The sequence below is a fragment of the Dromiciops gliroides genome, chromosome 2 (genome assembly GCF_019393635.1).
Source record: "Dromiciops gliroides isolate mDroGli1 chromosome 2, mDroGli1.pri, whole genome shotgun sequence".
In the NCBI taxonomy this organism is placed as follows: Eukaryota; Metazoa; Chordata; class Mammalia; order Microbiotheria; family Microbiotheriidae; genus Dromiciops; species Dromiciops gliroides.
In genome coordinates, this window is record NC_057862.1 from 11,727,586 (window position 1) to 11,799,122 (window position 71,537).

The 71,537-nt window shown below is 46.6% G+C and overlaps 1 protein-coding gene across 2 annotated transcripts; it reads right to left on the reverse strand.

Annotated features, from left to right (window-relative positions):
- Nucleotides 1-19,274: 19,274 nt before the first annotated feature.
- FAS (Fas cell surface death receptor) lies at nt 19,275-59,054 on the reverse strand. Of its 2 annotated transcripts, XM_043981142.1 has the most exons (11): nt 58,849-59,054; nt 40,750-40,909; nt 36,502-36,639; nt 33,379-33,487; nt 32,233-32,294; nt 31,952-32,017; nt 30,613-30,662; nt 27,437-27,461; nt 26,095-26,144; nt 23,196-23,220; nt 19,275-20,668 (listed from the first exon to the last, which is right to left on the reverse strand). In XM_043981142.1, the coding sequence occupies exons 1-11, from the start codon at nt 58,888-58,890 to the stop codon at nt 20,328-20,330; spliced, it is 1,068 nt and encodes a 355-aa protein (XP_043837077.1). In that variant the 5' UTR covers nt 58,891-59,054; the 3' UTR covers nt 19,275-20,327. The 2 variants fall into 2 exon arrangements, with proteins under 2 accessions (XP_043837077.1, XP_043837078.1); XM_043981143.1 differs by lacking the exon at nt 31,952-32,017.
- Between the last annotated feature and the right edge of the window lie 12,483 nt (nt 59,055-71,537).

The window sequence follows — 71,537 nt, forward strand, 5'->3', positions numbered from 1 at the left end:
TTTGATGACTCCAGGTCTCTCAGAGTTCCCGGTCCTCGAAGCCTCCCCAGGAGCCACATGGGCCCTGCCTTGGACGAGCTGCTGACAGAGCCAGCCAGAGGCTGAGGTTGCAGGGATCATTTTTTCCAAGTCTCAAAGGAGCCTGGGCTTAAGGAATGCTGGCTCTTGCCTGATTCTTGGCAGGCGGGCTTGTTGTTTCCCGTGTGTTTTTCCTTTTTTAAGTAACGATGGAAAAGTAGTTCAGCTCATGTAAGGTCCTGGGTGAGAATCCCTATCAGGTGCCAAGATGGGCGGGGATATGCCCAGAAGAAGCAGAGGCGGGGAAGACAGCTTCCACACCTCTCCCTTGGACTGATGTGGGGGTGGGGCTGGGCTGGGGCCGGGTGCCACAGAGAAGAGCCAGGAGTGAGGGGGGCGCAGGCGAGGGCAGGCAGGGAAGAAGCTGCAAAGAGGCAGATTTAGGCGGAGTTTCCGGACAGTGATCCTGACAGAGAGGGCTGAGCCCAGGGTGGGGTGTGTCTGGAGTGTTCCTGCTGCCGAGGCTGACAGACCATGGCGGGAAGTGGTAGAGGGAGTGTTGCCAACCATTGGATGGAGCAGAGCTACTAGAAGCCCTGGGAGCTGTGAGATTGAAGGCAGAACAGCAAGGTCATCGGGAGACTGAGGCCCAAGGGCACAGGGGTTACAATAATGGCAGCACTGTGGGATCCTCGAATACCAACGGGTTTCTATGAATTGTATGGATTTTCTGCCCCCAAATCTAGCACTTTCTCCATCCGGCCGCAGGCTTTCCTTTCAGCTTCATTGGAAATCCTATTTCCCTCCACCCTCAGCCACACAGCCAGACTGGCCTCTCAGGCCGAGTTCTGCACAATGAGATGGAGATCTCCCGTTACCCAGCCTTTGCACTGGCCATCCCCCGTCCCTGGAAGGCACTCTTACCTCACCTCTGCCTGTCTCCCTTGAAGACGCAGCTCGAGCACCCCCCAATTCACAATGCCTTTCGGGGTGCACTCCCTCCAAAATGCTTGGCACTTTACTGTTTCATCTCTTTCTTTATTCACTTTTTGTTTATGCTGCAGATCCTTTATTCATGGACTTGTTGTCTCCCCTATTAGAATATAAGCTCTATGTGAGTTGGAAGTATTTCATTCTTCGTGCTTCTATCCCATGTCTAGCACAGTGCTTGTCACATAATAAGCATTTAACTGCTATTCATTCCTTGTAACGGGGGAGAAAACACACAAATAAATAAGCGTATCCAAGGGAAACCCACTTCCTTGGGTTCCCAGACTTTTGGGGACTGGGTTCCATGGCCTTTCCATCCTGGAGTGGTTCTCCTCTTGTCCACTGGTCAGTAGTCATCACAGAACCCCAAGATGCATGGCTGTTGTTTGTCTAGGACTAGGTTCGGCTGCATTTAGTGTGGGGTAATTCATTGTCCTCTTATCAAGACGGGCTCTCTCTTTGAACAGAAATGTGCACATCTCAATCCGTCCTCTTGCTTGGTCCTCAGATCCTTAGGTTCAGGACACATCTTTGTCCTTCAGGAATTTTTTCAGTCCATACATGAACTTTCCCTGGATGCCTCTGAATTCCCAGTCTGAGACTCAGGGTCCCATCTCACCCTCAGACTGAGCTAGCTCCTCTGAAAGAGACAAAGTTTGTGTGACCTTGGGCAGCCTCCTCTTGCCCCGAGTCTCAGTTTCCTGCTCTGTAGAATGGGTAGGTTGGATCAGATGGGCTCCCAGGTCCTTCCATGGCTCACTCCTTTGACCATGTGATTCCCCCTCCCCGAGTGCTTTTGGCCCCCTGCCCTGCTCAGCCTTAAGTGAGGCTCAAGTGCCTAATTGTCTTTACAGGAAAACCAGCTCATCCCAGCTCCTCTCCTCCCAGTTGACCCTACCAACACACCCAGCTTTCAACTCAGACCATTCAGGACTTTCCCCAAGGAAGGGAAACTTGTGACCATCCTTAAAATTCCTTTGTGAAAATGAGGCACAACCAGGCAAGTTGTATCTGGTTTCTCCTAGAATTTGCATTTTGAGGACACCTGATTCTCTTAGAGAAGCTGGATGTAGCCATCAGGCTAGTCTTGTTAGCTCAATGTGAGGCAGGCAAGCAGACCATCCCCATCCATCCATCCATCCACCCATCCATCCATCCACCCATCCATCCATCCATCCATCCATCCATCCATCCATCCATCCATCCATCCATCCATCCATCCATCCATCCATCCATCCAATAAATGTTTACTCTGTGTAATTTCTGTCCTCTGGGATAGAAGAGGATAGTGAGAAACTCCCTCACACACATACTGTTCATGCCCTATGTTTTCTCAAATTGACTTGTATGCACTTGCCTGCCCACATACGCAGTTGCCCTGTAAAGTGAATGTTTTCTGAGCTCAGGCAAAAAAATGAAAATTCAATTGGGGAAAAGAGGGCAAATCTCTCCTGGCAGGATGCAAGTGCTCACAACAGAAAGCTAGTTCATTTCCTAGAAAGCCTAGCCCCAGTCAGGAATCTTAGTGACTGAATGGGTGAGGGGGACATAAGGAAGAGGGAAGAAAGAAGAATTGAAGATGACAGAACAGTTGTGAACCTGTGAGGTTGGTAAAAATAGTCCTTGCTCTCAGGGTGCTTATAGTCTTGTAGTTAGTGATAGTATAGAAACAAAGTGTGTGTGTGTGTGTGTGTGTGTACATGTATGGGGGAGGGTTCATTGAGATGAGTAGGTTCAAGTTCAGCAGTCTATACTCAACCCTTCTCCTGATTCCTATCCACTCTCTAGAAGGCCATCTCTGTTCTGCTAAGACCCACTAACACCCAAAGACCCTTTAGGCTAATCACTAGCCTCCATGACATCAGAGGTGAGCAGGAGGGAGACCCCCTCCTCTTCCTAGAAAGTCCCGGACCTCCACCTGCTGAGGCTGTCCTGAGTGGGGTGTGGGCTTGTCCTGACGCCCTGGCCACCCTAGTTTGGGGCCCTCCAGTGTTGGGGAGCATCAGAGAAGCCCCTGCCACCTTCCACACCACTTAGGAGCTTTGACCTTCTGAGAAGGGAAGCTTGGAGTGCAAAGGCCCAGGCCAGGCAGCAAGCTCCCACCAGCCTATCACCAAAGCTCCTTCCTCCTACTGTCTTGGCCCCAACATTACTGTGCCCAAGGCCTAGAACCTCTCTGCTTCTGTCTTCCCTTGTTGGTTCCACCCCTTCCTTGTGCTTCCATCCCCAGGATCTCCTCCAGCCCTGAGTCTTCCCCTGACAAAGACCTCTTGCTTTCACTATCCCAGCTGTCCATGAGGTCACTCTTAAGTCCTCAAACTGCTGTGACAGACTGGAGTGGACCCAGTGGGTGCTAGGGGTCGGTGGTGGAGAGGTCTAGGAGATATCTGGAAATTAGGAGAGAAGGCAGTCCTGTGGGTTGGGAATGTACCTAGAGATGTCTAACACTGTGCAGATATGAAGACAAGACCAAGGCAATCACATTCTGCCAGGGGTGGGAATGAAGATCAATGAGGGAGCAACAGAAGCAACATTTCTGGGAAAAGAGTGAGAACAGAACCTGGTGTGCTCAGCTAGGTGGACCCAAGATGGCAGCAGGTGATGGGGGATGAGGACAGAGACAGGCCTGGAAGGAGCTGAGCCCAGCATGGATGGATGGGTTTGTCTTTGTTTGTTGAAGCTATGTCAGACGAAAGAAATGTTTCAAAGAAGGAATAGAGTCCTTGGTCTGTGCCCAAGTGAAGAGGATGGCGTGATGACAACTCACAATGGAGAATGGGCAGATGCTCTCCTCCGCCTTTGCTTTGGTGTTCTCTGCAGAGAAAGGTGACTCCAAAGGTGAACAGTAGACCGACTCCCCAACTAAGTGGGGCCAGTTACTCTTCAGCCTCTCCATGTCTGACACTGGAGGTGAGCAAGCAGTAGGAGAGCATCTAGCGATTCTTGGTAAGTTGGAGTCCCCACAGCCAGAGGAGGAGCCGCATATGAGACTGGCTGAGCCGCTGTGCATGATGCTTGAGAGGTCACTGAGAATGGGAGGTGGGAGAAGGGCAGGTAGCATCCCTGTTTTCAAAGGAGTGGTGGAGAGAAGGAAGATGGCAAACTATAGGCCAGTGAGCTTGACTCGGACTTTGGGGGAATTGAAAAAGATGATTAATAAATGTCTTGAGAAGGAGGTAGCAACGACAACGAGCTTTGCTAAGAACGGGTCATGTCACAGACTTGACTCCTCCCTTCTTTTACTGAGTTACCAAATGGGTGGAGGTCTTCCCACAGACTGTGGACCAGGCCTTTCCTGCCTGTCTTCCTCTTCTGGCTGCTCGTGTCCTCCTTCCCTCTGTTCATTTCATTTTGCATGTGCTTAGATGTGTGGACATCATCTCCTCCCAATAGAATAGAAACTCCCTGAAAATGGATTTTTTTTCACAAACTGAGAGCCTGGCACAGTGCCTAGCGCATAGTGGGTGGTTAATGAGTGCTGGTTGTTTGACTGATCAATTGGTTTTAACAAAGCAGGACACAAAGCCCCCTCTAGCCCTGCCCTCATGGACAGGATGAAGGAGTGTGGACTAAACCATACTAAGTGTATTCCTGTAAACCCAGATGTTCAGAGCCAGCCGTGGGGAGGTCTGTAGTGGAGTGCCCCATGGATCAGGCATAGATGGCATGCTTGTCAAATCTGCAAGGGACTGCAAGATAATGAGCATGCTGGACGACAGAGTGAGGAGCCACAAGAATCTAAAAGAATGAAAAGATGGCTGAATTGCCTAAGATTTGACTGAGCAGAGATAAAAGGAAGGCCTTCCCCTGGCTCTTTAGGCTTCAGTTGCCGGGGGTGATCAGTGAAGCTGGATAGTCAGCAGCTGACTGGGTTGGACCACGTGGCCACAGAGGTTTCTTCAGGCTCTCCCTCTCTGTGGTTTTAGTGAAGCTGAGCCTCTCAGAGCAGCGGTGGGTTAGGGGGTAGGGGCCGGAGGATCAGTCGAAGGGTTTCTTACAAAAACATGAGTGGATGGGGCCGTGATAGGAGGCCCTTCTTCCTCTGCACCAGGCTCAGTGCCCTGCCAGGGGGCTGCCAACCCCGGACTAGGAGCTCAGCTTATTTCTTAGAATCCACTTGTGTATGCTGAAAGGAGGGGGCGAGGAACTCTCAAAAATGCTCTTTAGACATGTTTTTTCAGCCTCACCAGAGAGTCTGTCCTTCCTGCCTCTTAAATCCTAAGAAAGGGACTTCCCTGAAAGCATCACTTCCCCCTTGAGAGGATGAGTCAGGTATGATGCATTCCCAGGGGTCCTTGTAATGTGTAGGCTTCTTAGACTGGATCATCCATTCTCAGGGCAAGAGAAAGCCAACTGTGCTCTCTGTGGTGTGCCTCATTGACCTTGAAGGAGAGGTGATGACTGCCTGCAAAGGGGGTCCTCCTCGAGGCTTTGAAGGCTTGGCTAAGGTGACTTTAATGGGAGCAGAGGGGGTGCATGGCCTCTGGAAGTGGGAAGGAGCTGTCCATACTAACAGGGCTGGTCCTTGGTCAGAAGATACAGTGGGAGCTCTGACCTGTGCTGAAAGACTTGCCAGGCCAGGCACCTGGGAAGCAAGTGTAGGTACTGGCAGTGTCAGTGAGCTGTTATGGGGCAGCTCTATGTCGACTAGCACCATTCTACTGAAACCTTCAAGCCGGCCTACTGTGCGCATGGTGTCCTCCTCCCTGAAGAAATAGGTTTTTCTTCCCTAAGAAAGGACCCCTGCTTTCCTGTTTTACCTATCTGCACGTTAAGTAAAACAGACGGGTGGTTCTTTGTTGCCCCCAAATTTTACTATATTTTAAACACTTAGGAAGAGCAACACTGCGTAGGCCCTTTGGGGACAGCCACAACAGGGAACAGGACTTCGAGGGGTTGGGCAGCCTCAGGGGTGCTCCTTTTCTCCTGGAGTGGCAGGGGTGGGGGGCGGAGAGAGGGGGAGAGAGGGAGGGGGACAGCTAGGTGGCGAAGTAGATAAAGCACCCGCCCTGGATTCGGGAGGACCTGAGTTCAAATCCGTCCTCAGACACTTGACACTTACTAGCTGTGTGACCCTAGGCAAGTCACTTTACCCTCATTGCCCCGGAAAAAAAAGGAGGGAGTGGGGAGGGGAAAGGGCTCCACCATCTCTTCTCCTGCCTCCCTCTGGCTCAAGAGTCCAGAGGTCCACTGTATTTTTTGGCTGTACCAATTCTCAGTGAGGTCTTAGAAGACCATCTGTTGAGGGACCCTATTCCCCATCTCCGCCTCAATTTCTCATTTACGCCCCTCTCCCCTCCATCTGCTCCCTGCCACCTGCATGATCATAATTAGAGCAGTGCTACGAAATGGATGATCTTGTTGGATCAGTTCTGGGTGGTGGGTGGCATCTCCCATGTTACAGAAGAGGAAACTGAGGCTTGAAGAGTTAAAGTCACTTTTCCAGAGACAATTCAAACTCAGGACTTTTCCAACTGCAGGACCAGCACTGCCCATCCTGTCTGTAACCCAGTGCCACCGTGCCTGCTGGCTTTCTTCCTGAGACCGCTTCATCAAGGGTCCTCTACCCGCCCGCCCCTGCTGTTGGGTCAGCTCCCTTGTCCTCTTTCTACACCGTGGCTGTATCACACCCCTGCTAACATCAAATCCAAACTGCTCTCTTGGCTTCTCAAGTCCTGGGTAATTTGGCTCCATCTTCCCTTGGTGGGCTTATTGCATGTTACATGAACTTTATATTCCAACCAAACATCCTCTTCCTCCTGCCTCCCCCGCACCCCGCCCACCTTTGTATTAGCTGTCCCCCATGTCTGGAACACACTTCTTTGTTTCTGCCTTTGGAATCCTGAGCCTCTCTCAAGACCCAACTCCAGCAGCACCTGTCTTTTCTGAAGCCCCTCCCCCAGTGGCTAGCGGTCCCATTTTCAGTGTATTGACACTTGGACTTTCCCCTGAGAATGTAAACCCTTTGAGGGCAGGGACTAGTCAGCTTTTTTCCTGGCACACCTCCCTTCCCCCTCCCCTCCAGGACCCTGCTTGTCACACCACAAGCCCTTTAGGAATGCTTGCTGAAGGAATGAATGGTTCTTTTCTCATTCACTCTGCAGAGATTCCTTGAGCACCTGCCTGGATAAGGCTTTGTGCTGGGCACAATCCCCATCTCCACCCTCCTGAAACTGGCTCTAGCGAGAAGCCTCCAAGCCTTTTTTCCCCTTCCCTATTAGCAGCAGGGATGGTTTTATGTTCAAAGACGTGCAGGATTCATTCGCAGCCGGGGGAAGAGAGAGCCCACGCAGATCTCCACACACAGGAGGCAAACAAACACTGTTACATAACCACAGAAACCACCGGCTATGGCAAAGTCGGACTCTGGAGCTGTTTAGCTGGGAGGGCAGCAAGCCCAGGGCCGTCTTGGGGGGAGGGAGAGGTTTGCTTTGTTTTCCTTGGGCCCAGAGGCCAGAACGGGGCCAATGTGAGTGGGGGGTGGGGGTGGAGAGAGGGGACCCTGAGGCTCAAAAACTCCCCTTGCGTTTATTCCCTCCACTTCATCTGCCTTCAGGCTATGACTGATTTCTCTTCAAAGGAGCATCTTTCCTGGGAGAATCCCGAGCAGAATGGGTTGCCAAGACTGGCTTCCTCCTCTCTTGTGGTCTTTAAGTGATACCCAGATGCCCACCGGCAGATGGTTGGAAGCTCTCCTCCACTCTTGTTGACAACCTTTGTGACCTTTGGCAAATCCCCTGATGAGCCTGTTTCCTCATCTGTAAAATGGTAGGTATGATGATCCAGGAGGGTCCCTGACAACCCCGGGATTCTCTCATGCCCCATGACTGACAGTGGAGCAGAAGGAAGGGAGTTGGGCCTGCAGCCCCTCCGAGGGCCTGGCTCAGATTTCAGCCATGGCATCAGCTGCTCCCTTGTGCACTCTTGGTCAGATCACTTCATTTCCTGGGCCTGTAAAGCGAAGGGTTTGGCTAGGTGGCTTTGGTGCTTGGTCCCTTCCGGTCTTAAATCTAGGCTGCTGTGGAGAGTCTGTGTCACGCTGGAAGGATCTGGAAGCAAAGGTGGGCGTGGTAGATACATGGAATCAATAGCCTACCCTTCACAATTCTGAAGACGTGAAAGTGGGCGAGTATTGGTTTCTTTTGAGATACCGGTTCAAATCCTCACTTGGTCTCTGATAGCAGCCCTTGTAAGCACTGGCCTAGAATGGACTGATTTCTTTTCCGAACAAGGAGTTGCTTTCCCCTTAGAGTATATCAGAAAGTCAGCCCAAAAGCTGAAACATCCCAAAAGTAGGCTGATGTGGTGTGGTCACTGGACAGGGATGTCTGTCTGCCTGTCTAACGGGACCATAGGTAAGGAGATCTGGGTGGCTCACATCAGCACATGGCCTTATCCAGATGAGAACGTTCTGAATTTGGAGTCTTGGGGCCTGGATTCAGATCCTGAGCCACGACTTACTTCCTGTGTTACTTAGGGAGATCCTAACTGGAGAAGTGCTTCCATCTGGTGGTTTTGTGAAAAATCGAGATGAGGACTTTTTAAAGGATGGAATGACTGCGTGCGCAGACTTCAGACACCCTTTGTCACAAGGAGTCTCCAGTCCAGTGCCCATTCTTACCAGAGGGGCAGGGGCTGAGGGCCAGGGTCAGCTGTCAAAAGGACACGCATCATGGAGCCTTTCCCCACAGTGGGTGTGGGGAGCCAACCTCACAGTCTTGCCTCGTACCTCCCGCCAGACAGGCAGCTGGCCTAGGAGGTCCTTTTAGCTCTGGATCTCACCTTTTTGGGGTTCTAGCTCATCGATCCAGATTGTGTTCTTTTCAGAGCAAGTGTGTTTCCAGGGCTCCGCACTGTTGCCATGGTTACTGAAGCCTCAGGGAGCAGCTCGATCTCTGATGCCAGGGTTCTCTGATTGCCTTGAGTTCAGGGTAGCAGGAAGGAGGCCCCCACAGCTCTCTTGCCGACACAAGCACAATTCAGGGCCGCTGCATTTTGTGAGAAATGGCTCACAGATGAGGAGAGCAGCCCTAGAACCAAGAAAATAGCATGAAATTAGCCAAGAATCGATGCCCTCATGATGGTCCATGCTAACAATACCTCTAATCATTTTGCCAAGTGTTCCCATGTTCTGTGAGATGAAGCACAATCCCTCGCACACAGTAGGGGCTTCACAAAAGCTTATTGTTGGCTCGGCCCACACAGGTAGCCCAGTGGAAAGAGGGCAGGATTCAGATCCAAGAGACCTGGGCTTGGCTCTGCTGCTTGCTCACTTTGTAAACCTGAGGCAAGTCACCTCCTCTCCTCGGGCCTCCGTTTTCTCATCCGTAAAATGAGAGGGTGGAGCTGGAGTGGCTTCTAAGTTCTTTTCTAGGTCCAGCCCCCATGAGATTGGGGTCTCTGCTCTTTCCACCTTTCCTGCCACACCCTTCTACTGGTAAGATGACTTGGATGGTGTTCGGGCTCTCTGGTCTGGGCTCCAGGGGTGTGTTCTCTCCCCTTTCTGTGTGTCCTGGACCCCTTTGGCCGAAGTCTGTTGAAGCCTATGGACACCTTCTTGTAACCGTGTTATTAGGTGCATAAAGTTAAGCACCTTGTATAAATAATTATATCGGAATATGGCTATCAAGGCCCACCAGCAGCTATTGCAAGAGGCCTGCGCCAGGTCGGGGCCTCGTCCGAGGAGAGGAGGGGATGGATTTGAGGGACGTGTAGAAAGAAGCAAGAACTTTAATCAATCGGAGATATGTGGGGGGAGAGAGTGAGGTCCAATGCCCGGGAGACTAGCAAGATCCCGATGCCCTTTATAGGAACATTCTGAAGAGGGGCGGGCAAGGCTTGGGAGAAAATAATTAAAAGGTTCAGAACAGGAAGGAACAGCTCCTGTCTGTCCCAGAACCCAACCGTGGAGTCCTCCCCCAGCCCGGGCCTCTCAAGGCCTAGAGCCAAGGTTGGCCTCTTTGGCTGTGCCCAGAGCTTCAGGGCATCCCATGGAGAAGGAAGGACACCTGCCCGTGCAGCCAGAGGTGCCCCCGGGGCCCTCCCAGGACACCCAGTGCTTGGGAATCTGTGCTCCGGGTCCCACATGCCCTGAGAGGCTGCCTCTGAGTGCAGCAACCCTGAGATGGCCCACCATTAAAAGCAATGGCTCCGGTCCAGCGTGTGACTTCGAGAAAGTCCTTTTTCTCTACGGGCCTCGGTTTCCCTATCTGCAAAATAAAGGGGTTGGGCTGCATAACCTTTGAGGTCCCTCCCATCTCTAGCACCAGGCTCCTAGACCTGGCTTTTACATCTCTAAGGTGGCTCTAAGGTTTGCTCCTGGCATGGATGAGAGCAAGGAGGGTTTGGCAGCCCTGGTGGGGTCTGTCCTTGGTGGCTTGTGCCCCGGCTCTCAGGCCCCAATCAGAACCCTGGGACAAAAGAGCATGGGCAGCAGGCCAGTGGGATGGCCCGGATCCCAACAGCTTCAAGCCAGAAATGAAACCCAAGAGACGCAAATCAGTGAGTTTCCTTCTCCATTCCTTACTTTTGACTGCCACCCCGTGGCCACAGCGGGGAAGTCCCACTGGGCACGCTGGGGGCCCGGTCAGTTCCTGGCTTCAGCTTTTCTCCCTAAAATGGGTGACAGGATCACGCCGAGCGAGGCAAGTCTAGATGCCGGATGTCTGTTCTATGCCAGTGACTCCAGCTGTGGGCACATCCCCCCAAACAAACAAGGGGGATAAAGAGAACAGCTAATGTATATATGTATGTGTGCACGTATAGACAGTTTACAGAAGCAGTACACGGGGTATTGAGTAGATGTAGTATAGAGAGCATTGTAGGGCTTATATGGAATATGTGGCATCTATGGTATTTGTAGAGTTTGTGTGTGTATACATATGTTGTGTGTGTGTGTGTGTGTGTGTGTGTTTATACAGCTGGAGGCAATTAGGTGATACAGTTGATAGAATGCCAGGCTTAGAGTCAGGAAGACCTTAGTTTAAATCTTGTCTGAGATAACTCACTAGCTATGCGACCTTGGGCAGGTAGGGGGCACAATGGATAGAACACTGGCTGTGGAGTCAAGAGGACTGAGTTCAAATCTCACCTCAGACACTTACTTGCTGTGTGATGCTAGGCAAGTCACTTAACCCCAATTGTCTTAAATATTTGGAGTCATCTCCAGTCGTCCTGATCTATATCTTGCCACTGGACCCAGATGGCTCTGGAGGAGAGAGTGAGGCTGGTGACCTTGCACAGCCCTCCCTCACGTAAATCCAATTCATTGCAAGTCATGACATCACTTCCCTGATCTCATGGTCCTCTTCGAGAAGGAAGGACCAATAACAGCAACAGCTGTGTGACCCTAAGCTTTTTGCCTCAGTTTCCTCCTCTGAACAATGGGGATAACACCAGCCAGATTGTGGTGAGAATCCAGTGAGATGGGGTATGTGAAGCTCACTGAAGACCTTAGAAATCTATAAGTGCTGGTTCTCCTCCTCCTCCTCTTCCTCATTAAATAGATGTCAAACATTGCCAGGTGTGCTGTGGGGGAGGGCACGCCTCTCGGGGCGTGGGAGAGGAATCAGGAGAGCTCTCAGGACACTGATACTTGAGCAGTTTTGATGGGAATAAGGTGCTTTAAAAGGTGAGGGTGTGGATGGGTTCTTGGGGAGGTCAACCTTTGTTTGGGATGTGAGAGGAAGCACCTTTCTCTGGAGTCTCCCTGGGACATTCCTACACCAGACATCATGGAGAGGATCGAGGGTAGCACAGAGCATCATGGCTCACATCGACTCTTGTGGCACTTCCCTCACCTCTATTGTGGTAGGCCTGTAATGAATCAATACACAAACATTTAGGAAACCCTACTATGGGCCAGGGTCTCCACCAGGTGCTGGGAATGTGACCAAAAATGAAAAATAGAACTTACCTTCAAGGACCTTAATTCCATTAGGACACACAACACATAGGCACGTAAGTATGGGGAGCAGATGTAGTGGATAGAGCACTGGGTGTGGGTTAGAATCTTACCTCAGACACCCATATGTGACCCTGGGCCTTTGATTGTCTTCAGGCTCCATTCAGTCCTCTCTTGCTTTTCTGCATTAGTTGTGAGTGTCTGGCACATAGTAGGCACTTAATACATGGTTCTTGTCTTAACAAGAACTATGAGTGTTTACTAAGCACTTGCTACGTACTGGGTCTGGTCTTGAATGCTGGAGAAAGGCAATGCACAGTCTTTGTTCTCAAGGTGCTCACAGTTAAAATGGAGGAAGACCACAAGCAAACAACTCTGTACCAACAAGACCGGGTCGAGGGAAACTGAAGAAAATCTCAGAGGGGAAGTTTTAAGATGAAGGAGGCTTGGGGAGGGCTTCTTGGAGAAGGTGGAATCTTAGCTGGGCCCTGAAGGGAGCCAGGGAAACAGAAGGCAGAGATGAGGAGGGAGAGGCTTCCGGGCTTGGGGGAGAGACACAGAAAATTCAGTGGGAGGACAGAATGTTTTGTTCAAGGAACAGCCAGACCAATGTCACTGGGTCACCCAGTGTGTGGAGGAAATAGGATGTTAGAAGACTAGAAAGGGAGGAGGGGGGCAGGTTTTGCATGGCTTTAAAAGCCAAGCAGGAGGGACAGCTAGGTGGTGCAGTGGATAGAGCACTGGCCCTGGAGTCAGGAGGACCTGAGTTCAAATCCAACCTCAGACACTTGACACTTACTAGCTGTGTGACCCTGGGCAAGTCACTTAACCCCAATTGCCTCACACACACACACAAAAAGAAAGAATATCACTTGGCTATCAATAGCCTCCTGAAAAATGCTCTAAATTACTATAGATTAGAAAAATGCAAATTACAGCTATGAGGTACCACCTCATACCTATCAAATCGGTTAATATGTCAGAAAAGGAAAATGACAAATATTGGAGGGAATGTGGAAAAACTAGGACACTAATGTATTATTGGTGGAGCTGTTAACTGATTCAGCCATTCTGGAGAGCAATTTGGAACTGCCCAAAGGGCTATAAAACTGTGCATACCCTTTGACCCAGCAATACCGCTACTAGGTTTGTATTCCAAAGAGATCATAAAAAAGGGAAAAAGGACCCACATGTACAAAAATATTTTTGTGGTGGCAAAGAATTGGAAATTGAGAGGATGCCCATCCATTGGGGAATGGCTGAACAAGTTGTGGTATATGATTGTGATAGAATGTTAGGGGGACTTGTGACCTGGACGGGGGAGGGCTAATTCACCCAAAGAATCGGAGGCAAGGCTCACTGCAAATCTTGTAAAATAAACGGAGATGGTGACAGTCCCACTGGAGTAAAAAAAAGACCTGGTATTTTGTATCTTTACAAAACAAAGGGGAGGGAAGAGCATTACAAAGCACTGGGAGGGAAATGCAACAACAGGGAAAGGATTTTGGAATAATGGGGTATCAGTAGGACATGTCCCATCCATCCATAGCTTGTATTATTATCTTGTAGACCTTGGTATTGTTTATCCACATACCAGGGTCCTGGTTAGCCATACCTTATTCCTTAGTTGGGAGGCAGAGCTGTTTTGCCCTTGGGAAATTCTAAGGATTCCTTGGGAGTTGGAATCTTTAGGTTTCTTGGGGTTCCACCACATTCCCACAACAAGAATACTATTGTGTTATAAGAAATGACAAACAGGATGGTTTCAGAAAAAGCTGGGAAGACTTATATGAACTGATACAGTGAAATGAGCAGAACCATGAGAACATTGTACACAACAATAGCAATATAATAAGTGTCACGGGAAAAATTGGTTGTTGTGGGGGTCCTTAGGTATTCCTCTTTAAAGAATGACACCCTCTCACACACAAATCCAATTAGAATAAAATAATTTTTTAAAAATTTCAGCACTAGAGAAAGGAAACCTTGAGATGGTGGATGGGGATGACCACCTGAGAGTGGAATGTCCCTTACTGGGTGGTGGGTTGGGAGAAATCAGGTGAAGGGTGGAGAACTAAAATTTTAAAAATTAATGTTGACATTTTTACATGTAATTGGGAAATACTTAACAAAATAAAATTTAAAATATTTTTAAAAGCTGAGGAATAGCCTATAATGGGGAAGGTCTTGAGGCAGGAAAACCAACCAGCAGGCTATTGCAATAATCCAGCCTTTAAGTGATGACAAGAGGCCGGCATGGGTGAGAAAGGGTATGAAGGTAAAATCGACAGGCTTTGGCAACAGATTGGATCTAGAGGGTTAGAGAAGGTGAGGAGTCCAGGCTAAAATGCAGCCTGTGATCCTGGGGGACAGAAATTGGATGGCCTATACACTGTCTCTTGAAACATCCCTTTAATAGTCAGCCTCAATGTGTTCAGCTATGACTTCCCCCTGGGATGCCCCTTCTGGGCTGACAGGGAGGGACCAGATCCATGAGGGCCTCCAATGCCATGGAGACACTTTCAAGATTGCATTTTTGTGAACAGGCCAAGTTCCTGACAGACTCACACTGAACAAACTCATTACTCCCACGGCAGAACAAATGAGTCACCACTGGTCTTCAAAGAAGCCCTGAGGTTGCTGCTTCTTTGGCTGCCAAGTGGTCCAGCTCAACTCTCTTTCTGTCCCCTGTGAAGTGCTGAGTGTTTATTGGAACCTTTCACATAAGCCACCCCCTACCCTACCAGGTGCTCATTGCTAAAAAGGATGAGACATCAATTCACATATTGGACAAACCCTCATCCAGCCAAGGGACAGTTACCTCAGAGGCCCTCCTTTCTTTCCCCACCCTGCCCCTGTTGTCTGCTCCACCACTGCCCCCAAAGGCCACCTACAGCAACCCTCCCTTTGTCTCAAAACAGACTTGAAGACTACCCTCAGGGAGGCAAGCCTGATTAGTGGACAGACACCTGGACTCAGTCAAGATATCTCAGGGTTGGGGGCGGCTAGGTGGTGCAGTAGATAAAGCACCGGCCCTGGATTCAGGAGTACCTGAGTTCAAATCCCACCTCAGACACTTGACACTTACTAGCTGTGTGACCCTGGGCAAGTCACTTAACCCCCATTGCCTCACTAAAAACAAAACAAAACAAAACAACCAAAAACAAAAAACAAAAAAACCCAAAGATATCTCAGGGTTCTTGACCTTAACTCAGCAAGGGGTCTGCCTCAAGGGCAGTGGGTCATTCAGCGCCAAAGGGTTCAAATAGCCAATTCACTTAATAGATTCTCCTACCCTCTGGAGAAAGCAGCTCTCAGCAGCTAAGGATCAGTCAGGGAGATAAAAGCTACAGGCAAAGAAGCCAAAAGCTATCATCGAAGAGGAGCCTGGGGTCTCAGGAGCTCCCAGATCCACCCACCTGGGTCTAACAATCAATAAATATTAAGTACCTCTTATGTGCCAATCTTAGGGCAATCCAACTGACTTCTCTGGGCTTCAATTCCCACATTTAAAAAAAAATGATCATAGGAATTAGAGCTGGAAGGGACCATGAAAATTGTCTAGTTCAAGACCCTCATTTTATAGAGGAGGTGGCTGAACCCCAAAGATGAGAAGTGACTTGTTCAGTATCCCATATCTGGTCTCTAAGATCGTGTCTGGATCCAACAATCTATGTTCAAATTATGAAATAAGATCCATAAATCCCAAGGGTAGATAACTTCCCCCCCCCTGGCCTCCCGTGTAGGACCGACCTCCCATGAGGTCACTTCCTGACTTCCCTCCAGTCTCTTCCCAGAAAGACTTCCATCCTAATAAAAAATAAAGAGAAAGAAAAAAGTTCAGAAAAACTAACCAACATATTGAAAAAGTCTGAAATTATTGTGTAATGTAGTATTCCTCACCCACGGCCCCCCACCTCTGCAAAGAACTAGAGGGAACTATCTTCTCATAGTTCTTCCTTGGGTCAAACTTGATCATTATAATTTCAGAGGATTCAGTTTTAATGTTTGATTGTTTGTTGTTGCTGTTTAAAGTTACAGTGTAACAGTCATGGCCTATCCTTGTTTTCTTGGTTCTGCTTAATTCACTTTGAGCTAGTTTTTAAGTTAGGGTGACATCACCTATCATCTTGCCATTTTGACTTCAAAGTCATGTGGCGACAGCAAGCTGGTGTGGGTCCACTGGGAGCCCCTGCAAACAGGCAGCCTGGACCAGAGGGTCATCTTCTCACTGGACTGAATCCCCGGTGAGTTTCAGCAGCCCTCTGGGTGTCTGAGCAGCTTTTTAAAGCCCCACCCTGCTCAACTCCTTGCATGAGGAAGGGGCTAGAAAAGGTGCCCTAAAAATGATCTGCTTCACTAACCCTGGCAGGCAGGGATCCCACCCTCATTGATGGTACTTTGCAGCCATGAAAAAGTCTGGTGCAAAGATCTCTTCAGTCAAATGTCACCAGTAGAGGGAGTCAGAATGGGGGAGCATGTGGCCCGATGTTGAAGGTCATCTGACAAATGTTCATGCGTGATGAAAAGGGCCAGAGTATGCCATGGAGAAGGAAATGGGACACAGTCCAGTGTCTCTGCCAAGAAAACCCTAAATGGGGCCACAGAGAGCTGGACACTATTGAAATAACTGAAGAGCAACAAAAACAACAAATGCTAATTAAACAAAACAGAACAAGAACAAAAGCAAAAAGGCCCAATGCTGTCCAAGCAACAGGAATTATCCAATCAAGTTAATTTCATTTTTTTCAAGAGTTAAAATTGTTTGTCATGATAGTTTGATACAAAATGGCATAAAAGAGACCCTTGTAAGAACCTTTGATGTTCATTTAGCTTGCAATGTTTTTGTTTTTTGTTTTTTGCGGGGCAATGGGGGTTAAGTGACTTGCCCAGGGTCACACAGCTAGTAAGTGTCAAGTGTCTGAGGCCGGATTTGAACTCAGGTACTCCTGAATCCAGAGCCGGTGCTTTACCACCGCGCCATCTAGCTGCCCCATTTAGCTTGCAATGTAAACATGGGAAATCCAAGATCTGATTTCAGCTGACACATCTATGTCTAAATTAGTCGAAGACCCTGGTTTGTTGGTTTGTTTCAAATTTAAAAATCAATAACTTATTTTCTCTTTCTCCCACCCCCTACATTGAAAAAAGAAAAAAAAGAAAAGAAAAGAAAAAAGAAAAGAAAAACAAAGCTCTTGTAACAAATCTACATGGTCAATCAAGGCAAATTCCAAAAATGTAAGTCTTGTTCTATATCTTGAGTCCATCACTTCTTTGTCAGGAGGTGGGTGGCATGCTTCATTTCATCTAGGAATTCTACTTGATGTCGTCTGAGGTACATTTTTTGGGAAGCTTTTCTTGTTTGGAATTCATTCTCTTCTTTTGGGTTTGTGTCTCCATAGCTCTTTATCATAGGAGTTCTTCCAGACTTGCTTCTTGAATTGGCACTTTATATTAGGACCAGACTCTGTGAATTTCTGGAGGGACTTTGTTTGGTCCCAATAGGAGTTTTCTGGGGACCTGCTGCTGCTTTCTTTGCATATTGAGTGCTGTATATTCTTCAGGGATCTCAGGGGCAGCTCAGACCAAACTTGTTAACTTTCAGTGTGCTCCAAGTCATCTAATCATTGTCTCCCTCATCAGAGCTTTGCAAACTCCTAAACTCGGGCTGAATCTGGGAAACACAACTGCAGGCTTTCCTTTGGTTGGGGGTCCAGTAGGCTGCTGAAAGACTTCATAGGTTCAAAGTGATAAAACTGTAGGTTCTCTTTTGGTCTGAACTTTGCTCAGCTATGGGCTAAGGATTGAATATGAAGTCTCCTTTGGGGGCTATTCAGCTACTGCTCCTATGGAATGTGGTTATAGGTCAGATCTAGCTGCAGATCCCTTCCTCAGTCCACTGGATCCTCAGTCCAATTCAGCAGTCAGAAGGACACAATTGTTGGCCAGCTCTTGTTCCTGGGAAAATGACTCACTGGGTTTTCTATCACTATGCCATGCAGCACTCTTCCTAGATCGTTGCTAAAGTTGCTGCAGGAGAGAACTCAGGGGTACTGCTTCCTTCTGCTTCTCTATCTTGGCCAATCTGCTTGGGGTCCTGTCTTTGTACGTCCTACATTCTGATCAGGAGGGAGGTGCTGCTTTAATGAATCCAGGAAAGGTAGTTCAAAGTGGGTGGAAAGGTAGCCTGGTTCTGGAATTAGAATGGTGGGCATCTATAAGTCTATCTATAAGGTCTATCAGCGATCCAAGTTGTTTGCCTCCCCAACTGAAAATAAAAGTAGGTTACCAGATGAAGTAGGTCAATGCCTCCCCACTTTTCTTTGGACATTTAACCTGTCATAGAAGGCAATCTTGGCCTGATTTTGCAGTAGGTGGGAATCCCACCATGCGGTTAAAACACAAAAAAATATGCAGAAACTTCTGCAAAGGTGATTCCACTCACCATCAGTATGTGGAATGTACACACACTTATAGACAACACGAAATCCAATACACCTAAAAGATGAACAGTTTTTGTGAGGGAACTCAGCAGGTATTGCATCCAAATAGCAGACCTGAGCGAAACAGGGCTGGCAAATGAAGGCCAGCTTGCTGAAGTTGGAGCCGGGTACACATTTTTCTGGAGTAGTGGCAGTAAAGGGGAGCGTAAGTTTTACCATCAAAATTAATCCAGTCAACAAGCTTGTGTGTCTCCCAAAAGGAGTGAATGGCAGGCTCATGACAATGTGATTGCTGTTTGTAGGAAAGTGTCATGCCACCATCATCAGTGCTTGTGCTCCTACCAGGACAAATCCTGATGAGGTCAAAGAAAAATGTTATGAAGACCTGGAGACCCTTCTTATCGACATGCCAAAAGAGGATAAACATATTTTTGGGTGACTTTAATACCAGACATGGCAGGGAGTCCTTGAGAGGAATGAAGTTGGAAACAGCAACAGCAATGGGCACTTACTATTGAATACTTGTGCATCTCATGACCTTCTTATCACCTAAATGCAATGGAGCAGCTAGGTGGTGCAGTGGATAGAGCACTGCCCTTGAAGTTGTGAGGACCTGAGTTCAAATCTCACCTCAGACACTTACTAACTATATGACCTGGGCAAATCACTTAACCCCAATTGCCTTAAACATCCGGGGCCACCTCCAGTCATCCTGATGTATATCTTGCTATTGGACCCATCTGACTTTGGAGCAGAGAGTGAAGCTAGTGACCTTGCACAGCCCTCCCTGACTTAAATCCAATTTAGTGCAACTCATGACACCACCTCAGTGATCCCCTTCGAGACTGAAGGACCAACAACAATGAACAAAACAACAGATTATAAGGAGAAGAGACAGCAAGAGTGAGGAAGGCACCAAGTGGTACAAAGCACTGGATTTATTATAGGCTTATCTTCTCCAAGCTAAATATTTGCATTCAACAAAAGCTGTGGCCTCAAGGCAAAACAACAACCAGAAGACTTAATGTCAACAGATTACCAACACATAGTTAGCAACAGTGGAGCAGAAAAGGAGTGGGCAGTTTTTAGAGATTTGGTGTATAGCTGAATTTGCTCATCTGGGTCAGAACACTCATAAACATCGAGACTGGTTTGATAAAAAGGATGGGGAAATTCAGAAACTGTTAAATGAAAAATGAGAACTCCACAGGTTTTACCAGCAGGCTTTCCATCCCTAAGAAGGCAGCTTCTAACTCCATCAAAAGTAAAGTACAAACAAAGCTTAGAGGGATGCAGGATTCTTGGCTCAGGTAGAAGGCAGGTGAAATTCAGTTTTATCCTGACGGTAACATTCCAAAGTGCTTTTATGATGACCTAACGGCTATTTATGGGATAAAACCCTTTAGTGTATCTCAAGTACTCAGTGCTGATGGAGCCACATTAATCAGTGATAAGGGCACAATCCCGGAGAGATGATGTTCTCAACCGGTCATCATCAATTGATGCTGAAGTCATTGACTGCTTACCTCAGGTTCAAGTCAACCTCTCTGTAGCTGAACTTCCAATGGAAGAAGAGGTTTTGAATGCCATTAGGCTCCTTTCCTGTGGCAAAACACCTGGTGCTGATTCTATTCCAGCTAATATTTACAAGGTTGGGGGTCCACTGCTCATACAAAAGCTGACTGAAAATTTTCAGGTTATATGGCAAGAGGAGGTTATCCCCCAGGAGTCCAAGGATGCTTCCATTGTCCATCTCTATATAGGTAAAGGAAATAGATTGTCCTGTGGCAATCACAAAGGGGTCTCTTAGTCACTGCCAGCAAGATTCTTGCCAGAGACCTCCTTAAGAGGCTGACCCTTCACCCACCTGATTTACACAGGTATATTTGGATATACTCCTATATAAATATAGCCTAACAGAAGACAAATTATTCTTGACGTCGGATTTTACTACCCCCATCCTCCAAAGACTTCTAAGTGGAGGCCATGCCTTGGTTGTATACGACGCTGGAGTTTCCATTTTCCAGTTCAGCCTGTGAGCCGACACTGATGGTTTCCTGCAGTCTTTCAGCCACAACACGCAGTCCTATCTCCTCAAGGCCCAGGATGAGCTGTTTGTAGGCCCCCTTCTTCCCATGCCTCTCATACCATTTTTTGAGCAGCTGGATTTTCTGTTCATCTGCGTCGTTGATATAATCGTGCTTGACTTGGTCTATTGTGACATTGTCTATGCCCTTCCTCCGGACAAATTTTCTAACCTGTTCTAGTTCCATTTCATCAGCAATATTTGCAATGTAGTCTCTCAAGTCGATATCTGAAAAGAAGAAATAAACAGAAACAGAAAATAGTCCATGAGAAGAGTGATTCCTGAAACATGCCTCTTCTCTTTTCTTCAGGGGCACAAAGGGTGAAGTTTGTGCAACTTTTAGTTCTGTCAACATGGGATCAGAGCTGTGGGGCTGGGAGAGACTTCCAAGGTCATCGAGGCCAGGAGTTCTCACCCCGGGGTCTGCATGTCTTTATTTCAGCACACTTGGTCTCCCCTAAAATCCTACATAGTTCATCTTATGCATTTAACAACATGATTCTGAGCAGGGGGCCTGAAACTTGACAAGACTGCTAAAGGGGTCAGGACACAAAAGTGCCCAAGGGTTCCTGATGTAGTCCAACCTTTCCTCATTTTACACAGAGGGAAACTGAGGCCCAGGAACTAGATTGTTCTGTCCACAACCAGGTGGCCCCAAGAGCCAGAGAGAAGAGAAAGGCTCCCTCCCTTCGACCCCTGTGATCCCCGTCCCCCCAGGGGAGGAAAAAGGAATTCTTTAATTTCTACAGAAGCCTGCAGAAGATGTTTGGACCCCTTCTCAGAATCATGTTTTTAAATGCATAAAACACACAGGATTACAAGGAAACCAATTAAACTGAAATATAGTTATCAAAATAATAAAAAAAAACAGAGAACAGTTACCACCACCAAGTTTGCAGACCCCAGGTTAAGAACTCCCATTTTAGCGCATGAAGGGGCTGCCAAGTACAACCCCCACATCTTAGTTGAAGAAGCCGAGGCTCAGAGAGTTTAAGTGACTTGTCCAAGATCACACAGACAAGAAGCATCTGAAAATGACCTTTGGAACCCAGGTCTTCCCAACCCCAAGTCTGGTGCCCTCTGTCTTGGACCAGCTACTCCTTCCTCTGTAAAACTACTGCTCCCCGACCTCCTCCACTTTGAACCTGATCAGCAACAGCGTCCAGTGGATGGAAAACTTGCCTGGGAGTAAGGAAGACCTGGGTTTAGATCCTATCTCTGCCACAAGCTAGCTGCTTGACAATGGACAAGTCACTTCATCTCCCAATGTCCTTGGAAAGTTTCGGATCTGTAGTGGGGCTGAAAGGTGCAGAGGGTTCCATCCTGGGAATTCTCCAGGTAGAGGAAATCAGATCCGGATGCAAATGCACTTCTTGATAGAGTCCTGGATTAGACTTACCTGTGGGGACACTTCCTTCCCCCTTCTCCCAACTGCAGACTGTAAGCCCGGTGAGGGCAGGAACTGCGTCTCATATATAAACGTAACTCTTTGGTGTTCTGCACATAGGAGGGGCTTATGCATGATCTTGGTCTGGTTATTATCTGAACTGGTATGGTCTAGTTTTGAGATGGTGCTATACTGCAAGGGGCTCTGGAGTCTTCTTTCTGACTGCCCAAGATGATGCCTTTTGAGGAGGGCTAAGTCAGGGTGGCCATGGGATGGGAAACAACTTCTAGGATTTTTTTTTTGCTAGGGTCCTATGAAAGGTGGGATCTGCTGGGGGAAGCACAGGGGGAAGGGTGGGGCAGATAGCTGTACCCTGATCAAAGATCAAGGAACAACTCGATGACAATGATAGCTATCTAAAAGGAGAAGGAATTGCCTTGGTAAGTAATGAGTCCCCCATCACTGGAAGTATTCAAAGAGGCTGGGGGATCATTGCCCAGGAGGAGGACCAAAGGATTTAGAGCCAGAAGGGAACCAAGAGGTCAGGAACTGAATCAAAGAGAAGGCAAGGATGAAGGATTTTCCAGGTCCCTACTGCCTCCTCCCAGTTACATCCAGATGCACAATGGGCATTACTGGGTTGGGAAGACCCGAGTTCAAATTCAGCTTCAGTTTCATGCTTAGTAGCTATGTGACCTTGGGCAAGTAATTTAACATCTGTGTGCCTCATTTTCCTCAAATGTAAAATGGAGATAGTAATAGGACCCCACCCCCACACCCCTCACAGGGTTGTTATGAGGATCAAATGAGAAAACATTTGTTAAGCACTTAGCAGAGTTCCTGACACATGGGAGGTGCTTCATAAATACTTGTTTTCTTCCTTCCTTCCATTTATCTTGCTAAAGAAAAATATGAGAATTTAATGAGACTATTTGCACTAATTGTACTTTAGTCTTAGTCTCAGGATCTCAGAGCCAGAGGGTATCCCAGCAGTGATGGGATCTTAGGCTTAGAGAAGGGACCTCAGAGGTCATCAAAATCCAACCTGCTCCTTTTACAAAGGAGGAAACCGAGGCACAAGAAGGTTAAGTGATTTGCCCAAGGTCACAAAGCTACTAAGTGTCTGAGATGGGATTTGAAACCTAATTCCAGCAAGTTTCTGGACCAGTATAGTCTGCACAAGAATCTTCTTTTAACATTTGTTTTTCCTTTATAATGCTGTCATTTCAATTCAACAAATAATTACTTAGCAGTTACTTGGTGCACACCATTATTTTTTCATGAGCACGACACTAAATGCAGTAGAATTAGGGAGAAGGCAAAAATTCGGAAATCTATCACTCCTGGGAGAATAGACTAATACCTTACCTGGATAACTCAGAGGAATGTTTCCCTGTGGGAAAAAGAAGGGAGTGAGAACAAATGTATTTTGTACCACTGGAGAATTTTACAAGCTGGACAGGCTCTTAAAAGTCATTCTACTTGATAGCCCTTGACGTCCTTCTTCTACACACGGTCCCCAAAAGATGGTCACCAGATCATTTGTGGGCTTGGCCATCTTGCCACTTGTCTGAACTATCTTGCCACCAGCAGCACTACTCCCTAATTTCTCCTCTCCTGGATGAGCACCTTTTGTGCTGGCCCCCACAGTCCGTGTCTCAGTCTTTGAGGGAGTTAGTCTATTCAATGTTGGAACTTTCATCTTGGGGCTGAACCATCTTGCTAGCTGCTCCTGGGACTGGTTCCTTTTTAAACTTTTATCCCCACTACTTAATATAATGCCTGGTGACTAGTAAGTACTTGAGAAAACCTTTCTAAAAACAAGCAAACAAACCATTAATTCATTAATTGACCCGAATATTCAACACTTTCATGACTGACTTGGATAGATGCATTTTTGTCAAATTTTCAAACCCAAACCTTGGGGGCATGGCTAAGAAATGGAATAACAGAATTAGGATCCCAAAAGGATTCAGCCAGCTAGAATGATAGACTCAATCTGAGAAATTCAATTGGGATAAATGTAGGGTTCTGTACTTAGGTGATAAAAACCAAGATCACAAGTAAAGGATGAGGGAAGTGTAGCTTGACAGCTGTTTGCATACAAAAAGTTTGGGAATGTTGGTGTGCTGCAAGCTTAATGAATCAAAATGTTGACATCTTGACTTAAAGTTAGTGCCACTCTAAGCCAAATTAATAGAGGTATTGGTGCCCAGAGCAAGGGACCTGACAGTCCAGTCTTCTACCATGCTCAGGCCATGTGTGGAGTGTCACGTTCAATTTGGGCATGGCCTTTTAGAAAGGACACTGAGATTGGTATCAGAAGGTCCCCAGAACAGGACGATCACAGTGTAGTCACCTGAGGTTCTGTTGAGAAAATGAGGATGTTCATGAGGGAGGAAGGAAGACTTAGGGGAGGAAGGTTTTCAAGATGGATCAGACTTGTTCCCAAAGGACAGAACCAGGAAGTGAGTGGATGTTGCCAAGAGAGATTCAGTCATGACATAAGGAAAACTTTCCTAACTATCAAAGCCTACCCAAAGGCTCCAAGCAGATACTGCATGAGCAGCATAGTGGAGTGGGGATTCTTGGTCAGGTATGGCTTGGACTCAATGCCCTTGTTGTAGCCCTGAGAGTCTAGGATTCTGCTCTACCTAACAAAAAGACTTTCAAACAAAATCTGAAAGAATACACAATGGCATGTCCTGTCTTCAATTCTCCGTATCCTCTCCTATTTAATTCCATAATAACTATATACTTAGTTTCATTCTTAAAAGACCTACACAGGTCACCTAGTTTGGGTCACCGTTTAAAGACAGTCTTGGCATAACTGATGGTGAGACACACACACACACACACACACACACACACACACACACACACACACACACACACACACACACACACCCTTCTAAACTTGTCTCTATCTGAGCCTGATAGATTATTTAACTTTCTTACATTTTCCTTGGAGAACAGAGCCAAACTATGGCCCAGTTCAACCCTGTGTTAACCTTGGTGGCTCTACTCTATTCCAAGATAACTGGACCATAGATTTAGCGATGGAAGGACCCCTCAAAGTCATCTCAAAAAACTCCCTCAATTTACAGATAAAGAGACTAAGTGGTTAAGATCACTCAAATAAGCCAGGATTAGAACCCAGGCTTCTGACTCTAAGTCCAATGTTGCTTCCACTGTACTGGGTGGCTGCCCTAAACTGGACCCATAATCCTAACCTGCCATTTTGAAAACATCTGGGTGACAAGGGGCCCCGGGAAAGAGCCAAGGCTCAGTTACCTTGATCCCAGAAAAAGAACTTGGAGCCTGGGCAAAGCCAATGCCTGGTGGGAAGCATTCTTTGCATATGTAGGACTAAGCACTGTTTTTAATCCTGTCCAAGAACTTTCCCCATCCCCAATGAGGGAGGTCCTCAGGCAGGCAACTGAGGCCCCACAATTTTTCTAAAGCCCTGATAGAGAGTAAAGAATGTTGCAGCTGGAGTCAGGAGACCATATGTCGATGCAAAATGTGGCCACAGCAGGTACTTCTTCTCCACAGGCCTTTATACTTGGAAGGATCTACCAGAACCCATAATTCATCGACAGAGCCTCCAAGAACCCAGGGTCCCCTCTGTACTGTGATGTGGCATCAAAGAGGATTTTGTGTTGTCAACCTCAATATGGGGTGCTGGACTTGGGAGTCAGAGGAAGCTGTCTTTGAAACACCTCTCTGATGCTTGCTGTCTTTGTGACCTTGAGGAACTCACATAATCTCTCTGTGCCTCAGCTTCCCCCTCTGTAAAAGGGATGGGGCTGGACTCCATGACATCTTCCATTGAGATAAGGCCCCTGAAGCCATTGTCCCTTCTACTTTCAGTACCTGATCACTAAAATCAAGGGACTGCCCAGCACACCTTGACATTATTTCTACAACCTCTCAACCCCATTTCCTGAGACCTTTTCTGCAATATGAAACTCCTTCTCTGTCCTGGCATGTGCTTTCTCCAACCACCTTCAGAGTGCCCCACTCTTGTTTTGTGGCCTGAGAAGTCTTTTACCTCACTAGTAATGGAGAAAACAGAATGGTCCCAGTGGATGGCCATCCAATGATAAGGTCTTGTCCATATGTTAAGTGTTATACCACACTGGGAAGCCAGTTGCTTCATGGCTAGCATCTGGTCCCTCGGGTCTGTTGTGGGCTCATCCATTTCCCTTTGAAAGGTGTGAGGACCGGTCCCATCCACTGCCCTTTAACAATGGTTAATACCTACCAAATGGTTCGCTTCAAGGGTGGCATTATCTGTGTGATTTCTTTTCCAGCCTGAAATGGCAAAACAACAGCAGAGTGAGTCCTCTCCCAGATAGACCAAAGCAAGAGGCAGCAGGGCCCTTGAAAAGCATCCCTTCCAACCCCACCCACTCCTAGTGTCACAGAGGACAAAGATCCAGACAAGAAGAGAGGAGAGCTTTCCCACAGAGGATGGGGGTGGGGGGCCATTCATTGGGGAGCCCAAGGTAATGGAGCTTTCCACAGCATCTCCAAATATGCTTGATTCTAAAGTGCCTAACTCTCCCCAGCAAGTCTTATTGCTGGCCTGGATTCTTCTCTGTCATCTCATCACTGGCCTAATCTAAAGGTGCCTCTTAACCTGTCACACCATCTCAGGATATTTCCAAATACTCTTATGTGGGACACTGTCATTCTTCATTTGCACCCATCCATCCATCCACCCTCCCACCCATCGTCCATATAGGACAGTGTAGTCCAATGTGAAGTTGATAGGGTGCTGGACATGGGTCAGGAAGATCTAGATTCAAATCCTGCCTCTAGCACTTACTAGCTGTCTGACCTTCAGCCAAATGTTCTCTTTCTCTGAGCCCACGTATTCTCAACCATAAATTCAGATGCCTTCTGAGGCCTCTTCTATCTCTCCATAAACCTAAGATCCTACAATCCTATAAAATTCCTGCCTTAGGGGGCAGCTAGGTGGTGCAGTGGATAGAGTACCGGCCCTGGAGTCAGGAGGACCTGAGTTCAAATCCGGCCTCAGACACTTAACACTTACTAGCTGTGTGACCCTAGGCAAGTCACTTAATCCCAATTGCCTCACTAACAAAAAAAAAATTCCTGCCTTAGGGGGTATCTAGGTGGCACAGTGGATAAAACACTAGTCCTGGATTCAGGAGGACCTGAGTTCAAATCCAGCCTTAGACACTTGACACTTACTAGCTTTGTGACCTTGGACAAGTCACTTAATCTTCATTGCCCAGCATTAAAAAAAAATCCAACCTGCTCCTTTTACAAAGGAGGAAACCGAGGCACAAGAAGGTTAAGTGATTTGCCCAAGGTCACAAAGCTACTAAGTGTCTGAGATGGGATTTGAAACCTAATTCCAGCAAGTTTCTGGACCAGTATAGTCTGCACAAGAATCTTCTTTCAATATTTGTTTTTCCTTTATAATACTGTCATTTCAATTCAACAAATAATTACTTAGCAGCTACTTGGTGCACACCATTATTTTTTCATGAGCACGACACTAAATGCAGTAGAATTAGGGAGAAGGCAAAAATTCGGAAATCTATCACTCCTGGGAGAATAGACTAATACCTTACCTGGATAACTCAGAGGAATGTTTTCCTGTGGGAAAAAGAAGGGAGTGAGAACAAATGTATTTTGTACCACTGGAGAATTTTACAAGCTGGACAGGCTCTTAAAAGTCATTCTACTTGATAGCCCTTGACGTCCTTCTTCTACACACGGTCCCCAAAAGATGGTCACCAGATCATTTGTGGGCTTGGCCATCTTGCCACTTGTCTGAACTATCTTGCCACCAGCAGCACTACTCCCTAATTTCTCCTCTCCTGGATGAGCACCTTTTGTGCTGGCCCCCACAGTCCGTGTCTCAGTCTTTGAGGGAGTTAGTCTATTCAATGTTGGAAATTTCATCTTGGGGCTGAACCATCTTGCTTGGTCAGTGAGTGAAATCAAGTTACCGTCACCATTCTCAGCTGGTGCTGAGACCATGCTTCACATCTCATCCAGATACTTACATACTGGCCCATGTTACATTTCTTGCTGTCTGCTTCCATCCCTCCCACTTCCCACCTCATGTTCTGGGGCAGTAATCAGAATACCAACAGTTCTAGAAAGGGTATGTCCATTGATTGGTCTATGGATCAAGCCACCATCCTTGTGCTGATAGCCCTGGGACACCGCTTACCTCTGTGAATCACCTTTCCTATTAGAATATAAGCTTCTTGGGGGAAGGGACTGGTTCCTTTTTAAACTTTTATCCCCACTACTTAATATAATGCCTGGTGACTAGTAAGTACTTGAGAAAACCTTTCTAAAAACAAGCAAACAAACCATTAATTCATTAATTGACCCGAATATTCAACACTTTCATGACTGACTTGGATAGATGCATTTTTGTCAAATTTTCAAACCCAAACCTTGGGGGCATGGCTAAGAAATGGAATAACAGAATTAGGATCCCAAAAGGATTCAGCCAGCTAGAATGATAGACTCAATCTGAGAAATTCAATTGGGATAAATGTAGGGTTCTGTACTTAGGTGATAAAAACCAAGATCACAAGTAAAGGATGAGGGAAGTGTAGCTTGACAGCTGTTTGCATACAAAAAGTTTGGGAATGTTGGTGTGCTGCAAGCTTAATGAATCAAAATGTTGACATCTTGACTTAAAGTTAGTGCCACTCTAAGCCAAATTAATAGAGGTATTGGTGCCCAGAGCAAGGGACCTGACAGTCCAGTCTTCTACCATGCTCAGGCCATGTGTGGAGTGTCACGTTCAATTTGGGCATGGCCTTTTAGAAAGGACACTGAGATTGGTATCAGAAGGTCCCCAGAACAGGACGATCACAGTGTAGTCACCTGAGGTTCTGTTGAGAAAATGAGGATGTTCATGAGGGAGGAAGGAAGACTTAGGGGAGGAAGGTTTTCAAGATGGATCAGACTTGTTCCCAAAGGACAGAACCAGGAAGTGAGTGGATGTTGCCAAGAGAGATTCAGTCATGACATAAGGAAAACTTTCCTAACTATCAAAGCCTACCCAAAGGCTCCAAGCAGATACTGCATGAGCAGCATAGTGGAGTGGGGATTCTTGGTCAGGTATGGCTTGGACTCAATGCCCTTGTTGTAGCCCTGAGAGTCTAGGATTCTGCTCTACCTAACAAAAAGACTTTCAAACAAAATCTGAAAGAATACACAATGGCATGTCCTGTCTTCAATTCTCCGTATCCTCTCCTATTTAATTCCATAATAACTATATACTTAGTTTCATTCTTAAAAGACCTACACAGGTCACCTAGTTTGGGTCACCGTTTAAAGACAGTCTTGGCATAACTGATGGTGAGACACACACACACACACACACACACACACACACACACACACACACACACACACACCCTTCTAAACTTGTCTCTATCTGAGCCTGATAGATTATTTAACTTTCTTACATTTTCCTTGGAGAACAGAGCCAAACTATGGCCCAGTTCAACCCTGTGTTAACCTTGGTGGCTCTACTCTATTCCAAGATAACTGGACCATAGATTTAGCGATGGAAGGACCCCTCAAAGTCATCTCAAAAAACTCCCTCAATTTACAGATAAAGAGACTAAGTGGTTAAGATCACTCAAATAAGCCAGGATTAGAACCCAGGCTTCTGACTCTAAGTCCAATGTTGCTTCCACTGTACTGGGTGGCTGCCCTAAACTGGACCCATAATCCTAACCTGCCATTTTGAAAACATCTGGGTGACAAGGGGCCCCGGGAAAGAGCCAAGGCTCAGTTACCTTGATCCCAGAAAAAGAACTTGGAGCCTGGGCAAAGCCAATGCCTGGTGGGAAGCATTCTTTGCATATGTAGGACTAAGCACTGTTTTTAATCCTGTCCAAGAACTTTCCCCATCCCCAATGAGGGAGGTCCTCAGGCAGGCAACTGAGGCCCCACAATTTTTCTAAAGCCCTGATAGAGAGTAAAGAATGTTGCAGCTGGAGTCAGGAGACCATATGTCGATGCAAAATGTGGCCACAGCAGGTACTTCTTTCTCCACAGGCCTTTATACTTGGAAGGATCTACCAGAACCCATAATTCATCGACAGAGCCTCCAAGAACCCAGGGTCCCCTCTGTACTGTGATGTGGCATCAAAGAGGATTTTGTGTTGTCAACCTCAATATGGGGTGCTGGACTTGGGAGTCAGAGGAAGCTGTCTTTGAAACACCTCTCTGACGCTTGCTGTCTTTGTGACCTTGAGGAACTCACATAATCTCTCGATGCCTCAGCTTCCCCCTCTGTAAAAGGGATGGGGCTGGACTCCATGACATCTTCCATTGAGATAAGGCCCCTGAAGCCATTGTCCCTTCTACTTTCAGTACCTGATCACTAAAATCAAGGGACTGCCCAGCACACCTTGACATTATTTCTACAACCTCTCAACCCCATTTCCTGAGACCTTTTCTGCAATATGAAACTCCTTCTCTGTCCTGGCATGTGCTTTCTCCAACCACCTTCAGAGTGCCCCACTCTTGTTTTGTGGCCTGAGATGTCTTTTACCTCACTAGTAATGGAGAAAACAAAATGGTCCCAGTGGATGGCCATCCAATGATAAGGTCTTGTCCATATGTTAAGTGTTATGCCACACTGGGAAGCCAGTTGCTTCATGGCTGGCATCTGGTCCCTCGGGTCTGTTGTGGGCTCATCCATTTCCCTTTGAAAGGTGTGAGGACCGGTCCCATCCACTGCCCTTTAACAATGGTTAATACCTACCAAATGGTTCGCTTCAAGGGTGGCATTATCTGTGTGATTTCTTTTCCAGCCTGAAATGGCAAAACAACAGCAGAGTGAGTCCTCTCCCAGATAGACCAAAGCAAGAGGCAGCAGGGCCCTTGAAAAGCATCCCTTCCAACCCCACCCACTCCTAGTGTCACAGAGGACAAAGATCCAGACAAGAAGAGAGGAGAGCTTTCCCACAGAGGATGGGGGTGGGGGGCCATTCATTGGGGAGCCCAAGGTAATGGAGCTTTCCACAGCATCTCCAAATATGCTTGATTCTAAAGTGCCTAACTCTCCCCAGCAAGTCTTATTGCTGGCCTGGATTCTTCTCTGTCATCTCATCACTGGCCTAATCTAAAGGTGCCTCTTAACCTGTCACACCATCTCAGGACATTTCCAAATACTCTTATGTGGGACACTGTCATTCTTCATTTGCACCCATCCATCCATCCACCCTCCCACCCATCATCCATATAGGACAGTGTAGTCCAATGTGAAGTTGATAGGGTGCTGGACATGGGTCAGGAAGATCTAGATTCAAATCCTGCCTCTGGCACTTACTAGCTGTCTGACCTTCAGCCAAATGTTCTCTTTCTCTGAGCCCACGTATTCTCAACCATAAATTCAGATGCCTTCTGAGGCCTCTTCTATCTCTCCATAAACCTAAGATCCTACAATCCTATAAAATTCCTGCCTTAGGGGGCAGCTAGGTGGCACAGTGGATAAAGCACCAGTCCTGGATTCAGGAGTACCCGAGTTCAAATCTGGCCTCAGACACTTGACACTTACTAGCTTTGTGACCCTGGACAAGTCACTTAACTCTCATTGCCTCACAAAAAAAATTGATTAATTAAAAAGAAATTCCTGACTTGGTTAAATGATGGCCTTGTAGTCAAGGAAAGACCTCTGACGTCCCTTCTGATGCTAGATTTCAGACCCTAGGGTCCGGATGTCAGCAAATTCCTGGTCCAGTAACTGGGATCTTCAGAAAGCTTGAGAGTCTGGAGAGTCTGACATAAAAATCTCTCACTCATCCACTCACAAGGCACTTAAGGTACAGGAATGCCAATTCCCATTTTATAGATGAGGAAACTGAGGCTCAGTCAGGTTAAATGACTGCCTCACAATCATCCATTCAGTAAGCATCGGTGAGTGGTCCACGTGTAGGGAGTAACCACTAAGCCATGTTGTCAATCAGGATATAAACGTCAAATGTTCAGTGTTAAAATGCTAAAAATATAAAAATAAAGTAAAATGGTAAAATGCAAATGTTAAATTCATAGTAATCTCAACCCTCACAAGGGACAATATGAAAAAAAAAGAAGGAACTTACAGTAAATAAGGACAACCAGAATCGGCAGTAGCAGAAGCAAGAACAGCAGGAAAAGGAGGTTATTCTCTGAGATTTAAGAAAGTGACAGTTAGATGGAAACCAGTCACCTGCTGTGGGCTGCCCATTAGGCTCTTCCTGAAAGGAACTGATGTTCCAAGATGCCCCTTCCTCCCTCCCAGACCTAGATGCACCCCTGCCTCTTCCTGGCCTGTTCTTTGGTATGGGGGATTGAGGCGGGGGTGGGGGTGGGGAGGACAGAGATCGAAAGATCCATTCATTACCTTTGGTTTTGCAGACAGTATTTCTATTCTCCATGCATTCCGTGAGGGTGCCGTGTTCACACCTAGAGGGAGGACCAGGTGGGGGACAGAGAATATCCACTTGGAGGAGTGGGAATTAGCTATGTCCTATCATTCTACTAAAAGGTCTAATGGGAGTTCATGCTTGTGTGAGTGTGTGTGTGTGTGTGTATGTGTATGTGTATGTGTGTGCATATGTGTGTGTGTGTGTGAGAGAGAGAGAGAGAGAGAGACTCATTAATGGAACCTTAAGCCAGTAAAAGTTTATCCATTCATTCATTGAGAATTTATTAAAAGTAACTTCTTTGTGCTGGGCAGTGGGGCTACAACAACAAAAACAAGATCATTCCATCCCTTTATCCCCTGTCCCCCCACCAACAATTCATCAACCACCCCCCCTCCCCAGGTCCCCCAGAAGTAGGTCTCCTTATTCACTCAATCGAACAGCATTTATGAAGATAATACTTGCTACTGAGCTCTGAGAATACAGAGACAAAAGCAGGGCAGGAGGCTTACATTCCAGACCATAATCATCAGGCCTAGGGAGGTCCTAGGATTCCTAACAGTGCCAGGAAGCTTCTCCAAGGGGTAGGGGGTAAAGGCCTAGGTGCAAAGCAAGGACGGCAGCCCAGGGGCCGGGTTTATGTATAGAGTGAGAATTGGGAGGTATGGGGCAGCGACTTGTGGCGGTCATGGAGTCCATGAGGTTAGTGGGAAGCTAAGACAGAGGAGTGTCCACATTCACCATCCTTGCCTTAGGAGCTCCACCCCTCACCTTGTTGCCTCCGGGTCCCTTTAGGGGATGAGGCTGACTTCCAAATCTCCTGGCAGCATTTCTGTCTGTCCCACACTTAAGGAGGGAGCACTTGCATTCTATCCCATGCCTCACTACGCAGCTTAGGATCATGGGAGTCCCCCAGGAGGCTGCCAGAGAGATCATCTTACGTAAATCTCTCATAGATAAGGAAATAGGCCCAGAAAGGAGAAGTGGTTTGACTAGGGTGGGAAATGAGACTCCTGGCTTCCAATTTGTGTTCTCCTGGATTGCAGGACCACCTCCAGTAAGTTCCCTTGGAAGATTCATACCCAGGATGCCTTAGACCCAGAAATGAAGAACATCATACTTACGAGGTGCAGTGTTCACAGTGCTGACACTGAGGTGTGTTGCAAAAAAAGTTCTTGGCACATCCACATACTACATTTTGAAGAATGCTACAGTTCTTTCTGACTTCCAAACCTAAAAAGAAATTCCACTGGGTCCACCACCACCATCATCATCATCATTCCTCTCCTCCTCTTCCTCATCGTCTGGAGCATCTTCTGACAGTCCAGTGATTCTATCTTCTCTCCTTACCACTCTCGGGTTTATTCTGCTGCCCCTGGCATTTAGTGCCCTCCCTAACCTGGCCCCTGCTGACTTTTCACATGATTCCTTCTCATGCACTCGATATTTCAGCTAGACTGGAATACCACCTGCTGCTCTCCCTTGCCTCGTGCATTCCTGTAGACCACCCCTTAGCCTTGGACGCGTGTCTTCCTACAGAACCTCTGACTTCTTGCTTACACTTTTGCTGGGCACCTCCTCCCCACGGTCGGATGTCTTTTCTCCCTCCTCAAATCTTCCTAGAGAAGCCTGTCTAGATTTCTTTCCTGCCTCGCCTCACCTAACCTTGCATCGATCAGGACGGGACATGTGTACATTTTTTAGGGGTAAGGACTGTGACACCTTTTAGAATCTAGCAGTATATGCCTTTCATATAGTAGGTACAAATATGAGTATTTGCCAAATTGTTTAAGTGAATCAATTAATAACTGTTTTTGTGAAACCCGCTAGCCATCTAAATCCATTATTTATTAAGAGCCAGGCACTGTGCTATCATTGAAACATCCCCTGTCCTCAAGCAGTCTGCATTCAAATGGGTGAGATAACATGGACATATATAGGTGTATATGAGCTATATGCAAAGCACAAATGGGATAACCTCGTACAAGATGGGGAACCAAGAGCAGCTTCATGCAAGAGGTGGCCGCTGAGCCATGAGTAGTGAAGGAAGCTGGAGATTCTGAGAGGCAGAGGAGAGGAGAAAGGGCATGCATTCCAGGCATGAGGAGCCAGCCAGGGCAAAGGCCTGGATGGTGGAGAGTATGGAGGGGAGGAATATGTGGGCAGGTTGGAAGGGGCTGGGTCAGAATGAGCTTGGGCAGCCAAACTAAGGACTTTCTATTTGATCTCACAGGTCGGAGTGAGAGTTTATTGAGGAGAGTCAGACCTGGCCTGGAAGGAAATCACTTTAGTGGTTGTGCAGACAAGGGAGAGGCTGGTGGGAAGGGGCGGGGCAAGAAAGAGACTGATGCCACAGTCCGGGCCAAAGAGAGTGAGGCCCAGGACTGAGCGGGGGCGGGGGAGGGGAAGAGCAGACGCCCGAGGTGTCGTGAAGGCAGAAATGATCAGATCTGGCAACGGACGGGACAGAAGCAGCGAGTGAGAGGGAGGAGCTGAGGATGCCCCCAGACCTCTGGTGCCTCCTACAGCCGAGTGACTCAGTAGGGGCATTACTGATGTTATTCCTTAGGGTGTGATTTCTGACCTCCTGGGTGTGGGCTCTGCCCCAGCTCCATAACTCCCCGTGCACGGCCTCTCTCCCCACGCAACTTCATGATCACCTTGCATTGACTGACCTCGTACGCACACATGCGTACATATGCATGCATGCACACACAGGTATAACTCCTAGGGGGCAGAGGGGGCTTTCCATCCCACCCCCCGACCCCTGCACAACACAGTCCCTGGTACAGAGTTGGTGCTTTGAAAATGCCTGTTGATTGACTGACTGACCCCTGCACACCTGACCCTCTGCCTGGGTCTACCTCCCTGACGTCAGTGCCAGGTGGCAGCTGTGGCTCCCGGCTCTGAGGAGAGCACCGGCTTCCCGGCAGTCAGCCTGTGAAGATGGGCTGGGAGACAGCTGAAGTGAAGGCCCAAGATGCTGAAGGAAAGGGAGGAGAGCTAGGCTGGGGGACTGAGCCCTGGGCCCTGGAGGGCAGGGCTTCGTGGTGCCTGCGGTTGTTCCTTCTGGGAGGTGTCGGTCTGTCTCCTGGTGCGCTCTTGTGTTCACCCACCTAGGCATGCTGCTGCTGAGCTGCCTGAAGGGAACCCACAAGCTCAGGGAAAATCATGATCCTTGGGCATCTTTGGAGCAGCCTCTGTCCCCTAGAGTGTGTCATGTGTCACTGGTAGAGACCCCATTGCCTGCAGAGACTCCCAGCATCCTCCTGTGCTGTCCTATTGGCCAGGCTCCTGTCCCAGAGCTCTCTCGGGCAGTCCCAAGCCGTTGTCACCCACGAAGAGGGTGCCATTGCATTCCTCATGTTACTCTCTTCCACAAATGCGCTTCCTTACAAAACCCTGTCTCCATCCCTCCAGTTGTTAGTGTCTCCTATAGCCCACCCCTCACACATCGCTGTACATCTATTGAATTATTTTAATTAATTTCAATTCTTCCTTCCTTCCTTCCTTCCTTCCTTCCTTCCTTCCTTCCTTCCTTCCTTCCTTCCTTCCTTCCTTCCTTCCTTCCTTCCTTCCTTCCCTTCTTTCTTTCTCTCTTTCTCTCTCTCTCTCTCTCTCTCTCTCTCTCTCTCTCTCTCTCTCTCTCTCTCTCTCTTTCTTTCTTTCTGGAGCAATGAGGATTAAGTGACTTGCCCAGGGTTGCACAGCTAGTGTCAGGTGTCTGAGGCTGGATTTGAACTCAGGTCCTGAATTCAGGGCTGGTGCTTTATGTACTGCACCACCTAGCTGCCCCTAATTAATTTTAATTAATAGAAATCATCTTAATTTAATAACAAAATTTTCAGTAAATTCAAATTAAATATACAAATAATTTGAATATATAAGCAATTAGATAAATGAGTAAATCACATAAAAATAAACTTAATAACAATTTATTAAAATAAATAATTTTAATGAATCCAATTTTAATTACTCTAAACCACAAAGCTTCCAGACTTTCCTGAATTTTGTTATCTGTGAACACTTATGACCTTTCCTCTTCTCTCCCCCAGCCAGCCAGTCGAATGTCTGCATAAGGGCAGCATGGCCTATTTGTATACGAAATGACCAGTGTGGCACCCTGCACAGCATAGATAGTGAAGACATGTTTCCTGAATGAAACTGGCTGGCACGTGCATCTGCATGAAGGGTATATGGATTCCAGGTGGAGTCTCTATCTTTCAGTTTTCCGTTGATAGACTTACCGTGTTCATTGTCACAAATGCTACATCTTATACATTTATCGAGATAATGAGGGTGGTCCATGTAATCCTCCCCCTCAGTACAGTTTGTGCAGACTGGTTGGCCTCCATTGACCTTGCAGTCAAGAGTTTTCTCTGTGCCTGCCCAAGAACAAAGGAGAATTTGTAAGGGGGTGCTGGCAAATGTTTAACAACTGGCTCTCCAGGAAAATGTATGTATGGCACGCTTTTAGGCTTAATCATTATTAACATCATCTCCATCACTTTTTTCAGTCTAGACACTCAACAAGACAATGAATGAAGCCCTGATTTGGAGCATTTGTCCATTTCTGATCTGTAAGTGCTTGCACTGAAAATTTAACAACTAGCTCTCAGATGCATGAGCTGGTTCCAGCACATGCTGGAAATATGTGAAAATGGCACAGTGTGGTCCGAGAAGGAATGAGCCCGCCCTTGTCTTTGGTTGGCGGGTCACCCATTTGGATAAGGGTGAGGGGCAGCACTCCTTCCCTCTTTGGGGGGTCTGCAATCAAAGTCTAGAGGAACATTTATTTGGGGCAAAATAAAAAAGCATCATGTTCAGAAGCGGACTCTGACATTTGATGACCATAAGAAAGCACAGACAACAAAGTCTTCTCGGCCTCCTTCTGGATTCGCCTCCAACCCTGCCCCCCATCACTTTATCTGGTCGCACAGACCTGTGCACAGGGTGTCCCCCATTAGAATGTGGGCTCCTGGAGGGCAGAGGTGGGTCTTTTGCCTTTCTTTCTATCCTCAGTGCTGAGCACAATGCCCTGCATGCAGGACGTGCTTGCTGACTGACTAAAACTGAAGACATCCGGAAAGACCTCTCTAAAGTGAAGGAGAAAGAGAGGAGCGGACATGTGTAAAGTGCTATTTAGATGCCTTCTCACTGCTGCCTGACAACAGGCTGGAGAAGCAGGCACTATGATTCCTATTTTGTAGGTGACCCTGGACAAGTAGCATGATCTCTTAGAGCCTCTGCTGTCATAGGGGGACAGTAACCCAGATATGTTCCACCTCAGGAGAGTGCTGAAAGTGTTTTTGACCCCGCCGTGATAACAGGATTGTTACTGGTCTCCTCCGGAGGTTTCCTTTCCTCTCCCCCTTTCAAAGACTCCTTGTGGTGAAGGGGATGTCCGAGCTCAGCTAGTCTCACTGGAGGAGCCTGCAGTGAAGCAGAATGCACCACCTCCAAGTCAGCCGGTGCTGAGTCTGACACCTCCCATGGTCAGGCATCACCTGTTATGCATGGCTTGTGGCTCTGCTCCCCGGGGATGAACAAAACAATCCTTCTCCTTCGGAGGGAAGGATTCAGCTGGTCCTTCCTCGAGGTGAGGCCGGTCCACGAGGGCCCATCAGATACCTGCGGACAGCTTGCTTTCTACTCTTGGCTGAATGTCCCCATTTCCCTCACATAAGCCTTCATATGGTGTGATCTCAAGAACCTTCGTCACTGTGGTTGTCTCGAGGACGTGCTCAAGATCGTCCAATGCTTTTCTAAAATGGAGTGACCGCAATATTCTAGAGGTGGTCTGGGCGGAGCAATTGTGTCCTCTCGCCTCCCTAGCCCTAGTCAGCCGGGCACACTGAATGCAGCCCAAGACCACATTCTAGCTAAACACTAGGAGAGAAGGAAGGAGGCAAGAGTGGCTCCGATTCCTTGGAGGGCCCTCTCTTCTCCTCCCCCAAGGGCATACTTTCTCAGAAAAACAAAACAAAAAAGAAATGGGGAGTGGCCAGCAAGGGAAAGCTAACCATCCCCAAGGCTAAAGACTCCCCAGGGTTGGAGAGCTAGAAAGAGAAGAGGAAAAGGATGGATGAGAGGGAAGATGGCAGAGGAAATGGCATTGTTAATGGCACCAGGCGAGGGAGGGGGCGGGGCAGGAGGGGGGAAGAGAGGGGAAGAGGAGGATCTGGAGGAGGAGGAGGAGGAGGAAGAGAGGAAGAGAGAGAGAAAGAGACAGACAGACAGACAGACAGACAGACAGACACACACACACACACACACACACACACACACACACACAGAAAGAGAACTGGTTTGAGTCCTGCCTCAGACACATCTTGGCCAGGAGACCCTGAGCCAAGCCAGTCCTCACTGCATCTCCTGAAACCTAGCAGCTGTAGAGAAGGGACCAATCAGCATTTAGAGGAGGGAGTTTCTTTGCTGGGTATTTTCTTATCGCTGTGTAATCCCACATCCAGTCCCTATCTCTAGCCTTAAGGGAGGCAGGCCCACCAATGCAAACACAAAGAGAAGTGTGTGAATGAGGGGAAAGTGAGGGTGGTGAGAACCCATCCTGGGGCCTGTCATTTAGGAGATGTTCAATGAACGACTGTCTTATTGAACTGAATTCTCTCCCAGGAGCCGTCTGCTCTGGGCATCGTCTCATCTATTTAAAAGGGCCTTTATCCCCCTGGCTGACAGATGATGAAACTGAGGCTGAAAGCAGGGAAGAATTTGAGTTCCAATGTTTCTACCTCCTACCCAGTGTGGCTCCACTGCCTCTTTACATTGTCATTTGATTTTCAAAATACCTCTTGGGGTTAGGTGTTATCCTCATTGGACACCTAAAAAAACTGAGTCAGGGAGGAGTCAAGTGACTTGCTAGGCCACACAGCTAAGTGTCTGAGGTGGGATTTGAACCTATGTGTTTGTGACTCCAAGTCTAATGCTCTAACCACTGTACTATGCTGCCTTTATAAGTAACAGAAATGAGAAACCCACCAGGGTCTGACTTCAAAGGCTCTTTGCCAGCTCCCTGCCGGGTCTCACTCTTCGATCCATGGTCTGTGTGATCTCCCAGACAACAAAGGGAGAATGAACTTGCATGAAATCTAGGTCAACCCTCTCATTTTACAAGGGAGGAAACTGAGGCCAGGGAAATGAAATGATCATAGAATCCGAGAGTGAGAGGTGGTGGGCATCTCAAAAGTGATCCTCACTGAGGAAGAGCCCGAGGTCAAGAGCAATTACCTAAAGCAAAGGGTAGTAAACCCTGCTGGCAGTATTTGAACCCAGAGCCTCTTACTCCAGAATCAGTAAACCAGGTGGGGCTGTGAAGCCCTGTGAGGCCTGGGAAGGCTCGGCTCCCACTACTCTGCCTGCTTGGTCTTCCTGTGTTGTCTGGCTGAAGCTGCCAGGAGGCCCTGCTTGTTCTAGACTGTTCTCTTTACCTTCCTCCTTCAAAAGCCATATTTGCATTTTGTGGGATTTCTAATTTGTTGCTGCTGCTTGCAGACTTTCCTGCCCTGGCCCGGGTGCCTTTGCAGCCCCCGTCACTCAGATAGAAAATGCAAATGCCCCTCGTGTCCTCAGACCTTGGGCAAACCCTGTTTGCTGCATGCTCAGCTGCCTGGGGGGAGGTGCCTGGCCACACTGGGAGGGCAGAGCCTCCCACACATGGGTATGATTCATCAACACCAGAAAATGGCGCCTGGAGCTCAGGCCCTCCCTCCCTCCCTCCCTCCCTTCAGTCTGAGTTGGTTTAGCAAGCCTCTATCAAACACCTACTATGTGCCAGGCACAGCCTAGGCACCAAAATACAAAGATAAAAGACAAGTAAATCATGGTGTCATCTCAGAGTGGGTGAATATTAATGGCGCGTGAATGAATCTGGGAATTCCAAGAGGTTATAGTTACAAGAGAGGGCATCCCAGGTATAGGTCCCAGCCTGTGCAAATTCAGGGAGGTAGGGAGCGGCATTTCATCCATGGGAAAAAGCAAGAAAACCAGGCTGGCTGGAGCACACCATTCCTGGGGGAGAGGGATGTGCACAATCCTGCTAAGAGTAATGGTAACAGCAACAATAATGGCTAACATTTATGTAGCACCTACTATGTGCCGGGCACTGGGCTAAGCACTTTACAAATATCATCTTGTTTGACTCTCACAAAAACCCTGGCAAGGAGGTGATATTATTACCCCCATTTTACAGATGAGGAAATTGATACAAATGAGTGAAATGGCTCTCCCAGCGTCCCATAGCTAATAAATGTCTGAGGCTGGATTCGAACTCAGGTCTTCCTGACTTCAGGCCTGGAGCTTTTGGCACTGTTGCGCCCCCTAGCGGCCAATGACCCTTATGGCCTACCAAGCCCTATGCTGAGATGTTACTAGAGGGCTCTCGAAACAATGCTCTGGCATGTTGAAAGCAAATGGCCAGCATTACTACCTCCTCCCCTCCTTCCACAAACAATCTCTCATCCCCAGGGTCAGGTACCTACCAGGAGGGCAAAGCTGGCAGCAGATGTCCCCTACGGGGTGCTGGCCTTCGGGACATGTGGCTTCCCTCTTAGTGAAGTTTTTCTTTATTTGTGACCACTTGGAATCAATACCAGGCAAGGGGGACATGGTGTTTCTACACAAGCCTCCATCAATTAGAACCTACAAAAGAAACATAATCAAGTCATCCTGATGAGTATTAACTAGATGTGAGTAATGCCCTCTGCCCAGGCATTGTTTACACAGAAAGGCTTATCATCCATTTAGATTTTCCTTGAAGCATTTATAATCTATGCCACTGGCTGCATTTCTGTTTAATTCTGAGATAAATGTTACCTCTCAGCAAAATGTAGTTTCCTTAGATTTTTTCTGCTGCCTTGTCAGAAATCCCTGCTTTTATTTGGAATTAGGCCTATAGGGCTATAAAGCTGTGCATATACCCTTTGACCCAGCAATACCGCTTTTGGGTCTTTTTCCCGAGGAGATCATAGAAAAGGGAAAAGAACCCACATGTACAAAAATATTTATAGCTGCTCTTTTTGTGGTAGCAAGGAATTGGAAATTGAGGAGTTGCCCATCAATTGGGGAATGGCTGAACAAGTTGTGGTATATGAATGTAATGGAATTCTATTGTGCTGTAAGAAACGATGAACAGGAGTTCAGAGAAACCTGGAAGGACTTGCATGAACTGATGATGAGTGAGATGAGCAGAACCAGAAGAACATTATACACAGTATCATCAACATTATGTGTTGATCAACTGCGATAGACTAGATTCTTCTCACCAATCCAATGGTATAAGAAAGTTTCATGATGGAAAAGGCTCTCCAAATCCGTGAAAAAAAAAAAAAAGAATTGTGGAATATGGATGCTGATTGAACCATGCTATTTCTTTTGTTTTTGGTGCTGTTGTTTTTCTTTTTTGAGGTTTTCCCTTTTTGCTCTGATTCTTCTCTTATAACATGACTAATGCAGAAATATATTTAATGTTATTACATATATATATATATATATATATATATATATATATATATATATATATATATATATATATATATATAAAACCTATATTAGATTACCTGCTGTCTAGGGGAGGGAGAAGAGAGGGAAGTGAGGGAGAAAAATTTGAAATTGGAAATCTTATATAAACAAATGTTGAAAACTATCTCTACATGTAACTGGAAAATAATAAAATACTTTTATTTAAAAAAAAAAGAAAAAAATAAATCCCTGATTTTTTTGTGTATTCATCTGCAAAATAACAGCTTTTGTCCCAGCCTCTTATTTTAACTCTACATGAATGTTTATGTTTCAAGCGTGTTTCTTAAAAACAACATATTGTTGGATTTTGCTTTCTAATCCATTCTTGTTAGCCTCTTTCATTTTATGAGTGAAGTTAAACTATTTACACTCAAAGTTATCACTATTAATCAACGATTCCCCTCTATTCTATTCTTTTATACTTGTTTTCTTCTCTATATTACTCTCTCTCTCCCTAATTATTTTGATTTATTACCCTTTCTTTCCCCCTTTTAACCTTTTCTTCACTAACCCCTCTCCATGATCAAGGTCTGTTTTGCTTATTACCAATCCCTCCCTGACAAAACAGAAAAAGATAACTATATGCCACAATTTCTAATGAACAGAGATGTAAACATATCATAAAGATTATACACCGTGATCAGTTTGTATTTAAAACAAGAATTCAGGATTGGTTTAACATTAGGAAAACAATAAATATATCCAGTTACATTTGTTATAATGTCAACAAAAATAATAGGATTGTAACAATCGATGCAGAAAAAAGTTTTTGAAAATATATAACACTGATATCTGTTTTTTAAAAATGCTACAAAGGGGCAGCTAGGTGGCGCAGTGGATAGAGCACTGGCCCTGGAGTCAGGAGGACCTGAGTTCAAATCCGGCCTCGGATCCTTGACACTTACTAGCTGTGTGACCCTGGACAAGTCACTTAACCCCAACTGCCTCATCAAAAAAAAAATGCTACAAAAATAGGAATAAATAGATCTTTCCCTAAAATTAAAAAGAGTATATATCTAAAACCAAGAGATACTATTATTTGAAAAGGATTTAATGCAGAACCTTTCCAGCGAATTCAAGGGTGAAACAGGGATGTACGTTATCACCATTTCTTTCTGACTTAGTACTAGAAATGTTGGCCATGGCAATAAGACAAAAAATAGACTGAAGGATTAACCACACATAAAGAAGAAAAAGAAGTTAACCCTTTGTACAGATGATATATGGGTGTACTTAAAGAACCTTAAAGAGTCAGCTAAAAATTAGTTGAAACAAAAACTTTAGCAAATTTGAAGAATGTAAGTGAAATCCATGTGAATCACCAGCATTTCTTTATCATACCAATAAAATACAGCAAAAAAATGGAAAGAGAAAGTTCACTTAAAATTCTATAGACTATGTAAAATATGTGGGAGTTTACCTTCCAAGATATACACAAAGCTATGTAACTGAAAATAAATGTTAACGGAATTAAGGAATTAAACAATTGCTCATAGGTAGGATGAGCCAACATGATGCAAATAACAATACTACTTACATTGACTTACTTATTCATTGCCATATTATCTCAACTACCAGCAGATTGCTTTGTCAATCTATAAAAACAAATAACAAACTTCATATGGAAGGGAAAAAGGCCAAGAATCTCAAGTGAAGCAATGAAAAAAAATGGAAATAAAGAAGGCCTCATGCTGTCAGATATCAAGCTATATTATACAGTACAATTTGGTACCGGTGAAAAATAGAGCGATCAGTCAGTGGAAAAGTTTAAGTGCCCAACATACAGAAACATATATCTAATACCTTATCATTTGATAAACACAAGGACTCACCATTCGACAAAAACCGATTGGAAAACTGAGTAGCCGAATGAAAGAAGTAATTAGATTTAGGCCAGCACCCCACACTCTCTACAAAGATAAACTCCAAATGAATGTATGGCCTAGATTTAAGTAGGTGTGTCAAAAACAAATTAGAGAAAAATAGCTCATAGTGCAATGGATAACCAAACAAGGACCACAGAAAAGAAAATGTATAGTTTTTATTACCTAAAATTAAAGTTTATTGTACAAACAAATATAATAAAACTAATATTAAAAGGTAAACAAGGAATAGAAAATAGCTTTGCTACAAATTTCTCTGATAAAGGCCTCATTTCCAAGATACATAAGAAACTGATTAATATTTCTTTTTAAAAAGTTATATTCCCCAGTTGACAAATAGTCCAAGGATTTGAACAGTGAGCTCTCAAGGGTCAAAACCCAGGTTTTCTGACTATAGAAAAATGCAAATTAAAGCAATACCATGATTACACATTGCTCCAGTCACAGAGGTGAAGATGATAAAGGAAAATGTCCAATGTTGGTGGCCTTTTGGGAAACCGGACACGTTGAAGAACTATTGGTTCTCTATAATGAATGGGCACAACCATTCTTGAAAGCAATTTAGAATTATAGTCAAAAACAGAGCACACTCTCTGACCCAGCAATACCACTGCTAGGCCCATACCCAAGAAAGGTCAGAGAAAGAGAAAAAGGTCCTAGATGTACAAGGGTATATTTCTCCCTTTTTTTTTTTTTTTTGGTGAGGCAATTGGGGTTAAGTGACTTCCCCAGGGTCACACAGCTAGTAAGTGTTAAGTGTCTGAGGCCGGATTTGAACTCAGGTCCTCCTGACTCCAGGGCTAGTGCTCTATCCACTGTGCCACCTAGCTGCCCCTGTACAAGGATATTTATAGTAGGTCTTGTTGTAGTGGCAAAAAAACTGGGATGCCTGAATAAGTCATGGAATATGAATGTGATGGAATCTAGCACATTGTAACAAATGACAAAATAGATGATTTCAAGGAAAATGATTTCATGGAAAGACTTAGATGATAGGATGCAGAGAGAAATGAACCAAAATGGACCAATTTGTTTTATAACAGCAATATTATACAATGAATCATTTTTAAAGATTTTGAGAAACTAATAAAGAATGAAATATGCAGAATCCCAGGAGAACGGTTTATACAGTGACAACAAACCATTTTGAGAGCTATAAGAAAGATGATCAATGCCATGACCATCCATGATTTCACTAGATTAGTGATGAGATATGCCATTCAGAACAGAGAGGTGATGGATTTAGGTGCAGATACATATATAATATAATGTAAAATAATTTCTAATACAATAAAAATATAATCATATATTATGTCATATCATATCATATAATATATCATGTTATATTACATTAATTCTATTAAGTTATTGTACTATATATATATGTATATTTTTGTTTGGTCGTTTCAGTTGTGGCTGACTTTTCATGACCCCATTTGGGGTTTTCTTGGCAAAGATACTGGAGAGATTTGCCATTTCCTTCTCCAGCTCATTTTACAGATGGGGAAACTGAGGACAACAGGGTGAAGTGACTTGCCCAGAGTCACACAGCTAGTAAGTATCCGAGGCTGGATTGAACTCAAATTTTCTGGATTCTAGGCCTGGCATGTATATTATATTGTGCTATATATGTATATATAATATGTATCATATTGCATCACATATATATCTATATCCATTATATTATTGTGCTGTATTTTTATATGTAAGTACACACACACACACACACACACACACACGTCCGCACACATTCTGCTCACTGTCTCCGTAGGAAGGGAGGCCTGTTCCTGGACTAGGAGGCTCCCCACCAGGGCTATAGCTCAATAAATGGCTCAGAGAAGAGTTCTAGAAGCCTCCTCATGCTCCCGGTAGGCAGCCTCTTTTTGCTGTGGATTCAGTCAGTGCTAGAGTTCTGACCTGGGAATGGCTGCCCATGGGTAGCTGGAGGTCAGACATGGGAGCTGGGAATCAGAGGGAGGCCAAAGACATCAGCAGAGGCCAGGCCTTGGCACAGGCAGGAAGGAAAGGAAGCGGGGGGGCTGCAGGGGGCTTAAGAACATGCCACCCAGTCAGCGAGTACCCACAGTGCCTCCCACTGCATTGCCCTGGTTTCAGGTCAGTGGGATGCAAACCCCTGAGTCAGCTGCCAGGCAGCAGGTGGTGGGAGAGTCAGGAGGAAGGAAGCCCACAAAGAGCTGGGCAACGTCAATCATCACAAAACTTTGAGAGAGACTAACTGAGACGTAGGGAATAGACTGGAGCAGGAGGAAAGTCTGGGAAGTGCATCAGACTGGAAGTTAAAAGACTCGATCTGCCTCTTTCTACCTGTGGGACTTTGGATGAGTCGCCTCTGCGTCGCTTGGGTTCTCTGCTCATCTGTAAGGTGAGGGGCTGCCCCTCCAAGGCCCCCTCTAGCTCCAGCTCTGTGGTCCTCTCACCCAGCCACACTTTGGCTAATAGGACCGATAGGCCACCAAGGGGGAAAGAAATGGGTCGAAATCTGACCGCTGAGAGACAAAGTCACCAGCTCTGCGCCTGAGAACTGAGAGTGAGGAGGTGGTTGAGGAAGAGCAGAGGTTGGGGAGACCACAGTGAGCGGCTGCTTAACTGAGAGAAAGCAAGTGGGACATGGAGTCCAGCCCCTTCCACTTACACGGATGGAAACTGAGGGCCATAGTCACACAGAACTGGCATTTAAGTCCAGTCAGTTAAGAGCTGGAAGGGCCCTTGGAGTTCAGCAGAAGTAAGCTGCTTGAAGCCGATTTTCCCCTTTTGTATCCCCTGCACTTAGCACAGTGCCTGACCTACAGCAGTTGCTTCATAAAAACTCAGTGACTTGAATCTCTTGGGAGGTACCTGAGGTTTAGCCAGGTTCAGGAGTGCTAGGGCTGAAAGTGGGGTCCCCTCCACTTTGGAACCTGCCTTCCCTCAGGACCACTATATACCAAGGGTCCCATTCCCACAGTTCTTCAGGGAAGCACAGGAGCTACTGGGCTAGGGTGCTTATTCAGAGAAAACACATTCTACTGATGGGCTGTTTCACAACACCTCCTTATGTACACAAACATCTAAAAATAAACCCGAATGAGACACGCCCGGAAAACAGAACAACTCCGGAAGGGGTCGGAGAGTTTATCTGCCCCACTCTTATTTTGCAGACCTTGCAGCTCTCAGGGTCAGGAGCCTTGCTCAGAGCCACACGGACACTTAGAGGCAAATCTGCTACTCGATTCAATCCAACCAACATCTGTTAAACGCCTCTCGTGGAACAGACTCTGGAGATAAAAGACAAAAATCTGCCTTTGTGAATAGTGCGCTTTCCAGGAGGGGCTGGACCAGGTTTGGACGGCATGGCCTCCGAAGGTCCCTTCCAACCCGGGGATTTTGCGATTTCAGTGGGGCTGAGGTGGTATTGTTTGTATTCCTATGAGAAAGATGTCATTGGAAGTGAGTAAACTCAGATACAGGGAAAGTGAGGCAGGATTGATCAACCTAAGGACACTATCAAGACCTGCTGGAAAAACTAGAAAGCTGTCTGGCAGAAATGAGGCTTAGACCAACATTCATACCATACACCACAATTAACTCCAAATAGATACATGACCTAAATATACAAAATGTCATATTATATACAAATTAGAAAGAAAGGGAAGGAGACATACATCTTTCATCATTATGGATGGGGGAGAATTCTTGACTAGACAAGAGGCAGAGATGACCATAAAAAATAAAATTGAAATTTTTGATGAAATTAAATTGGAAAGCTATTGCAAAAACAAAATAAATTCAGTTCAAATCTTTGCTTTTGTTATCTGCTACAGATACAAAAGGGATTAGCATAGTGCTTTATAAATGCTTTTTCATTCATCTATTCATCCATTTTCCTAGAATATACTTTATAAAGGGAGTTGGAGGGGGTATTTATTGAGAAGTACCTATTATTCCTTTTTTTAAATTTAAATTTTTATTTTTTTTGCAGGGCAATGGGGGTTAAGTGACTTGCCCAGGGTCACACAACTAGTAAGTGTCAAGTGTCTGAGGCCGGATTTGAACTCAGGTACTCCTGAATCCAGGGCCGGTGCTTATCCACTGCGCCACCTAGCCACCCAGTACCTATTATTCCAAAAGGAAATATAGCAATAAAATTTATTCTAAAATATACTAAAATAGGGTTTTTAAAAAATTTCTCATCCTTTGATCTTAAGGAATAGCTGAGAGGTCAGATAGTTCCAGAAGAGTTGACCACTCCCCACCCCCAGCAAAGCGACCTTCAAATTTCAGCAAAGACCCATTGAGGGTCTGGGAGGGGAGTTCAGTGACCTCAGAGAATGTGACTGACTCAGACTCAAGGAATGGAAGCAGTTTGTCCAAGGTCACATCCTGTAAGTGGAGTCCATACTAAAGAACCCAAAGTCTTCGGACTTGACCAGTCCAGAACAGACCAGAATTTGGACTCAGACCTCCTTGACTCCAACTACAATACTAATGAAGAGTGAAGAGAGTGGGGGAGGAAGGAAGGAAGCATTTTACTGTGCCACACATTACATTCAGTGCTGGGATTGCATATACAACATTGAGTCAGTCCCTGTCTTCAAGTTATTTATAGTTTCTTCAGAGAAAACAACAAATAAAAATCAAAGGAACATAGCATGAAACCTGGAATTGACCTCAGGGGTCATTTAGTTGGACTCATTCATTTTACAGACCCAGCACAGCTAAGTGATCTGCCCAAAGCCAGTGATAGTTGCAGGACTTGAACTGAAATCCTGTGATTCCAGAGAAGCAAGGTGGTGCCATAGTGTACAGAGTGCTGGGCCTAGAGTCAGGAAGACTCATCTCCCTGAGTTCAAATCCTGCCTCAGACACTTAATAGCTATGTGACCCTGGGCAAGTTACTTCACCCTGTGAGAACCAGGGTGCCACAAGACATTGTGAGAATCAGGGCACCATCCCTGATGAGAAGCATGCGATTAATGTCCCGGAAGTTGCCTCTATTCATAGAATAGAATAAATGCTTAAAAGGGGGCAGCTAGGTAGTGCAGTGGATAGAGCATCAGCCCTGGATTCAGGGGGATCTGAGTTCAAATCCTGCCTTGGACACTTGATACTTACTAGCTGTGTGACATTATGCTCCATGGACCCAATGTTCAATCCAAAGTGGTTTCCTTGCTGTTCCTTTTATGTGAGATTCCATATGCCACCTCCATGCCTTTGCACAGGTTGCCCCCTATACTCTCCCTCTCCACCTCTGAAAATGTCTAGCAGACTTCAAGGCTCAACTCAGGTGTCATTACTGATTTTCCCAGTTGTCCCAACACCTGTCCCTCAGCTACCAACATTTTTAGAATATTTATTTGCAAGTAGTTTGCATTTAATTATCTAAATGCTGTACTTGTCCCGCCCCCCCCCAGCCTCCCCAATAGAATATAAGCTCTTTGAGGGAAAGGATTATTTGAGGTATTTTCCTTTGTGTCTCCAGCATGGTGATTGGCACAGAGCATGCAGTTAAGAGATACTTGTTGAACTGAATTGATTACACGGACATCTTATTTCTCCCCAAATGAGGTACTATTGGTAAAGTACTTAGCACAGAACCTGGCACATAGTGGCTGCTTAATAAATACTTAGTCTCAGGGGCAGCTAAGTGGCACAGTAGATAAAGCACTGGCCCTGGATTCAGGGGGACCTAAGTTCAAATTCAGCCTCAGATACTTGACACTTACTAGCTGTGTGACCCTGGGCAAGTCACTTAACTCTCATTGCACCAAAAAAAAAAGAAAGAAAGAAAGAAAGAAAGAAAGAAAGAAAGAAAGAAAGAAAGAAAGAAAGAAAGAAAGAAAGGAAGGAAGGAAGGAAGGAAGGAAGGAAGGAAGGAAGGAAGGAAGGAAGAAAGAAAGAAAGAAAGGAAGGAAGGAAGGAAGGAAGGAAGGAAGGAAGGAAGGAAGGAAGGAAGGAAGGAAGGAAGGAAGAAAGAAAGGAAGGAAGGAAGGAAGGAAGGAAGGAAGGAAGGAAGGAAGGAAGGAAGGAAGGAAGGAAGGAAGAAAGAAAGAAAGAAAGAAAGAAAGAAAGAAAGAAAGAAAGAAAGAAAGAAAGAAAGAAAGAAAGAAAAGAAAAAAAAAGAGAGAAATACTTAGTTTCACCCCTTCCCCTTTTACCGTTGGTGCAATGTAAGTTCCTTGAGAGCAGAAATTGTTTCCTTTTTTTGTCTCTCTATCTCCATCATATCACACAGTAGTTGGTTAATAAATGTTTGTTTAACTGAATTATGTTTTTACATGGTGTAGCCTTCCAGTAAAATGTAAGTTCCTTGATGGCTTATTTTTTTTTTTTTGTCTTGTAACTCCCATGCGTGTGGTAAGGTACCTTGCATGCTACTAATGTATTATACATTTTCTCCCACTCTTTCATGCATGCTATGTGGATTTGTGGGACAGTGTGCTCCATCTGAGAGGGCAGGGTAGGAGGATGTTTTGTGGGTACTATTAGTACTATGCCATTTTAGTAACTTACTTTGCTTTGAGTTCATTGTGTCTCCTGGCTTATTGGTAAAGAAGAGCTCACCAATGGGGGCTTGTGAACTATAGTTTTAAGAGTGCAGATCCACAGGGTATCTTAGTATCTAGGAGTTATAGTCACCTTCTGGGGACCCAGCTTATGAGTTGAAGGGTGCTATGTTAATAAATATTAGCAACTAGAAGTGAGGTCTGGTTTTGAGTCACTTCCTAGCTGAATGACTTTGGGCAACTGACTTCACCTCTCTGGGCCCCAGATGGGAATAGCAACATAAACAACTATACTTTATAAACTTTGACGTGCCACAAAAATATGAATCAATATTAGATTGAAGGCCAAAGTCTAACTTCTTTTCCTTCCTTTCTTTCCCAGGTAGGTGCGAAGCCTGGCAAACCATGGGTGCTTCCAGGTTCCCACTGACCTCTTTTCCACTCCTGGCTTCCACACAACTCACCCCACTTCTTCAGCAGGCAGATTAATGGCAACTCAGCTAACTTGCTTTGTTTGTCACTGTTTGGCTGATTTGGAGATAAGCGGCAGAGGTGCCCCAAGCTCATGAGAAGCAAAAGATCAACTTTTTCTTTCCAAGGCAAATATATGTCCAGAATGAGGTAGTGTGGTAAAGTGGTCAGAGAGCTGGCATCAAAGCAATGCTGTCTGAGGTTCAAGTTCTATTTGGGATGCATACTGATTGTGTGACCCTGGGCAAGTCACTTAATCTCTTACTGGTCCCAAGTAACTCTCAACGACCATAACTTGTAGACAAAGTGATGACCTGCTTTGTTAGAGAGAGCTGCCTCACTCTCTACTAATGAAATCATGAGTCCCATCTGTAAAATTAGAATACCACCATGCCTTTGTTCAGGCTGATCCCTCTGCTTAGAATGCCATCCTTCCCCTACTTTTCCTGTTGAAGACCTGCCCAGCCTTAAAAGCACAAGTCAAATGCCAACTTCTCCAGTAAGACTTCCCTGGTATTCTACACCTTCCATCATCACCAGCAGTCAAGGGTCCTACCCCTCTAATGCAGCTATCAGGGGCAGCTAGGTGGTGCGATAGCACACAGAGTGCTGGGCCTGGAGTCAGGAAGACTTGAGTTCAAATCCTGGCTCAAACACTTCCTAGCTGTATGACCCTGGGCAAGTCACTTCACCCTCTTTGCCTCAGTTTCCTCATCTGTAAAATGAGCTGGAGAAGGAAATGGCAAACCACTCCAGGATCTTTGCCAAGAAAACCCCAAATGTGGTCATGGAGAGTTGGACATGACTAAAATAACCAAACAAGAACAATGTAGCTATCATGTGCAATATCCCATGTAAGGTCTATCATACAAAGCACAGAAAAGGACATTGGAGGTGATAGAGTCTTATTTTCTCTTTTTTTGTCGGGCAATGAGGGTGAAGTGACTTGCCCAGTGTCACACAGCTAGTGTCAAGTGTCTAAGGCCAGATTTGACCTCAGGTCCTCCTGAATCCACTGTGCCACCTAGCTGCCCCCAACCTTCTTATTTTCTAGGTAAGGAAAGTGAGGCAGAGATATTAAAGGACTTGCCCAGGGTCACACAGCTAGGGAGTGCCAGAGCTGATAGGAGCTCAGGCTTCCTGACCAGGATTTCTATTCCAATCCCCCGTGGGCTGCACTGTGTCTTATTCTCTTCTGGACCACAAACTCCTTGAGGTTACAGTTTATGCCACTTAAGGCATAATGGGGACTTAACCCCATTAGAATGTAAGCTCATCTTTGTCCTTGTACCCCTAGCACCCAACACAAGGGCTGCATGTGTGCTCTATCACCTGGCAAACAGGCACTTGATACTTGTTGACTTAAGTAAAATCCTCTCCTTCTTCCCCCTCCCCAGGACCCAGCACAATGCTCTGCACGCAGTAGACACTTGTTAGAAGCCTGCTCTTGTTTGAGAAGTCATCCTTTCCCAAGCAGAGGTATTTCTTCCTTTTGAGACTATAGAGGAAGTTTTGAAGCCCATGCTGTACTCAGCTTCCATTATTCAGATGTGGAAACTGAGATCCGGAAAGAGCAAGTCAGTCACAGGTCCAAGGCCACATGCATAATCAGCATGGAGCTGGGACTGGAAATAGATAGCACGAAAACAACAACAAACAACCAGTTTGGAGCCCAAGGAACAGACTAGGAAGGAAGCAACCAAGAGGTGGATTTTGGCTGAATGTTAGGAACAATTTCCCCAAAATTAGAGTTCTCCCAGACTGGAAAAGGTTGCGTTTGGGCATGGCCCAATGCCCTCCACTGGATGTCTTCCATCAAAGACCCGATTATTTGGGGGAGTGTAGAGGGGATTCTATCACCATCACCACCATCACCAGCCAGCAGCGCTAGCGGGCACCATGGTGCAGAGTGCTGGACCTAAGGGGAGTTAGGAAGGCCTGGGTTCAAGAGTATCCTCAGAGTGCAATCCTGGGCATCTACCTCCCAAGCTTGTTGTGAGGATCAAATGAGATGACATTTAGAAAGCATTTTGTAAACCTGAAAACGCTCTATAAATACTAGCTGTTACTATCACCTCCACCATCATTATCATGCCTTCATTCCCATCTTTTTGATGGCCTTTAGATAGAAAGAGCCAGTCACAATTACTCCCCTCTCAGCATTCTTTTTATTTACTGTTCTGCTGACTATTGAACAGGCAGGTAAAATGATTTGGGGTTTTGTTTTGCAGTTGAATGAGAGCATGGGGACAGGAGCTCATCCTCTGCAGACAAACTGCAGGCATCTTGGGAAATTCCAGAAGCGTATAGAATAATGGACAGAATATGCCCCTGGATCCTGCTCCCATGTGGAGCTTGTGCACTGGGTATCTGGACTCTAAGATGTCACTAACTCCTCATGGTTTGAAGATTGAGTCACAGATGGCAACAGCTATGAAAGGGGCGGGTCTTTCAGGTTTACTCACAAATGTTAGGTGATACATCGTTACTGTTGCTGTTACTCTTCACTTTCCTAGGGAATGGGCAAGGAACAGCTGGCTCCTTCTCTCACGGCACACACATCAGCATCTCTGTGCCTTCTACTCTGGGAGGGCTGCCTCCGGCACTGAGAATGAGGTGCCCAGGATACGGCACAGGTGGCACTGGAAAGCAGGGATTTCTGATACCAAGACAGGGTCTTAATCTCGACTGTGCCATGTTACCTATTATTATCAATGCTCCCACCCTCTTTATGATTGTCATTGTTACATTATCATCAAATGCTTTACCAGAAACATAAAACACTCACAGAGGCAGCAATATGTCCTTAGGAACTATTTACACTTAAATCGGGCATTCTTAACATGATTTTTTGTGTGCTGTGGATCCCATTGGCAGACTCCTATTTTTAAATGTATACAAAATTCATAACATTATATAAGAAAACCAATTATATTGAAATAGTTAGGGCAGCTAGGTAGTGCAGTGGATAAAGCACCGGCCCTGGATTTGGGAGGACCTGAGTTCAAATCTGACCTCAGACACTTGACACTAGCTATGTGACCCTGGGCAAGTCACTTAACCCTCATTGCCCTGCCAAAAAAAATAGTTATCAGAAATATTTTTAAGCCCACACTCAGAGGACTCAGGTTGAGCCCCCGATTTAAAGGATTTTGTTTCCACTGAGTAATCTTGCATTGGTTCCTTACTGTCTCCACCTAAGTCTGTCTCACCATCCTCTTTCCATTCATTCTTATTTATGTTTCCGCATCTGACCCTCTTTAGCAGGAGAGTGTCATCCATTTATTTTAGGGCTTTGCTTGATATTTCATAATGATCTCCCCAGATTTCTTTACTGCCTTCATATGTATGTGTTTGAACTGACTTAGGGTATTTCAATGCCCCACAATTTATTTCGTCATCCCCACACAGTTGCACTTGTAACTTTCTTCCTGTTTCTTGCAATCTTGCAATTCAACCCGCAGTGGCCGTGACCACCTTTGGACAGCTGACTCATTCTGTGCTGTTTTGCTTGGCTCTTGACAACACTTTCTTTTTCTGATATTTCGGACTAGGACCTCTGAGGTCCCTTCCAGAACTTGGGGCCATGCGGCTCTTGAGATGCTCTTGATGGTATCTCAGAGGATGTGTTCTCGGGGTTTTCACAGCCTAGGTGATTTTCCCAGAAGATGATGAACTCATCAGGGACTTTCAAGTGGGGATTTCCTACTTTCTAGAAGCATCACCTCAGAGCAGAGCTCTTTTCTTCAAGGTGCTGCTTTCTTTGGGGACTTTAAGGTCTGGCTCTGGGTATGAAACATTGGTTTACCCACTGTGTGTCACTTGGCTCCACCAAACCTCCCCCCCCTTCCTTTATGCCTCTGGTGGAAGATCTTGGTACTGTGATGATTTAGAAACACTACAGCCCTGAGCTAGGGGAGAGAGAGGGCCTTATCCTTCACAGAGAGAGCAGAGATACAGCAGGACAAGATGGCGCCACATTTGCCGAGTGTTCATATTCAGAGGCTTCAGAACTCTCATTCCCATGAGGGTCCCACAGCACACCTGTGCTGAAAATGGCATGTGGTGGCCAAGAAACCTAATGTGGTCTTAGACTGCATCAAGAAGGGTGTGGCACCCAGCCCCAGGGTGGCACCTCTGCCCTGGTCAGATCATATTGGGAATTTTTGGTTTAGAGCTGGGCACCACAGTTTGGGAAGGCTACTGTGAGCTGGAGAGCTTCCAGGGGAGGGCAAAGAGAATGGTGAAAGGCCCTAAGATCCTACAAAAAGGAAGGAAAAAAGGAAGAAAGGAAGGAAGGGAAGGAAGAGGAAGAAAAGGAAGAAGGAAGGAAAGAAGGATGGAAGGAAGGAAGGAAATAAGGATGAAAGGAGGGAAGGAAGGAAGGAAAGAAGGATGGAAGGGAGGAAGGAAGGAAAGAAGGGAGGAAGGCCTTGAGGATATGGACTGCTTCCTTTTTGACTTTGCACCCCTGGCATCTTGTATAGTGCCTGGTACACAGCAGGCACTTAATTAATGTTTGTTGATTGACTGAATGTAGTAGGGATTGGGGTCTCTTCCATCTCTAAAATTCTATGAGTTGGGCAGGGTAGAGATCATTATCCCCATGTGACAGATATGAAAACTGACTCAGGGCTCTCATATCTCTGCTGGGTAATATGCTCCTCAATTCTGCTGCTACCTTTGGAGATTTTTGTGCCACTTTCACAAAGATTGTCACTGGGAACCTCCCAATCATGGTGCAAAGGTCAGCTCTTACCCCCTGGAAACTGTGACGTCTTCTCAAGGTCGAAGAGTGGGCAAGTGGCAAATCCAAGGTCAACCCTGGCTTTGCTGATTCTGCCTCATTGAGGACCTCTTGACCATGCCAGGACTGACACTTGGAGGTGGCATGTCACTGTGTGTGCTTGTTGCCTGAGGTGACATGGGGCAGAGGAATGATGGGTTGGAGACCTGGTGTTCCCAGCTCTACCTGTTCTTTTCACCCTCTGCTAGGGCCCTCTTTCTAAACTTAATGCACATGTTTGAATTTCTTCCTCCTTGTCAAATTCTGTATTTTCCACTGAGGCAAAACAGGACTGTGGAGCAAGAGAACAAATGCTGGATTTGGAGGGTCTAAGTTTGAATTCCAGCCCTGTGTCCTACTACTTATGTGACTTTGAGCATGCGACAGAAACTTTCTGGGCCTCAGTGTTATTATTTGTTTTTTTTTTTAAGGGTGGTAGATTAGCTAGCCTCTAAATCTATGATCCTGGGAGGCCATTTTCATTCTAGGTGGTAGGGGAGGAAAGGGCATAAGCATTTATAGAGCACCTACTATGTGCCGAGCACTGGCCTAAGCTCTTTTTAAAAAGACAAATACCTCATTTGCTCTACACAATGACCTAGTGAGTCGGGGGGCTATTATTAGCCCCATTTTGCAGTTGAAGAAAGTGAGGTTAAGTCACTTGCCTAGAATCACACTGCTAGTAAATGTCTAAGGCCAGACCTGAACTCAGATCTTCCCAACTGCTCTGCCTATTGCACCACGACTAGGTCTGAACAAAAGGTCTTTGTTTTCCATTCTAAGTATTGCAGGTAGGAAAATTAAAAAAAGATCAAATATTGAATTCAATTCAGTTTGGAGTAGCCAGACCAGTCCTAAGAGGGAGGGAAAATTTCTGCTGTTGCTTCTCTAGAGAGGAAGCAGTGATGCTGTGGAAGGAGAGCTGGAGTTGGAGGCAGAGGACATGGGTTCAAATGCTGGCTTTGCTGTTACTCAGCCTCTCTGGGTCTCCATTTTCTCGTGTGTAAAATTGTAGGTTTGTTCTAATTCCATTTCCTTCACAAAACATTGAAATGGAAGCTTGGATTTAATGATGTCCAAGGTGTCTTCTGCTCTAAAACCTATTATTCCACCACATCCTCTCTCCTTCCCTGGCTGCTGCTCTCAGTTCCTCCTGAGGAGGCCCAGGGGGGAGGAAGGAGTCCCTGGGAACAGGAGGGAAGACCTGGGAACAACAGGATGCTCCAGGACTGGCCACCCTTCAGAAAAGTGGCCTGAGCGTGTGTTCTTAAGAAGGTCTCCACACAAACCATGGGCAACGAGGGAAAGACCTCGGAAACGCTTTGGGCCTCAGACTCATCGTGAGTAAAACAAGGGCCTCTGGGGCCCTCGCTGTTCTAGAACTGATACCTCGTGCTTCTTCTCCAAGAAAGCCTTTCAAACACGGGAAGACAGCTTTCATCCCCACCTCCCCACCCCTGCCGTCTTCTTTTCTCCAGGTTAAATGTCCCTCGTCCCTTCCACCTGTCTTCCTGTGGCCTGGTCTCCTGTGGGGCTGCCCTCTGGGCTAGCCTCCCTCTCACCTTGGCAGCAGCCCTGAGTTTGTCTGGTCCTGGCCATTCACTGCCTGTATGACCTTAGACAAGTCCCTTCCCTATTTCCCTGTATAAGAATGAAGTTGGTAGAGCTCCCTTAATGCTTCTACTTTCCCTATCCAGGGAACAAAACCAGGCTGCAAGGACTGGGCAAGCGCCCCCTTTCTGGAGCTGTTTCCTCTGCACAATGAGGAGGCTGAAGGAACCCGAAGGTGGCTTCCAGACTGCCTGTGACCCTGGAAGCCTGTTCTAATTGGGCCAACGCCGGTGCCTTCCTCCCTAAGCAATCAAGCACATATGTATGCAGTGCACGCTGTGTGTGCTGGGCATCCTGGGGGCCACCAATGGCTCCATCTCTATGCAGACCTACTGTGTGTAACAGGAATGGGGGCTTGGATTTAAGTACTTGGTATCTATTTGTATTTATTAACTTTATGTCTACCTTACATAGACATACACACACATATAATCTACCTCCATATATTATCTATCATAACTGTTTGTCTATCATCTATCTATATTTCTTTCTTTCTATCTATCTATCTAATCTATCTATCTGCATACACACACTTATCAGGCATACTGTAAGTAGGAATTGATTTATTCTTTTAACTTGTGACCCCATCACTTTGCCTGGGCGTCAGTCAGTCAACAAGCCTTTATGGTTGTTGCTCAGTCATGTCTGACTTTTTTGTGATCCCTTTTGGGGTTTCTTGGCAAAGATACGAGAGTGGCATCTTCTCAGGCTCATTTTACAGATAAGGAAACTGAGGCAAACCGGTTCAAGTGACTTGCTCAAGGTCACACAGCTAATACCTGTCTCGGCTGGATTTGAACTCAGGTCTTCTTGACCTCTAGGCCTAGCATTCTATCCACTGGGCTGCCAAGCTGCCCTAAGCATTCATTAAGCACCTGCTATTTGCTACACATTGTTCTAAGCCACCTGTGTTACAAGGAAAGGCAAAAGATAGTCTCTGCCCCCCTCCTCCCAAAGTCACAATCCATTGGTGAGACGACACATAAAGAGCCGAGTACAGAGAAGCTCTGGGCTGGGTAAATTGGAGAGGACAGCTGGCTGTCGTTGCTTAATAAACACCCGACTGATGGGGGATAGATGGGAAGGGGCAGTGGAGCCCGCCCTGCACCGGGACAGTAGGCAGTCTTAAGGGTTGAAGTAAAAACAGCCCGCACCCGCCTCCCCGGGAGGAGGGTAGTGTCTAAGGGAAGTTTACGACCACGATCTCCCTACCCCCTGGGCTCCGGGCCAGGAAGGTCAGTTTCTTTCATTTCTATCTCAGGATGTCAACAGGTAGCTTGTCAGGGAAGACCGAAGTATTCTTGGGGGAATCTGATTTCCTGGAACTAAGGAGAGTCAACAGCCCAGAGAGGAGCCCTCCTCCTCGTCGTGCCCCTGGGCATGCAAGGGCATGCCAGCTCGGCAAGCGCAGGCCGAGCACCTTCCTTTCCTGTGCCCCCCCCCCCAGGTGCAGCCTCAGTCTCCCATTCCCCAGACCCCGCGTCCCTGACTGGCAGAGCAGATGGGGGGCGGTGCGGAGCAGGGAGCTTCCCCTCCCTGCTCCGACCTCTCCAACGCTGACTCCCGAGCCCAGGCACCGACCGTGGCAGCCGCCCCTGGGGCCGGGGAAGTTTTCACAAAAGTCTGCCCCCCCCTCCCCTGCCCTTTCAGGTTCCGCTGGGGGGATCCCGTGGCATCTCCGGGACATTGGGGGAAGCCCTCCCGGGCGCGGGGCTGTCCAGGCTGGGGCCACGCAGCCCGCAGCGCCCCAAGGGCTCCTGTGCCCAGCTCCCTAGACGTTCCCCCGAAGGCGAGCATCTTACTCACCAGAAGCAGAAGCGGGACCGGGAGAAGGCGGCGGCTGCTCATGACTGTCACCGGGGAGAAACTGAAAGTACAAGTGGAGACGTAGTGCTGGAGAGAGGCCGGGCCGGGCGGTCACGCCCCATCTCCTCCCCCACCAAAGCCCCGGCTGCTTCCCGGGGCACCCTGGCCCCAGCCCGGCTCTGCTTTTCGCTCCTGCAGCCTCCCCAGCCCATTTCCTGCTTCCTCCGTCGGCTCCCAAATCCGATTTCCTTGGGCCACTCTGCACTTTCTCCGCCAGAGGCACTGAAATGCTATTCTAATGGAAGGCACCCCAGAGAACTGTGGGAGCAGGTTCAGCCAGTCCTAGCTCTACCGCTAAGCGTGTGGTCGTGTGCCCTCGGGCACGGAACTTTGCCCTCTCTGGGACTCAGTTTTTCTCTCCGTAAAATGGGAATAATAACCCTCGGAAGTACTTTTCCTTGAGCGTTCTTCTGAGGAAAGTCAGTGCGTCAACAAGCATTTAGCTTACCCAGGGTCAGATATTGTTCTAAGAACGCGGAATACAAAGGAAGCGCCCTTCGCGCCCCCCCCCATTCCCCCCTCCACCCTACCCCACCGTTTGCAAGCGTTTTGTTGAGTTCATAGCACCATAATCCCGTGAGTCATAACATGGTTAATCTATGGCCTAAGCAGAACTTTCAATATGAAACTCCTTCAGCCAAGGCTAGTCTCGCCTCCTCTATCACTTAGAGTATTAGAAAGAGTTTTCCCTCCTTCTTTGTCCTCCTCCCCCTCCCCTGTACCTCACAGAGTTCTGAACCCAGATGAAATCCCAAGTCTGGCTTTAGAAGAGAGGAGAGGGGAGGAAGGAGAGAGTGAAGGGAGGGGACAGAAAGGAAGGGGAGGGGGGGATTGAGAGCGGGGAGAGGGAAAAGAGGGGGAAGGGAAAGCCAGGGGGAGAGAGGGGGAAGAAAGGGGGAAGAGGGAGGTAGGGAGGAAAGAGAGGAGAGGAGGGGAGGGGAGGGAGGGAGCGAGGAGTTATCAGGAGACCTGGCTGGGACCCTTTCTCAGCTGCTCCCCAGGGCAGATGTTTCCTCCTTTGTAGAATCTCGACAGGGGCAGCTAGGTGGCGCAGTGGATAGAGCACTGGCCCTGGAGTCAGGAGGACCTGAGTTCAAATCCGGCCTCAGCTGGGCAAGTCACAACCCCAATTGCCTCACTAAAAATAAAAAAATTAAAAAGAATCTCGACAAGGAGACTCGATCTGTCTTCTCTACTTAGAGAAGTTGTAAGAAAGGTACTTTGCAAACACAGAAGCCTGCTGGCAATGCGAATCATCACTGGATTCTGTAATGGGATTTCTCCCCTCTTTCCCCCTCCCCAAGTCCCTCAAGCCTGACCTAAGAGAACTTCTATTGGCCCCAGGGCAGCTTAGGCGTTTGCCGAGGTCCGTCATCCCTGCCCCTGGATACGGGACTAGATGGGGAGGTAGGGAAGTCTCATCTGCTTGTATTTTCTCTGGCTGTTCGTCACCCAAGCCTGGCCTCTCCCTCCTCACCTCTGCCTGCTGGCTCCCCTAGGACTTCCTTCAAATCTACCAGAAACCCTTTCCAAGTCCTCCTTAATCCTAGTGCCTTCCCTCTGTTGATTGGCGTGAGTGTTCAGTCCTTTCCCACTCTTTGTGACCCCATTGGGGGTTTTCTTGGCAGAGATCCTGGAGTAGTTTGCCATTTCCTTCTTCAGCTCATTTTACAGAGGAGGAAACTGAGCAAAAGAGGGTGAAATGACTTGCTTAGGGTCACACAGCTAGTAAGTGTCTACGGCTAAATTGGAACGCAGCTCTTACTAACTCCTGCCCATAGCACCACCCAGCTGCCCTCCCCTGATGATTACTTCCCACCTATCCTAGATATAGCCTGGATGTCGTCTCCCCCACTAAGACGGGAGCTCCTTAAGGGTGCTTGATAACTGCCTATTGACTGACTTACTACCTGGGCAGTCTTGGCCAAGTCACGTCCTTTTTCTGGGCCTCAGTTTCCCCATTAGTAAGATGATGGGGTGAGTCCCCCCACCCCAGCTCCAAATTTTCCATCCTCAATGTCTGATCACAGCACCTGGGGCTAGCAGACCCTTAGAGATCTTCTCTCCTAACCCCTTTTCATTTTAGAGAGGAAGAGCCCACAAAGGCAGGGCTGGCACTAAGCTCCTTTTGCTGAATGCACCTTTGCTGAGGTGTCTCTTTCTAAGACCGCCATCTTCCTTGGGAAGCGAGTACTGGGTGAGCCTTGGATCTGGAGACAGAGGATGTGGGCTGGAATGAGGAATTTGGACAAGGCCAGCTTCCAGATAGAGATTAGGGAATACTCTCAAGCCTTGATCCAGTGGGGAAACTTTCTCCGGTTTCTGGGTAGAGACAAAGGCCAAGAGATGTCCCCCACCTCCAGAAGCCCCGACCCACACTTTCTTGGGGGTAGGGTGGGGATGTACCTCCTAGTGGTTTTTTTCTGGTGAATGTAAGGCTCCCCCCACCTCCCCATTGCATTCTGTTGAAGGGGAATTTTAGTGACCCATTCTCCTAAAGTGTGTGTGGGGGGGTTAATAATGGTGTCATGATGAATAATCTGAGAGCAGGAAGGAAATGGGGGTGGGGCTGAAATAGGTAAAGCATTGCTCTCTCTCACTGCTCCCCTGTATTTCTATCTCAACTGAGTCCAGGAGCCCAGGAGCCTGAGAAAGACATCTCTGGAATAAGGCTCACCCTGCTGCGCGTTAGAACAGGAAAAAAGAAAGGGAGTTTGGAGGTCCTGCTTGTTACCTCTTTCACAGGACATGTTAAGTCCCATGTCTTCATCTTTGCATTTATCTCCTCATTTCTCTCTCAGATTCTCGAGGGACCTCTCTTCACAGTTCAGTGCAGGAATCACCTTCTAAATGAGGCTTTTATTATTCCTGCCCAGATGTTATCATCTCTCATTACCCAATTTACTTATATTTACTTGGAATATTTAATAATTTTTCCCATAAATATTTTATTATCTATCTATCCATCCTTCCATCCATCTGTAAGGGCTAAAATTCTAGCTATACTGTCTAAAATATCTAATGAGTGGTCACCAATAAATTATAAGCTTTAGCAAGAGTTAGACTTTTAAGCATTTATTAAGGAGAATAAGAATTTGGTAAAGAGAGAGAGAAAGGCCTAGATTCCTCTTTCTATTAAAGGGAGAACGCATTCCTAGCTCCCTTCTCCACCAGAGTCCTCAGAAAAGAGAGTGAGCCAGCGCACCAGCCTCCCCCTTCTTCCTCCCACAAGCAAATGTCACTTCCTGATGCCAAAGAAAAGACGTATGGTCCTGCCCTCAGAGGCCCTCTCCTCATGTTGGAGCTTTCCTACAGTAAGTCTCCAGCAGGTGGTGTCATTCCAATAGTTACACATCCATCTCTCCCAACATCCTGGAATGAATAAAAATCAAAGCTAACTGGCTAAAGAATTTATTAACAGTATAACAAACAATGGCAAATAATTATTTATAATATTCAGCTGTGAGAGATTGAAGACAAAGTCACCTTGAATCATCACTACAATGGTTGTTTCCTCCTCTATTCTGGAAGTATACTCCACCCTTCACCTCAGGATACCAATTCAAATCTGTTTTCAAGAATTCTCATGTTTCTTTACAAAATAAGGGTTACACTCAGTTTTCTCAGAAATAAATTTTCTTAGTTCTTTTTTCTTTGTCATTTCTTCAACTGTCTAAATTGACAATCTCTCCAGAATGGAAGTTAAACTCTAGGTCTCCTTATAGGATAACAGTCAGACTGTCACTATCCAAAATTCTATTGTTTCTTAAAGCTACATTGACAATGTTTATAGCCTTTGTGAGAGAGATGAGTTGAAGATATTGCATATATGTATATGTATATAGATATGCATACAGACAGATATTTATGTATATATCTATGTGTATACACACACATATACTGAATTTTGCAATTTCTAAGACAAGCCTGAATTCAATCTCAAGCACGGTACAATACATAAAGGCAGTCTTGAAAACAAAAATGCCTTTATTTTGAGTTTATGTGGGTGTGGAAGGCAGAACTATGAAGATACTACATACATACGTATCTATATCTCTATATGCACATATGTTTTTCTCCTGGAGTAAGTTCCTTGTGGGCAGGGGCTATCTCTTTCTATCCTGTGCACGTAGCACACTACCTGGCACATAGTAGGTGCTTAATGAATGCATATTGATTGGTTAAAGGGTCTTGTGCTGGGAAATGTTTAATAATTCAGCAAATATTGAATGTTTGTTGTGTGTGTGAACCCTATGCTGGGTCCTGGGCTAGATATAGAATGGAACAAGACAGAATATCTGTCTTCACGAAGCTTATGATCCAGTAGACAAGTAGGTCCTGAGCACTGATAGCTGTGAAATACCTTGATGCAGGATAAATGCTCCATGTCTTCTGTAAAATGGGGGAGAGTTGGACTAAAGGATCTTTAAGGTACCTTCTTACTCTAAATTCTTCACCTCAGCACCCCCGTACACCCCCAACAAAGTCCTCTGTGAAAGCTTGACCACATACCAGAGCTTCTTAGGCATTTCTTCCCAATGGCTTGGGTTCAGCAAACCTGCCAGCTGTCTTATAGGCTGGGCTTCCTTAACTCCTCATCTTCTAAACGGGTTGCCTGTAACAGCAAGGATTGTGTGTGTGTGTGTGTGTGGTGACTTTTGAGTTGGTCTTTAAAGGGTTACAGGGAAGAGGGAAAGGGGGAGGATCAATGGTCTAGGAAACTTGGTGAACAAGTCACAGGAAGGAAAAGGGCATTTCTGAGGGACAGATAGTGGTGTAGAGAGCAAGGCAGGGAGTCATGAGCTAAGTCCTCAGGAGTTAGTTGGTAAGCATTTATTAAGCACCTATGGTGTACTCCTTTGCTCAACCCTGCATATACAAAGAAAAGTAAAAGACAGACCCTGTCCTCAGGGAGCTCAATTTAATGGGGTAGACACCACGTAGGCAATTGTACATACAATAGAAATGGAAGGAAATCTCAGAGGGAAGGGGTGGGGATGTGGAAAGGTCTCCTGAAGAAAGTGTAGACCTTGAGCAGTCTGCAAGGAAGCAAGGAAGTCAGGAAGCAGGGATGGGCATGAAGAAGATCCCAGGTGTCTGGCACAGTTAGTGCAAATGCATGGAGTCAGGAGGTGGTGGGTCCTGGGTGAGGAACAGCAAGGAGGTCAATGGAATGCCTGGAGTAAAGTAGGTGGTCTTCTTCTTCTTCCTCCTCCTCCTCTTTTTCTTCTTGTTCTTCTCTTCTTGTTCTTCACCTTGTTCTTCCTCCTCCTCTTCTTGTTCTTGTTTTTGTTCTTCTTTTCCTCTTCTTCACCTTCTTCTTCTTTGCCTTCTCCTCCTCCTCCTCTTCCTCCTCCTCCTTCATCCTTCATTCTCAAAGAGGACCATGATACATGTCACGACTGTCGATGTATTGGATTTAAGTGAGGCAAGGCCGTGCAATGTCACCAGTCTCCCTTTCTCCTCGGGAACCATCTGGGTCCAGTGGTGAGATATATTATCAGGATGACTGGAGATGGCAGTAGGTAGGGAAGGTAGGAGGGATCTGGGTTATGAAGGGCTGGAAGGGTCATCAAGTGACAAAGAGAGGAGGACCTTGAAGGGCAGACTCTTTGCTCTATTGCTAGCGAGACCTGGGGTGAAGCTGGGGTGACGAGGTTACAAGAGTCCAGCACATCATGGAGGGGGTGTGTGGGGGGGTCCAGAAGGCACAGACTGACCTCCACAGCTCCCCCTCTCCACCCTCCACACAAAGAAGAAGCAGGTCTCTCCATTTTGCCAAGGCACCTCAGAAAGAAGGATCACAAAGGACTCAAGACCAAGTGTTCTGGCTGGGGCGACACTGACACTGAATCTCATTTTCCCGTAGGCTTTTAAGTACTATTTCCGGACCTTTTATGATAAGGGAAAAACAGTAAGAACAATGGCCCTGGTGCTGTCCTCCTGCAAGTCGTGCTCAAGTTCAATTTCAGGAAGGTCTGATATGGAAAGGAAGCCTTGTGAAGAGAATATGATGATCTTTCTTGTCTCCCCCCCCCCCCCCCCGTGCCCCTTCTTCTCTCTTCAGTCCCTTACTCTTCAGAGAGTGAACACTTAATGAATTTCTGCCGATTGGACTCAGGGGACCTTAGGCAAGACCTGCCCCGACCCAGGCACGTGGGTTTGCTGATCTTTTAGCAGAGGTTCATGAGCCAGGGACCAGAAAGTTGCTTTAAAAAACACCCAATAATGACAGCATTTCAATATAATTGATCTTCTTTCTAAAATAACTCCTAGTTATTTTACTTTGGCTAGAGGGAACCATAACACGCACACACACAGAGTTAAGAACCCGTTTTGAGGTGGTTGTTTTTCCTGCCTCTATATCTTATGAAGACCAAAACTTCCAATCTCTTCTTCCTTTCAGATTTTTTTTTTGCCACCAGAGGTCAGCATAGCCTACTGCAAAGAACCTTAAAGATAAATGAACTGCATGTCTTGCTAAGTGCTGGGAATAGAGAGAAGCAAAAAGAAACCCTGTCCTCAGGGAACTCCTCTTTGAGCCGGAGCAGACAAAACAAACAAGGAGGTTAAATGGAACTTGCTCCTGCTGCTGGCTGATTTTCTGTACACCCAGTTGAGTAGGCACAGAAGGAGTTAGTCTCCTTGGTTTAAAAAAAAAAAATCCTTTGTAGTTTTGAAGGCTTCTCCCTGACCAAACTGGAGGCATGAATTCTGTTTCCTCCCTTTTCCCCTCCCTCCCTGAATGGCAGGTCAGGCGCTGGAGACTCCGAGCTCTTGTTGAAAGGCAGATGAGGCAAGGGGAGCAGCAAGATGGCAGAGTAGACACTTTCCCCAGTCCTTATTTACTCTCACCAACCAACCAACCACACATGAACTAGGACTTATGGACCACATGTAATATAATTACAACTGACTTCACAGGACCGAAAAACCCAAAAAGTGAGAACAGAATACCGTTCCTTTAAGGGCTCGTTCAGTAACTTTTCATGCCCCCCCCCCACTCCATGTCAGAGACGTGATAGTTGTTCTTTCTCAAAGAGGACCAATATGACATTACTATGTTGGAGTCAAGGTACAGTGTGTCCCACTGTGGCTGATCAGAATTCTGGGAGCTTGGAAGGCTCTACCAGAGGTTGGACACTAATAGCTTATATGAACATTTGGAGTGGATTCTTGAAATCTACTTACATCTCCATTTTTTTTAAGCTGCTAGAATTCTACTTTGCTCATACATCACAGAGCTTCTTTGAGACGGGTGCGCTGTGCTATGTCAGTGTCTCACATATCATGAGATCAATTGCAAAGTTCTTCAGAGAGACCTTGAGAGTGTCTATCACTTCTTCTGACCTCCATGTGAGTGCTTGCCTTGGGTGAGTTATCTGTAAAATAATCTTTTAGGGAAACCCATGTTTGGCATTTGAATAACTTGGTCAGCCCATCAGAGTTGCTCTCTCTGCAGTAGAGTCTGAATGCTTGGCAGTTTGGGTGGAGAAAAGACCTTAGTGTCTGGTACCATGTTTTGCCAAAGGTGATCTTCAGAATCTTCTAAGACAATTCAAATCGAGGTGATTCCGTTTCCTGCCATGGTGCTGGTAGACTGATCAGGCTTCACAGACACACCACAATGAGGTCAGCACAATGGCTCTGTAGACCTTCAGCTGGGTAGTCAGTCACATTCCTCTTCCCTCCCAAACTAGCTCTGGTGATGTGTGCATCAACCTCATCATCTAGGTGTATATCCCTGGGAAGTATCTGCTCTGACGAATGAACTCTCCGGCTTCCTTTCAGTCCCAACTAAAATCCCTTCTGTTACTGGAAACCCTCCCCGACTCCCCTTAAGTCTAGCACTTTCCCTCTATTAATCATGTCCTACTTGTTTTCTGTATGTCTGCTTGCTTGTGGAAAGTCACAGTCAGGAGAGGGAATGGGAAGATGGTGAAATGTTGAGGGGAGGAAGAAGGCACTCTGGAGGCATCTACTCCATCCAGGTGTGGGTCTGGTGAGTGGTCCCAGACTACTGACTGATCCTCTGTAATCTGTCTTCTGTTGCCTAGGGTCCTAGAGACATGAAGCCTGCACTTATCAGACTGGCTCCAGGGCGTAGGAAGATACAACAATGCCTGGTCTGGGGATGGAGCCTGCTTCCTAGGAACTTCTGCTACAACATAAGACGTGGAACCTAGATTGGTAGCATACAAGCTGCTGTAACATAGCATGTCAGTGGTGGAAGGGACCACTGATGATAGGGTTAAATCACAGGACATGGAATGCTGGATCTGAAAGAAACCTTGAAACTCAAGTGCTAGACCACAGAATTTTAAGGGTAGAAAGAAACTTAGAGCTCAAAAGTCCAAATCCCCAATTTTACAGAAGAAGAAACTGAGGCCCAGATAAGGGAAGGGATTTGTCCAAGCTAGCAAGGCACAGTGCCAGAATTTGAACTCAAGTCCTATGCCTGGAAATCCAGTGTTCTTTCCACAGCACCATTTGGTTTTCTCTTGAGAGAAAAGACTGTTTGCTAAGTTTAATTAAAGGAAGTTCAAGGTTCATTTGCTCTCATCTCACTGTGCTATAGAAAAAGCTATTTATTACAATGGGAAATACTATCCAGGCAGAAGTCTGCGATAGTTTTGGATCCATTTCAGTATCTGGAAATCTTAACTAGTCCTGTGCAAATTGGATTGGATTTAAGATTGTCTGCCTACTCGATTCCATACTATTAATCTGGACAGTAAAAGAAGAGAAAAAGTTGGTGAAGCCAGTTGTCAGTGCCCTGTCAGCAAAGTATTCTACCTGCTTCACTTGGGGATGAGCTGTGTTTATCCACATGTCCCCAAGCTCCCCAGGGACCCTGTATGTAGGAGCCTGGCTTGGTGGTGGGGTAGTGGCCTTGGAATCAAGAAGGCAGGTCTAAATTCTGCCTCTAAGATTCATTACTGAGGAGATCCTAGGTAAGTCTTACCCTCTTACGCTTCAGTTTCCTCATCCTTAAAATGGGGATGATAAATACAAACCCTTGCCTGACAGAACTCTTGCAAGGACCCAATGAGACAATATGTGTAAAATACTTCACAAACCTTGAAGCTCGGTGTAGATTATAGCTATCACCACCACCACCGCCTTTTAATAGCCAGCTCAATCAGATCAGTTTAATGAACACCGATTAACCATCTAAATGCTCTGGGCAAGGTGCTGGGGAGAAAAGGACAGAGACAAAGGCCCCTCCCTCCCCCGGCTTCTACTTGGAGGATGCTGGGTAGACAAATATCTGGAGAACACACAAAGTCCATACAAGTATCTACAGTGATACAAAGTCATTTCCAGAGCTAGAACGGTGACCCCTAGGGGGGCAGGAAGGGGCTTCACCCTGAAGTGGCAGCCTTTGAGCTGTTCTCGGGAAGGAAGAAGGGAGGGGTTCTTAGCAAGGGAAAGGACTCTCTGGGCCTCGGTGAGTGTGGTCTCCCAGCCAGGGCTACATTGTGTTGGGCTGGGACTCGGATGGGCGGCCCCTGGAATTCCTGATGCACTAAGCGGGGGCTCGTCGGTAGGAGCCGCCCCCCCTTCCCAGTCCCACTTTCCCTCCACAGAACCAAGCTCGCCTTTTGCCGACGTCAAGACATTCTTCTCATCTGGAAAAAAGAAGGAAAAAAGGCCATTTTCCAGCACACTGAGCACATTTCCGTGAGGGAGCTGGGGGGGCTGGCGAGGAGCCCGATGCTTCTTGCAGCCAATCAGGGGAATGTGCCCATAAATGTCGATATCTTCGTTCTCCTCGCTCTGGCTTTCTGTCATGGAGACATGTGTGGGCCATGCCCAGGGGGCTGCCTCCTTGGAGCCAGAAGCCAGTGCATGTTCCCTTTTTGGCCATGATTTCTCATCTGAGTCTCCTGCTTTCATCCAAACATGAGCCGAGGTCTAGAAACTGAAGCATTTTCAGCTCCAGTGAGAGATAATAAATGACTCAATCACCATGAAGCCTTTTAGGGCAGAAAAAGACTATCTGCCTCCACGGGGCAGTGGGACTGGAAATCAGAATATCCAGGCACCCCCTCTGACCCTTCCTAGCTATATGACCAAAGGTCATTGAGCCTCAGTTTCCTCCTCTGTGAAATGGGGATAGTAGCAGTCTCTGACTATTGAGAAGTGGAAGGGATCTCAGAAGACATGAAGCCGTGGATGGGAGAACAATAAGATCCCCGCTGCCTCATCCCCAAACTGTCACCCTCTCTCTGCTGAGCCCTCAGTGCGGCACCTGGTACACACAGTAGGTGCTTAATAAGGGCATCCAAGGAGGGAAAGCCCTCAGCTCTCTCAGCATCCTCTTGGCTTTGCGAGAGCTCCGCTTGTGAGAAGACTTTTCCCTGATATTCAGCCCATCTCTGCCCCTCTGATTCTCCTCCCGTTACCGATTCTGACATCGATAGCCCTTCAAAAGCTTGAAGACTTCAGTCGTGTCCACTCAGCCCAGGTCTTCTCGGGGCCAGTGAGCCTTGGACCGAGTAAGGATTAGGAGACCAAGGCAATGGTCTCTCCTGTTCCTCTTTTACGCAACAAGCATTTATCAAGCACCTACTGTATGCCGGGCACTACTAAGCACTGGGGATACAAAAAGAGGCAAAAGACAGTCCCTGTCCTCAAGAAGCTCACAGTCCAATGGGGGAGAGAACATGCCATGCAAGGCAACTCTATATGGGTGAGTAGCAATGGGATTAAGAGGGGTCAGGGAAGGCTGCCTGTAGGAGGTGGGATTTTGGCTGAGATTGAAAGGAAGCCAGAGAAGTCAGTGGTCAGTGTGGAGGAGAAATAGCCTTTAAGGCAGGAAGCAGAGAAAATCTCTGCAGCTGAAACACAGCTGTCTTGTGGAAGGAACGTCCATGAGGCCGGCATCACTGGATGGAGGAGCGTGCAGGGGGAGTGAGATGTAGGGAGATTGCAAAGGTGGGGGTGCAGGTTATGGGAGCTTTGAGGGCCAAGCAGAGGATTCCGTATTTGCTCGTGGGGGCAATAGGGAGCCACGGGGGGGTTTTGAGCAGAGCGGGTGGGTGACACGGTCACACCTGCATTTTAGGAAAATTATTTTAGCGGCAGAATGGAGGATGAACTGGAGAGAGGAGAGACCCCCCCAGGGGACCATTGCAATAGTCCAAAGGCCTACACTGGGTGGAGGCAGCATCAGAGGAGAGAAGGGGGCTGATTCAAGAGATGTTGCAAGTGTGAAATCAGGGAAGGCTGCATGGAGGCAGTACACCTGATCTGGTGTTAGAGAAGCTGAGAAAGGGGCAGCTAGGTGGTGCAGTGGATAAAGCACCAGCCCTGGATTCAGGAGAACCCGAGTTCAAATCTGACCTCAGAAACTTGACACTTACTAGCTTTGTGACCCTGGGCAAGTCACTTAACCCTCATTGCCCTGCCCCCTCCCCCCCAAAAAAAAGAAAAAAAAAGAAGCTGAGAAAGCTCAGAAGTTGGGCTGAGGCGGGAGGGTCCCGGAAGGCATGTGGATGGCTGCTGGGGGTCCCCAGATGTGGGATGTGGCCGATCTCCTGCCAGGGGCACTGAGTGGGTCTGTTTTGTAGGAAGGTCGAGTCCAGGAAGAGGGTTATTATGATTTAATGATAGAAGAAGACAGAGAAAGCGGCCTGTGGCCATTCTTGAGGCCAGGTTATGGGATGGAGAAGGTGAGAATGAGACTCAGCATCTCGTTAGGGAGAACTCGACTTGGGTCCTGCTTCTGACATGTTGTCTGTGTGATTCTGAGCCAGTGACTTAACCAGGTGATGGACTGAGGATACACTGAAGAGCAGGCACCGTGTGCATGGGCAGAGGGAGCTTCCTTATCAGGAGGGGCTCCCCACGCCTTTCAAATGACAGGTGGAAACAAAAAAAGGGAGGGCAGTATTTTAACCCACGGGAGCTGGTGACGCTTCTGGTAGAAATAGGGGAATGGGAAGGATGGTCAAGATAGGGAGAAATGCTAATGATTCTCTTGGATGTGTTGAATGGAGACGCCTATGGACTCCCAGCTCAAGGGAAGTAGCCCTGACACCCAAGCCCTCAGGAAGGACATCCCCCACTTCCCTAGGGGCAGCAAGGTGGCTCTGAAGTTGGTAGGACCTGAGTTCAAATGTGACCTCAGACACTCACTAGCTGTGTGGCCCTGTGTGAGTTACTTGTTTGCTTCAGTTTCCTGGATTGTAAAATTGGCAACACTAAGAGCACCTGCCTCTCAGGGTTGTGAGGAGCACTTAGTACGAGCCAAGTGCCTGTTGCTTTCCTTTCAAGATCAATGTCAAACCCTCTCCTTGGCTCTGAAAGCCTTTCAAAGCTGATCTCTTCCCCTCTTTCCAGTAAAGTGTTGGGCTTTCACTTGCCTCCCCAGTTTGGCCCCTGGCTATCCCCACACCCGGAGGGGATTCTCTCCTCACTCCACAACAAAAAAATCCCTCTCTCCTTCAAGCCACTTCAGCAGAGCCCCTGGACAGGAAATGTTCAATTCTACGACTTCCTTCCTACTCTTAATATATCTGGTTTGTATGTAGTCATTTGCATGTTGTCTCCCCCATTAGACTGTGTGAGTCAGTAAGCTTTTGTTAGGCCCCTACTATATATTAGGTCCTGTGCTAAGTGCA

Excerpts from the sequence above, each read along its gene's own strand:
- FAS (XM_043981142.1), bottom strand. The coding sequence starts at position 58,890 with ATGAGCAGCCGCCGCCTTCTCCCGGTCCCGCTTCTGCTTCTG. Across the intron at positions 32,295-33,378 it reads CACTGTGAACACTGCACCTC|GTGTGAACACGGCACCCTCA; the intron begins GTAAGTATGATG and ends TCCTCCCTCTAG. Across the intron at positions 27,462-30,612 it reads CCCTTGAAGCGAACCATTTG|GAAAACATTCCTCTGAGTTA; the intron begins GTAGGTATTAAC and ends TTTTTCCCACAG.